Source organism: Cyprinodon tularosa, unplaced genomic scaffold (assembly GCF_016077235.1).
Source record: "Cyprinodon tularosa strain WSP-4 unplaced genomic scaffold, ASM1607723v1 ctg1270, whole genome shotgun sequence".
Taxonomy (NCBI): domain Eukaryota; kingdom Metazoa; phylum Chordata; class Actinopteri; order Cyprinodontiformes; family Cyprinodontidae; genus Cyprinodon; species Cyprinodon tularosa.
Window position 1 is genome coordinate 71668 of NW_024038082.1, and position 71120 is coordinate 142787.

Here is a 71120-nt window from a genome sequence, read left to right on the forward strand (position 1 = left end):
TGTGTGTGTGTGTGTGTGTGTGTGTGTGTGGGTATGTGGGGGGTGTGGGTGTGTACGTGTTTATGCGGGGACTTGTCATCTTCAGTCTGGCTGCGTCTTTGCTGGGTTCAAACCCAGTTTGGTGTAATTGAATAAGTCAATGAAAAAAGAATTGTGTAAAAGAATTGTGTAAAAGAATTAAGTTGTAAAAATTATTTGTTTTTGTACATCAATTGTTTGTGGAGGTAATATATGGACAAAACTGATTAATGAGAAGAAATCAGAAATAAGAGAGCCTGAGGTGAGGGGCTTAAACTATTTAATGAGGGCTGTGGGAAGAAAAGCGGCAATTTTTGTTTTCTGTTTCTTTGTTACATTGCTGGTAACTGGAGGGAGGCTGAGGCCCAGAGTATCTTGTATATGTTTAGTTTCTTTTGCACCCTGTTTTGAGTTTTTGAGCTCAATAAATCACCAACACCGGTAACCCGACTGAGCCTGGATTCTTGGAGGCCAAAGAACCCCGTCACAGTGACCCAAATCATCACTGTTACTGTTATTATATAGTAAATTAAATCATTACTGTTAAATTATATGTATTGTCCAATTGTTTATTTGAATTCTTATTCCGGGTTAGTTGGAGACATACACTAGGCTATATCAGCCCCACCAAAAATATTTTTCACCAGCCGCCACTGCTTTTCATCTGGATCTTATCCAAAAATAAACAGAATGCAATGAAATATTTGCTTTGGATATAATTTAGGGATACCTTTTGGTCGAAATTAAAGAATGTTTAGCATCACCTCTTGTGAGATGGAAGAAATAAAATCTTGATAGTTAGACAAAGGGATTTTTTACGCTTAGCAGAGGATGATCAGCCACATATAGTTTATTAAGTAGTGAGAGCAGGAAGAGCCATACTGCTGAGAGCGAACCATCAGAGTGGAGCGTAAAGCGCAGACTCTGAGCTAATGCTAATGCAGAGACGCATTTCAGCACAAGCACAGCTGGAAGATCAGAGTTAGTCAGAGTTCAGCCCACAGTACCGGTTCATTCTGGGTTATTTTCAGCCTGCCGCAGACTGTCGTGATCCATTTGTGGTCATGCAGAATAAGCAGTGCTGCACGCAGGTGGGTGCGTGGCCAAACAGGAAGCAGCAGCACGGCTGATTCTGCTTAGCAGATTACAGCAAAATTATGCATTTGAAATGTCTGACCGACGACCTGCTAATTTTTATTTAGCCAACGAAAACTCACACCCATGAGTTGTCATGTTTTCACCTTAAAAGATCCACGTTTAGCTCGTCACTTCTCATTATAGTCATGAAAGAAAAGAGCGGGATCATCATTGTTGACGAAAACACTGTTGATAGTAAAGGGAAAAGGACCCATCACTGATCGGCTGCCCGTGTTACCTGGAAAAGAGGAACATGGTAGAAACCTTTCTTTCCTGATCAGAAATAGCAGATTCCTGAATGGTTGCTGTAATATAAGGACTGAGTGAACTACAAGCTCAATGTTTGTTCAGTTGATAAAACTGTTTAGCCATTTCTGGGATTTTTTTTCTGCAGTAAAATAAAACAGCTGATAATCGTTAGAAAATAAAAGCTTTGTATTCTTATTTTATTTTGTGGGGCTGATCTGCTGATGTATAAAATGTATAAAATTCAAACCAGAGTTTTATGTGAGGATGTGACTAATATTGAAGATGTGCCAACAATCAGCTGGCTGGTTGACTCTGGGGCTAAATTTAACCCTCCCCCCCTTATTATGGAGAGCACCTACTGTAAGGTAGAAGCCTCTGCTTAGGGCCCCCACTGGCCTGGGGGCCAAAAAGGATTTGGCTTCTCAAATATTTGCTGAGTCCAAAAGGTGAACTTTGTTCCTTCATTTGGTCATAGGTTGTAATGTTTTTCTTTTGTTTTACTGGGCAGCTCAGTGAAGGCATATCCATCTGGTTTGTAAATAAACCAACATGGGCAAAGAAACCGGTTAAGGTTTGCCATTGTACTGTACCATGTAATCTGACGGATGTTTTGATATAAAGATGATTTCTGCTTACTTTGCTTTCTGTTTCTAATTAGAAATGTGTGGCAGCCTTTGGCTCAGGGCTGAACCATGAAGCGGGAGTAGAAGAATATCCAGCTTTAGGATAAACTTCCCACCGAGCCTCTTTCTGTCCCGCTGGCATCTTCAACCAAAGGAAAACTCAGATCTATGCCATACAGATGTCCATGATGGCCGCTCAGATGCAAGCAGTAACAACGAATAAAGCATTTAAACTGTTTCTCTACATGAACAATATTTTGGAAAAAATCAAACCAGTAAATAAAGTTAAAGAATTTTGTTTTTTGCTGGATACAAAGCTTTTATTGGAGGGTTCCAGTTTAGAAGGTTTTACAACTAAGAGATGTTTTTATATTTTTAAACTGATAAATTATGGTAATTTTCAGTACTTTCAGATCTTTAGACTGCATGCTTGTTGAGACGACCAAGACTTTGGGAATCAGTGGCGTAGATTATCCTAACGATGTCTGGGGAAAATCTTGTGACAAAAAATCTTGTGACAATAGCTGCACTATACCTTTAGCCCAGCTGGAGGTGCTGTTAGGAACCAAAAAAGCCTGATAAACAAACTCCTTTTTCATCCTTTATAAGGAGAAACTTGTTCTCTTTAGACTCTGGAGAAAGCTAAAAAAAAATTTTAATTTAATTTCTTGCAAATCTGTGGAGTTATTAAAGCCTCAGGATTTATTTACAGTAATTGATTAACAAACATGTCTTTTCTGACTTTCACAGCATAGAAACTAAATGTTTGGTAAACGTTTTAATATATCAGAATAAAGCAGATTATCAGTCAATAACAGGCTCCTCATTGGCTGATTTTGTTGGACACTGACCGGAATAAAAACAACTGCTGCTGGAGATGTTGTTCCTCATTTATAATGTATTTGATAAAGTCTTAAGTATTTTCTGGGTGTTAAGGAAGCCGACAAATGGTGGAAACACCAACTTGTTCTGAAAGCTTTTGCCCCCTGAAGTCGTTTAACCTAGAGCTACCCTTCCAGTTCGTTTCCTGGGAGAGAGTTACCTGCTTTGACTGCTCTTAAATTAAACGTATAGTGGAGGTGTCATGATGTGTTTTAAAGGTCTGACCCAAAGATGCAGAGAACTACTCAGAGAACCAGGAAAAAGGGTTTAACAGGTTTATTGAGGAAAAGGTAGAAGGGGGTAAATGGAACTCAAAGAACTGGTAAGCAGGAACTAGGAAGTGTTTGGGGGGTTTCTTCTCACTTTGAATCCAGTAAGTGTGGGTTGATCCAGAGAAGAGGGGACGCGTTGAAGAGTGGACAGGTAAATATTCTTTGGACCCGGAGGAGCAATGGAGCGGACTTTCACTTGGATTTTCGTGAGGGACTTGAACGGCACATGTGGAGGTTTCTCCCCTGCTCAGTGTGAACTCAGTAAACAATCCTTCCAGGGGAAGAAGGCCAAACATCCAGTATGCAGGAAGACTTCCTGCCAAAGGTAAAGACAAAAAAACAAGGTTAGACTCAGAGAGACAAAGACTCAGTTTAACTCAGTGAAACAAAGACTCAGGTTAGGCTCTGCTAATCTAAGCATGGCTAGAGTACCCAAAACTGGCAAAGACTCTGGCGTCCAGGTAGAGACAGTCCACTGCTTAAGTACTCCTCCAGATAATGATCCAAAGAGCCGCAAGGTGCAGGGAGGACCAACAATGACAGGGCGCCACCTGGTGGTGGAGGGAGAGACAGACACAAAACAGACCACACTAACTGGATTCCTGACAGGAGGATGTTCTCCTTCCGGGTGGACAATCTAAATAAGCGGTCCCCCTAACTGTCAGGTGACGTGTTTACGTAAAGCCATGCTACGTGCTCGTCCCCATTTTCACTGAATCCTCTGCAGAGAAATACCTCCGCTCTCGCACACTGATGAGAAAACGGATTAGAATATGAACAAACAGGGAACTTTTAATCATATTATTATATTTTCATATTTCTTATGCATGGATGCGTAAAATTAACACTTTTTGTGTAAATGCAGAGAAATACCTGCCTGCCGAGAATTACCTTCCCGTCGCAGAAGCGTGCATCACCTTAAACTCGCACACTGATGAGAAAATTTAGGGATTGATTGATGAATGAAAAGGGAACTTTTAAAAATATTCTTAATATTTCCATTTCTTATGCATGAATGCCCTAGAATTAAGATGTAGATTTGTGAAAATCCTCCACTATACCTTTAAGGCTTTGTGAATCTATAAAGTAGAAAGTGTAACTGAATCTATTCCAGAACAGATCTGTTCAGGACAGAGAAATTGCAGCCAGTCAGCTCAGCTGAGGACTCAAGTCGTCACCAGGTGATGGCATCCAGAAACTGAACCCTGAACAAACATCATCTCCTGCCTCTCATACCTCATGAGTCCATGTGTTGCTGTTTAGCTGTTCACCATCAACACCTTTACCGCTTTCCCTGCCGCATCTATGCTTCACAGACATGTTCTTCTCTATCCATCTAGTCCCAGGATGTTTGGTTATCCTGAGCTTATTGTTCAGACAGAAGAGCTGTCCTGATTAGGTAGCCTCCGTACCACACAGTGATGCACTATGTGAAGGAAGGCCATGCACTCTGCTTAACAGACACATGGCTAATAAAGAATATAATCCCAACAACTACTTTTAATGCAGCATAAAGACTTATTCTGCTATCTTCTCTACAGCAGTATTATCAGCCATGATGGCTGCCATCTGTAGATCACACTCTGATGGAGGAAGAGACAAAGCTGTCTCTAAATGAGATGCTTTAAAATCACCTTTTCTGGTTGATTTCTTTCAGCTGCTTTTACGTAACCACATAAAAAGAATCCACCATCTTAAACAGCATATCTGCTATCCTCCTAAGAAAATAAACCCCACGGTTCCTTTTTCACACAAACAGTCAACAGCTGTAATTTTAAAACCTCAGACTGCAGTGAGCTGCTGCACTCAGGCTAATAACCATAATCTGCTCTAGCTCAGTGTCAGCAGTCCTCTCAGAGTTCAGGTCGTCAGCGGTGCAGTCGGTAGACACTAAACAGGAGTTTCCTTTTGATGCTAGTGTGTGAAAAGCTTTTAAAATGCAGCCTCCATCCCATCGGTTGACCTGACAGAGCTGGAATAACCTGCATCCACACTGATCAGGGCGTCACACTTTTTGAAATGTTTTCCTCAGTAAATAAGTCAAGTTTGGTCCCATTTATTGTCAGTTTCTCCTGCATTAGGAGCAGCAGAAGGTTTTTAAAGTGAGTATCACAACTGAAAGGCAAATAAACACAAAAAGTGCTCAGCCTTACGTTCTGAAGTATCTGGATTCATTTATAACATTTCTGTGAGTTTCTCAAACATCCTCTGATTATAAAGTGAGAAAAGTGCAGCTTTAGAGTGTAAACATTGTTCAGTTATCAAAGGTTCATTAATACACGCCTGACCTCTGGGCTGCTGCTGCCTATCTGCTGTCTATCCCCATAGTCCCAGTCTGCCCATTATCATCAGTCCAAAACCGTTTCAGAGACCATGGCATCAGAGAGCTGAAGAGGTTTCCAAGGAGAATCCAAGCCGAGGTCATTAACACAGTCTAAGTCATGTAACCAGCAAAATCAAGGAAGTCAGACCAAAACCCCCACTGAGCAGAATAGACAGGGAAAAGGCAAAACAGATCAGAATCAACAAGACAAAAACAATTTAAAGAGTTACTCCTTCCGAAACAGCTCAAATAATCTGCCGCTGTTCCGTCTGTTGTCGGAACAACCTTGCTCCCACTTCCTCTCCTCCACGGCCATATCTAGACCCACAGGGTATAGTGCAGACCACACTTCATAATTGAACAATAATCAAAAAATATCTGCATCAAGCTCACTGCGACACACTGCTGCAGGGAATATAACCAGCCCTTGAGAGGCAAATGGCTAAGGACCCAGGGTGGAAGGCGCCATGTGCAGCTCAGACTCATGAGATGGTCAAGCTGCGGGCTGTCATGAAGTTGTCCATAGACATCTTGAACACATGGACTGGTCCATGTGACTCCAGTCAGGTTGGTCTGGAACAGTAGTCAAACATGTAGAGGGGTGATTTTAAAATGATCTTCTGCTGAAGGGCCCAGATGTGCTAAATTCAATACGAGCTGTTCTTCTCAGGTTCCCAAGTGGAAGATTTGCTGCCCTGGGGGAGATGTGAAAGATTTATAATTCATTATGGCTTGAAGACCGAGACGTACAACTTCATTGGTTCCTGTGGCATGACTCTGAAGAGGAGGAGCTGGGTGAGTTTGCAGTCACTAGAGTCAACATTGGTGATCAGCCAGCTGGATGTATTGCTCAAGTTGCTTTAAGAGAGACAGCTAATTCCGCCTAGTTCAGCCATTTTGTGGAGGAGCGGAGAGTAATTGAAGAGCATAGTTATTTTGATGACATTTTAATTCCTTATAACACCTTGAACCAGCTCAAAATTATCAGAGGAAATGTGGAGCAGATTTTGAATGCAGGTAGGTTCGAGTTAAAACCACAGGTCTTCTCTGGTCGAAGTGGAAACCAGCCTACTGGGAAACAGGAACAGGAGGCTACTACAAAGATGATTCTGCCAAATCAGCTCAAAGAGGAGGACAACAAACCTCTTGGTCTTGGCTATACAGTGGAAGATGACAGAATCCATGTCATGCTTGGAATAAAGTTTTCTGGAATAAACAGGGTTGGTGTTCCCCTGTTACCATACAATGCCTGTGTCTAAATGCTGTTGGTTTGTGAAGATCACAACAGAGGTCATGAGGGAGTGGCTGCAACTCTTTTGAAGGTGAGAAAGAAAGCATGGGTCATCAAAGGACAAAGAATAGCTCAAAAAGTCATTAACAATTGTGTGATCTGCAAGAAAACCAGAGCCAAATTATGTCATCAAGTAAGTGGGTAAGTACCTCAAGAAAGAACTCGACTCACAGCCCCATTTGAGTTTCTGACAGTTGACCTGGTTGGACCATATCGGGTTAAAGACGATGTGAAGAGGAGAGTCATGGCCAGCAGAACAATTTACATAGAGCTTGCTAACACTATGTCAACTGAAAGTATTCTAATGGCTTATCAAAGATTTACAGGTATTCAAGGTTATCCAAAAAGATCTGGTCTGATCCAGGGACCAATTTCATTGGTGCCAAACCTGTTCTGGAGGAGTTGTATACATTTCTGGATGGGTGGAACAGGTCCGCCATGGAAGAAACTTCAGCTCAGAGTGGAACTGAATGGCAGTGGAAAATCCAGCCAGCGGATTCCCCTCATCGCATAGCTCTGCTGAAGCAGGCTGTGTTCGCGATTGTGAAAAGGGCATCCTAGAGCCTGGGAAGACAGTCAGGACTAAGCTTAAGTGAGCTTCAAACAACACTTCAGTTTGCTGCCAACCTTGCAAATGAAAGCCCCATCAGCCAGGGTACAGCGCCGAGAAGACACTGTGCAGTATGTCACTCCTAATTCACTTCTGCTGGGACTTACATCATCAAGTGGTGACTGGAAAACCTTTGATTTCACAAGTTATCCCTACAAGACACTTCAAGAAGTGCAGCACCAGGTTAACAAGTTCTTGAGGTCCTGGAGCCAGCTTCCTGGACCTAATCTTTTTATCAGAAGTAAATGGCACACTATGCAAAGAAATGTTGCAGTCGGAGACATTGTTTGCATGTGAGACCAGAATGCATTGAGGGGTCATTTTAAGTTTGGGAGAGCTTTAATCCAGACTTCAGAGGCATTGTACGGGATGTGAATGTTAAAGTCGTAACAAGTTTGTGCACTTCAGAGGTGAGGCCCGCATCCAAGCATCCTGCATCCAGCATTCTGAGGGACACTCAGATTACAATCCTTCACAGAGATGTCAGAACACTGGTTGTCCTGCTGACAGCAGAGGAGCAGGCAGGAAACCCAGAAGGGGGTCGGACTGTAAATTAATTGACTGATAGATGCAATCTTTCCAGCAGTTTCTGTGGGAAGGTCAAGTGGGAGGTGTTGAACTGAATTCATGCCCCACCCTCCTCTTACTCAGTATAGGTGAGGGCGTCTCCCAACCTGTAGATAGCAGACTCCAGGTGAAGATAATCAAGGAATTAGTTGGGAGGTGTTCACTCACTGTGTGAACATTGTGTGTCCTGACTTGAAAAAGAGCTATATAAACACAGATTGTTTTAATTTAAAAATGACACATGTGCTCATTTCCAATATGTCTCCCTCTCATCTCCTTACTTGGATCCTCTGTCTCAGTTCTGGCTCAGTGAGAAATTAACATGCTGTCTCTCACTGCCCAATGCTTGACTTGTCGGATTCATCTTATCTCATTGAGACATGATTGAGATCAGATCTAGATTATTGTGAGATCTCTTTCCTTACTTTTTCTAACTTCTGAATTGCGGCTCAAAGGTTTTTTTCTCAACTCAACCCACTTATGTCTTTGTGACGTTGTGTCTCTTATTAGCTCCTCTCTCTTCTGTTGTTCATCTGAGATTGAAAATCAGATGAGCAGCACCTCTTTCCTATGGGCAGATTAAATGGTTCAGATAACAGCAAATAAAAAAGCCAGAACCCTTCTCTCAGTTATTACTGTTTAATTTACTTTGATGTTTTTAACCATTTTATTTTGCTTCCCTTTGCTTATTGTTTGCATATTAATAATTAACAAATATCTGGAGTCCTTTTGCCATTCGATTTCTAGCTGAATATCTCTGAGTTTGCTGATCTTTGTCCTTCCGAACTTCAGCATTTCTTCTTCTACATCTCCTTTTTAAAGCTCTTCTGATTCCTTGGTTATTGCTCTACCCTGCTGCTGTATTTAAACTCACTGGTTCTTACTGCTCACCGCTGGTTCCTCCTGTTTCCCTCTCAGTCTTTAAACACAGAAACATCTTTTATGAATCTCTGAGTTTGCTTAAGCTTAGGTTTGATAACTAGGTAACCTCTCAGGGCTTCGAAGGCTCAATCCTTATCCACCTTATTCTGACTGCTAAGTCTAGCGTTAGCAGAAAGCTAATAATAACAGTGATGAAAGGCATAGGCTGCAGATGAGAAATTAATTTCTTATAGTCTCTTTAAAGGATCAAATGAGGTTATGTCATAAAACGGGACAGATGGACCCAGTATTCAAGGTGAGACAGTCAGTAGGAAAGTTCAAAATGTTTATTAAAATAAAAGCAAACAAAACTAAAGTGGAGCTGCTAGGATCTGAGGCTCACGGATGCTGCAGGAGGGGGGCAAGGCACTGCCCAATCTCAGACACTCTGGTTCAACAGACCATTCCATCTCCCTGGAAAGGGGCGCAATCCAGCCGCTGGACTGAAGACTGACTGAAGCATGTGTCACCCAGAGTGTCCCTGGTGCAGCAGTCCTGGAGGACTAGCAGGAAGAAGATCCTGGACAGGGATTCAGAACAGACAGGAACAGGCAGATCAGACAGGATCCAGGCATCCTAGAGCTCCCAGGCAGGTTCAGAGTTCAACAGAGTCCAGAAACTTGACAAGGCAGACACACCTAGTAGCAGACAGGATCAGGTGCAGACGAGCAGGCTCAGTGGAAGAGGGTAGCAGAGACAGGACGTGGAACTAGAACTTGAGCAGGACCTTTAGACTGGTGTCCTCCTTGGAGCCAGGCTTACTGGATAAAAACTGAACCTCCCTGCGTAAAGAGCCAAAAACCCATAGGACTCTGCAGTGGAGGAACAGTGGACGATCAGGAGACGAGACAGACACAAAAACTTCCTTCCACTGGCCGCTAGGATCCTGGACATGAACCGTGGCATAAACTGAACAGACAGACTGAACAGAAAACAATATCTAATCATCTGCCCATGATAGCAGGAACTAAGCCCAATATAAGGGAAAGTGGCAGATGGATGAGATGAATGATAATTAGGAGCTGGAAAGAGTGAAGCAGGTGAACGGCATCAGTTATTAAGGCCAACTACCACAGCAGAATATGACAGATGAAGCTTCCTGCCATTACATCCTTACTCCTTCCTTAGATGGTGACATCATCCAGGTGAGTTTTATTCACTACTACACCATTAAAACAACTTGTTCGCTCTCAGACAGCAGCTCATACAGAACGGCTTTGTAGCTCCTGAACTAATTTTTTATTTTATTGTTTTAAGTAAAGCCTCCAATCCAGCAGTTGTTCCAGCTGTTTACCTCCTTTTCAGAGCTCTCTGTGAGCTTCTTCTGTCGCCGCTGATTACAGACCCAAATGGCTAAACATCTCTATCCTGCTTACACAAACAGTTAGCGAGGTCTAAACATTTGCAGCGGATGATTCACATAGATCCCACCTCATAGGCAGAGGCAACCTTTGGAGCTTCTCTATGACTGTGGAGGCACACTGATTATAGAGGCCAGCAGAGCCCCCCCCCTCACTGGTAGTCAGATGAACAGGTCTTCCCTCATGTGTCTCTGCATGGACCATCGGTGGGGGTAACTGTCTTTTGTTCCCATAATATTAAAATCAGGAAACCCTGCAGCAGTGAGACGACGCGTCAGCGGCGCCACATTTTACTCCACTTTATCTGAAGCAAGGTTGGGATATAGCCGGCAGCCAGTAAACAAACACAAACAAGTGGCTTTTAGTCGTATAGTTTGGGGGGGGGGGGATTTTGTAGATTGAATCAAAGAATAAACTAAAGTCCTGGAAATGAATGTTGGCGCTGAATGCTGACGATCTCTGCTCCAGGAGAAACCCAGCATGGCCAGCGCTCTGTTGACTCTGAGTCCAGCCAACCTTTATGATTCTAATCCTACATCTGGGTCTAACCTTTCTGGGCCCAAAATGTCTAGATCCGTAAAGATGGCATCAGATACAGTTAAATGAGAGCTTTGGACGCCGGGACGCCCTTCAGGAAACGGGACACCATGTTTCAGCGGAACCTCAATCATCTCTGCCACCAAAGATGCAAACAGAAACAAGGGTCCCATGGGGGGCCTGGGTGTTAAAGGTCACTACCAACTCTCCGCTCCCAGCTTCCTTTTAATGAACGGTTGTAAAATATACTAAAGAATTCAATCAAACTTTAAAAGGGGCAATTCTTTCTCCAGTCTAACTCAGTGAGCATCCAGATACAGAGCAGACTGGTACTCCATGGGGGCGGGGCTTATGCAAAGCTCTGATCAGTAGGTGGCAGTGGAAGTGGAAGCTAAGCTCTGCATTATGACTGCAGGCTGGAGGAATCTCCTCTGCTTCCCACCTCTCTCATTCATGGCCTTCATGGTGTCGTTATCATGAGTTCCTTCTCAATTTTATTGTTTCCTGCATTTGTCTGAACATGGATGATGGTGCAATCTGACACTCAGAAACTGAAGAGCCATGGAATGCAGCCAACCACCCTGGATGTAAAATAATGGACAGAAAATATGAACAGAAAATGAAAGAGCCTAGAAAAACTTCTCAACGAACATCAGTGTCAAATCAGATCATCTGTTGAGGCTAAAATGCACTTAATGAGAGATGACAAATAAGGAAACATTGATGGAAACAAACCATTAAAAAAGTCAGACTGGAATTCACCAAACTGCATTTAGACCAGAAACAAAGCTTCTAGAAGAACGTCTTCTGGACAGAGCACACGAAACATGGAGCTTTATTCCAACAAACATCCAAATGAAGACAAAAATGAAGCAGACCCAGAAAAAAAACAAACATGGAAGAGGCTGTGTTATGCTGTGGGCTGCTTAGCTTCATCTGAATCTCTGCAGGCTCCAATGAAATCTCCAGGCTATCAGGGACGGTAGAGAGAAATGTGCTGCAGTGTCAGAAAGCTTGGTCTCAGCAACAGGATCAGGAGCCAAAACACAGAAACAACAGAGAACAGCTGAGAGGGAATCATTGGGCTGAAGGGGCCCCTAGGGGCCCTGACCTCCATCCTACTAAGCACCTATGGAAGGAGCTGAAACAGGAAAGGCAGCCTGATGCTGTGTTCACACCAAACGCAGCAGGAACAGCAAAAACACGCCTGCTGCTTCATTTTTGATGCTTGTCTAAGTTTAGTTCTGACACGCAGTCCTGCTGCAGCTGCACGGTGGATAAAGTGTGTCTGAGGCACGTTGGGCAGAGCTACTCTATCCTTTCTTTGCCTTGCTGCTATATTTGCTGTAATCAGTGGGAATAAAGTAGTTTTAATATGTTTTTAAGTGAGAAAGTCCACCTGAAAACATGGTCTGTGCAGTCAGTTCATCCAGATTACCATCCTGCAATCAAATACTATTTTTATGTCGGAGCGGCTCAGCGCACCAGCGGGATAATAAAAGCGAACATATTCTGTCGGCAGGTTTCTACATTTTAAGTTAATTTAGGCGTTAATAAACTGTTTTAAAGGAGTGATTATGGCGCTCTGCATCAGCAGTGCTGTGTCTGTCTCCCTGCCAGCTCCCAGATCAGCTTTTCTGATTGGTTGATGTGGCGCCTCGAGCAGCAAAAGTTCAACTTTTCCATCTCGAGCAGTTGCTGCGTTTGCGGCACGTCGCGCGCGTCAGATGCTTAAACGCTCCAGACGTGCTGCGTCTGCTCACCAAAACGCGCTGCAGGGCATTTTGCTGCGCCTTGACGCACGTCAACCATTGACTTTGCATGTAAACCAGCTGCTCCTGCTACTCCTGCTGCGTTTGGTGGGAACGCAGCTTGAGACCCCTGCATGAGGAGTGGAGCAGAATAGCTGCTGGGAGGAACAGAGGGCTGATTGACAGGAACAGGAACCAATCATAGCAGAGGTCGAGTGACACAATTATACATAATTTTAGTCCAGGCCTGTTTCATGAGTTTAGGAAAAGGAGGAGTAGCGGCAATCTTAAGCAGTCTTAAGCAGATTCGTAGTTATAAGTCTTTGTAGCAATTAAGCAGTTTCTCCCATTAGCGGTTTAAACAAACAAAGGGAAACAGACGGATCCTAACTAAATAAACATCTCTTTTGGATAATGTCTCCCCCACGCCATGCATGAAGCTGGTGCTGAACTGGAGAGCTCCTTCAATGACAGACTGCTGCACCCTAAATGCACCATGGTGCGTTATCACAGATCCTTCCTCCCAGCAGCTGGAAGACTCTAGAACCACCACTGATCCCAACAACCTCAATAAGTTGTTATATTCATGCTGATTTTGAACAGTTGCTACTTTAGTCAGTTAAATAACATGCTGCTGTCACTTTGAACATCTCTGATGTTGCTGCTATTTTCAAATATCCATTTCCGTCAAAATGTCCATAGCTGCATATTGGTTATTTATTCTCCAGATACAGAGTATTTATATTCTAAATGGTTCTCAATGGTTCTGAAAGTCCAAAATTATTATCACTTTTTATGTCCCAAGATTTATGATAGTAATCTGGAGGTTTTGAAGAGTCATGTTTCTTTCATGATGTTCCACTTTAATGCAGGATGTAAGCAAGCATTGAAGGAATAAACTGTCTGTCTGCAGATGTCTCTAAAGGCTGTTAGGCTGGAGGACACATTGGATCTAGTTTACATGATTGCTTTTGTCTTGTGGTTGTAAAGATGTTTGGTAAACCACTGGAGTCTGAATCCTACTGTTCTAATTAAATGGGCTACGTTCCCATTTAATTAGAACAGTAGCAGCAGAGTGCTAAATGAGGAGAATCCATGCAGATGAATATCTTGCACATTTGTCTCTATTGTATTTGTGTCTCCTTTCACTCTAGTGTTTCCTGACTGTGATTCTGATTTGATTCTGCTTTGCCAGGGCTCTTAAGTTGGTGTGGGACTCAGGATAGTTGATGTGGCCGTCAGGATAGCCTCCGACCTGTAGACCTGATGGAGACCAGGCTGCTAATCAAATAGTTAGGAAAAAATGTATTGTGGAGAATTATAACATAGATGTACTTCCTAATAAAATTTATCTCTTTTTCTGTCTGCTTCTGTCTCCTTGAACCCCAGTCGGCCTCAGCAGATGGCCGCTCACAGTGAGCCTGGTTCTGCTGGAGGTTTCTTCCTGTTCAAAGGGAGTTAAACAGGAAGCAGCTCAGCTAAGGTTTGTCTCCAGGATGATCTTTACTGCATCTGTTATTATAAATGCTGTGTGTACACGTAGTGATAATGGGTCAGGTCGCACTTAATTATTCACGGGTCCATGCGGTCCCCGTCAGGTGTTAAATGGGGATAGTTGCAGGTAACGGGTCGAATCTCGGTTCTGAACTCTACGAGTGCGGGACAGTTTTGAAAGATCAGACCCGTGCAAAGGGATTTGCTGAGGAGTCAATGAGTTGATGCAATCAGCTGGTTTTCCTTAAATAGAAAACTTTAAATCAAATTGTTTCTGTTAAGTGACCAGAGATGACATGAAGCGAGTTGGAGCCATCGAAATAAACTGAATAGAATTTAGGAAAGTGTACCTTCAGCTCAGGTGAAATCATGCAATGTGTAAAGGAATTGAGCAACTTGTGGGGGAGGAATCTAACCCTCACCCTTCCACAAGGTTTAAGAATATAGATGATGGAATTGGTAGCGGTTGATGATTTCAGAGAGGGCTCTGTCTCTGAGGAACCCAGCGGTATCAATGAATGACTGGTTAATGACCAGAGGCATTGCCTATGGCTGCTGGACCCATCAAAAACAGTTCACAGGGTTACCATGGTAACCTGTCATACTTTAGGAGGTCAAAGTGTTCAGACCCTTCATCATGGCAGAGATGACAGGACTAAGGTTCTTCCATCTTAGGAGGTATTGCTTAGGAGATGTTGCTTAGGAGGTGTTGCTTAGGAAGTGTTCTTAGGAGGTATTGCTCAGCAGGTTTTGCTTAGGAGGTGTTGCTTAGGAGGTGTTCTTAGGAGGTATTGCTCAGCAGGTATTGCTTAGGAGGTGTTGCTTCGGAGGTATTGCTCACAGGTATTGCTTAGGAGGTGTTCTTAGGAGGTATTGCTCAGCAGGTATTGCTTAGGGGGTGTTCTTAGGAGGTATTGCTCAGCAGGTATTGCTTAGGAGGTATTGTTTAGGAGGTGTTGCTTAGGAAGTGTTCTTAGGAGGTATTGCTCAGCAGGTTTTGCTTAGGAGGTGTTGCTTAGGAGGTGTTCTTAGGAGGTATTGCTCAGCAGGTATTGCTTAGGAGGTGTTGCTTCGGAGGTATTGCTCACAGGTATTGCTTAGGAGGTGTTCTTAGGAGGTATTGCTCAGCAGGTATTGCTTAGGGGGTGTTCTTAGGAGGTATTGCTTAGGAGGTGTTGCTTAGGAGGTATTGCTTAGGAGGTATTGCACAGCAGGTAGTGCTTACGAGATATTGCTTAGGAGGTGTTGCTTAGGAGGTATTGCTCAGCAGGTATTGCTTAGGAGGTGTTGCTTAGGAGGTGTTCTTAGGAGGTATTGCTCAGCAGGTATTGCTTAGGAGGTATTGTTTCACTAAAGCTGCACTTTCCTTACCAGTGGAATTCGATTCTTCTTTCAGATTTCAGAAGCAAAGCAGCAGCTCCTGACTGGTGACAGTTTCTAGATGAACGGAGGTTTTTCTTCTACAGAGGATCAGACCTTAGAGCTCAGTAAGCTGAGATGGTTCCCCCCCCCCCACCCCTTTCTTTGTGACTCGGCCTCCCTTTCTTTCCCTCCCTCCTTTCCTCCCTCTCTCTAATCGCAGTGTTGTGGGGCTGACGCTCTCCCCTCCCTCTCCGTCGCCTGCCTGCATATAAGCCTGGATTAGTGGCTGGTCTTCAGAGATGAGGTTCAGGCGTCTGGGACGTCTGGTGCAGAGGGCCGCCATGACCCCTGCTGTGGCCCCTGAAGATGAGACTCCATCATGGGAAGGTGAGCCTTCAGACTTTGGAAGTCCTTCTTTCCTGTTGATCTGCTGTGTTGCACAAGGAAGAGGATGAAGTATATTTTTAAATTTGGCTAAGGCGGCACCTCCTGGTGTTTTGGGTGATGAAGGAAGGGGGAGGAGAAGGGGACGCCCTGTCATGCTAAGAATGTTACAGAAACCCACAGAGTGCAGAAATTACGGCTGTTTAGAGATCAGAAAAGCAGACGTCTGTTTCCTTTATTGTTGATGGGAGTTTTATTGCAGCGAGATGAAGCTGAAACGTTTACAGTCTCACTTCTTACAGACGCTCTGACTCATAAGCACTTACTGTAAATCGTCTTAAAGTCCTGCAGCATGGGGGGCAGACAGATTAAAAGCGGTTCCAGCTGTCAGAAGAAGCCGTGTTGTTTTCCAGGTTCCTGTCTGCAGATCAGCATCTCAGTCAGAGATCAGCGCTGCACTCAGCTCCTGATCAGCTGACAGGATTAGAAGGGAAAAGGTAAAAGTCCATCGGCTGTCTTCAGGCCTTCATATGAACCACATCCTGTAATAAAATGCTGGTTTGAACATTTAATGAAAAGTGATTAAGAATCGGTTCGATGAGTTATCAGGCTATGGAAAGGTCAGATTAGGGAAGACGTGAAAATCACTTTAAGCTCTTGCTTACAGACCTTTAGACACTTTAATAAAACACCAAGCTGAGAGCACAGCTGGATGATTATCCTTCAGTCAGCGTCGACTAAAGTGATTCCAGGAGCAGAGAGGAGGCGTGTCAGAAAGGTGTGGAAAAATCCATTTTTGGATTCCAGTAACTCCATTATGGCTGCAGAAGAACCTGGGATGGCTCATCTTTTCCATGCTGCTTCAGTTCATGGAACTTGGATCCTTTTTGCAGAGGCTCCTTCTCAGTCAGGTAGAGGTCTGGACCTTGGTTCTGTTGAGGATCAACAGGGTTATCAGCCTGATGGTGTCCTGCAGATGTTCACAGGCGTCTACAGCTGGCTGCCTGTCACAGTAAACCTGACCAGTCTCCGCTCCACCAGGTACATGACTCTGATGGAGGGGAAGTCTTTTTGTTCTGAAATGTTCAGGCTGTGGTTAAACATATCTTCTTGGGTCCTAAGTGTCACATGGTTCTTAATTAAGATGCTATCTTCTCTACAGAAAGACAAATTCCCCTCCTGATGAATCTTCCAAACCAGTTGCCACACTGGGAAAGCGGCCATGACATTCTGCCCTAGTTAGCATGTTTCCTTTGGTTATTCTCAGCAAACCTCTGCATGCTTCAGACCTGGTTCCATAGAGGTGGTGTCGTTGCTGATTATGGTGTCAAAAGTGGTGTCAAAGGTTCACACATTTGTTACTTAATTAGAAGTATAGATACTGCAGTTTAAAAAAACACTCTTGTAAAAGTTGAAGTATCAACTTGACCTCTTTACTCAACTAAAAGTGAAATAATATGTTCTCCAAAAACTCCTTAAAGTATAAAAGTACAAAGTAACATTTAACAAAAACAGTCAGATGCCACTATATGAATTGAAAGCTCAATTTTATGACTATTTCTAGAAATTCTTAGAGATAGGTCCAAGGATGAGGGAGGTCTTGTTGGTCTCCGTCTCCCGATACGCTCTCGCCTGTGTCCGACCTTTCAGACATTTCAACATCTTTTTCTTCATCCAACATTGTAGCATGGCATAGACAATTCACGTTAGCAGTTTGAAGAACACCTGCTTGCTTCTGATGATTTCCTTTAGCTAACCAATGAGTGTTTGTGTTCTATGACTCATCCAATTCCACTAGTTTTCACTAGATGTGGATGAAGCAAATGATCTGCAGTGGATGGAGCACATGACGTGAAATAAATATTTATAAACATTAAACCAGGGGTAACCAATTAAAAATCATTAACCAGTAAAGGTCCTGAGACATTTTTAATGATCTTTTAATTTAACACTGAAATAAAATTAGGTGTTTATGCATCCATGTTAAACATTGAAAATAAATGAATAGAAAATTTTTAAAAGATAGAAAAAAAAGGAAATGTTTCCATATTAAAATCTAAAGTGTTTTTTTGCAGTAGAGAACAACAATTGTTCAGTTTGGTTTATAGACAATTTCCTGATTCCCATATTTTCTAAAACACCTGAACTGAGCGTTTGTTATTTTTCTTTCTTTTTTCTGTCTTAATGATAGCAGGATTCCCTGCAAGGCTTTAAACCTGGGTTTGAATGGAGACTAAGCCATTCTCAAGCACATATCAAGGAGCTCATTCTGAGCCTGGATCCATATTTATTTTTGATTCTGTTCATGGAGGGGAATCCTGCTTCACAGCAGCAGGTTGAGCCAAACATACTAAATGTTCAGGTTCCGCTCCGGTCCGGCCAGGTCACGATCCGATATTGCAATCGCACCAAATTAAAATATAGTAACAACAGATCGGTAATAACTACAGATTAGAACATAATTCTTATATATTTCAAAAAACTAACACTGTTTATTTAAATGATTGGATGCAAACTATTGGTTCTTCAACAGAACAGGAAGCAGATTTCTCATCTCCATCAGAAACCGCACATCTGCTGGATGCTGATGGGGATTTTTTAAATATGTCTTATTAAATTAAGCGTTCATTTCTGCATTTTTTCCTCCTTCGTATTTAATGATAATATCGCTCATGTTCTCCTCGAGCTTTGAGGATAAGTCGGAGCGCAGCAATACAGGAGGAACAGCGGAGGCTGTAGGCTTGGCCTTGTGCAGGAGGTCTGGAGCTGTGCAGCGGTGACAGAGGATGTGGGATTTTGGGGTAACAGGAGAAGCGGCGCAAGTGACGTGTAGACACTGTCGACAGAAAACATGCAGTAATTTATAAATGTTTTAAATCAGGTTGGGTCCGGATTAGCCAGCAGGTGGGTTCTCTGACCTCTGCATAACACTGAAGCCAAGAGTAACGTTTGTTTTAAAAACGTAAGGAATAGAAAGTACAGATAGTTGTGTGAAAATGTAATGAGTAGAAAGTCAGAAGTAGGAAGAAAAATAAGTAATGGAGTAAAGTATAGATACCTAAAAATAGTACTTAAGTACAGTAACGAAGTATTTGTACTTCGTTACTTGACACCTCTGATTATTATTCCATCTATTCACCGGCTCCTCTTCAGTCCTCGGTTAAACATATTTTCTTAAATTACCAACTACAACTCAAACTCTCTTCAAAGAAGGAGCTCAGTAACTGCTGCGCTTTCATCCTGATGGAGACATACCAGACAACGCTGTTAGCCTGGATAAGCTAACATAATACCGTGCCAATAGAAGCTTTGAACTCAGTGGTAACATTAGAGGAGGGGGGCATTGTGTTTACATCAACAACAACTGGTGTAAAAAGATGGGGTGCCAGCTTCTGCTCTTCTGCTAGTTTCTGACTGTTGACTGCAGTCTATCTGCCCAGAGTGTTCAGAACATCACCACCCGGGCCAACCAACCACCCTGGATAAATGGAGAGGTTCGGAAATCGCTAAAAGCACCGAACTCAGCTTTAAAGTCTGGTGATAAAGAGGCACTGAGAACAGCGCGTGCCAACTTAAACCGTGCCATCAGATCAGTGAAGCAGAACCACAGCTAGAAGATCCAGGATCTTTTCAACGATGATAGTAACACCAGGAGGATGTGGAAAGGCCTTGGGATGATCACAGACTACAACACACCCTCCCCCCCGGTAGATGCAGCAAACACTGACTTCCTAAATGAACTGAACAACTTCTTTGGAAGGTTTGAGGCACTAAACAGCCTCCAGCAGTGAAAGCTGTTCCACACCAGGGGGAGGAGGCAGTAAACCTGGACGTAGCTGAAATGAGGAAAACTCTGAGGAGAGTTAATCCGAGGAAGGCCCCAGGGCCTGATAACATACCTGGGCAGGTGTATAAGGAGTGTACAGATCAGCTGGCTGGAGTCCTCCCAGACATCTGTAACACCTGAATGGACCAATCCATAGTGCCAGCATGCTTCAAGTCTGCCATCATTATTCCAGTCCCAAAGAAGCCTCAGGTCTCCTCACTCAATGATTAGAGTTTTCTCAACAGTCCATCAGTCTGATAGCGGTGGGGAAGAAGCTGTTGCAGAACCTCCTGTTCCTGCATTGAATGCTGTGAAGTCTCTTCCCAGAGGGCAGCAGAGAGAACAGTCCATGGTGGGTTGGGGGTCATTGATTATGTCACAGGCTCGGGACACACAGCGCTGGGATGAAATGTCTTTAATTTGAGGGAAGAGGAGCCCCCATGATCCTCTCTACTGTTCTCACCTTCTTCCAGTCTGAGGCGCTGCAGCCTCCACACCACACAGTGAGACAGCTGGTCAGAACGCTCTCTATGGTGCTTCTGGAGAAGGTGGGGAGGATGGGGGGGGGGGGGGGGCGGGGGGCAGGTGGGCTCTCCTCATCCTCCGCAGGAAGTCCAAGCGCTTCTGGCTAGTATAGATTCTATAGTATAGAATGCAACTATGCAACATTTTTACAAGTAGGAGCCCTGGGGAATTAATCCTTCTAACCCTGAAACCACAACAGAAGAGATAAATCAGAACCCAATATCTTGCATCTGAGGAAGGTTTGTGTTTGTAGACATATGAGCAACAAGCTGCACCTCCTCAGTTTATCTGATCTGGTAGAAACATCTCAGGGCCTTAACCCTTTAACGTCCTTGCTCAACTCTAGCCTGCATTTCCTATGAAAATGATTAGGCTGTTAAAGGGTTAAGATTGCATTTTGTGAATTGCTGCTATATGAATGAACTGGGTTTATTTCTCTGTTCCTGCTGACGTCACTGATTTAACACCAAAGATAGGGCTGGAATGATAAGGCTTTCATTAAAGGATAAGACAGAATGAGTGGAATTAGATGAATCCTGTTGATTTGGGACCTTATTCTGGAACAGATGGTGGATCTGTGGCTGTGAGCTTTTTTGGCTGCAGCCCCTCATCCTTCCATCAGGGGGCCGGAGTGACTCCTGGCTTTGCTGCCTTTGCCCAGCGTTTTGGGCAAAGGCAGCACTCAGGAGTTTGATCTTTTCCTTCCTCGTCTGTGTTTGCTGGTTGTAACCCTGCAGTAGGAGCAGCCACCTTCCTCGAGCTCATGATTAAAACAGCAGCAAACATCTGTGTTATCGGCTGACTCACAGATGAACCCACTGAACTTCTGACACCTGAATGAGCCTCTAGCAGCGACCGCAATCCACCATCATTTAGCAGCACAGACATAAAAACCAGCGTCCCCAGTGTGTCAACTGAATGAGTGGAGCCGTTCCGTTTCACAGGAACCACAGATACCAACAAATGTCTTTGTGAATAGATAGCAGAGCTAACCGCGGCTCCAAAGGGCCCAGGAGAACTCATTCCTCTGTAGACAAAAACAGACATAAAAAACATGATCCTCCAGCTTCTATTTACATGCTGTGCTGTGATGTCAACAAAGTATTAAGCACAGGAGGGATTCTGCAACGTAAGCTACCCAGACTGCTGTAGGGTGGATATTTAAAGGATCTTCCTGTTTTCCTGACATTTAGGCTCAGTCTAATGTGTTTTTAGAGCCTTTGACTAAATAAAGAAACCTGTTTATGTTTTGGTGGAGAGTCTCAGTCTGCAGCCTTCATATCAAAGAGTCCAACGTGGTTTCAGGGAAAAATAGGCCATAAGTTTGAGATCGGTTCCTCAAACCCGTGTATTCAGCATCTCAGCTTCAGCTAAAACAGAGAAGCTGGAGAGAAGAGAAAAACTTCCTCTGTTCCCTGTTGAACTGCAGCCAAACTTAACAACCAGCGTAGGAAACAATCAGTCACTGGATGAGTTATTAGAAAAAGTTCAAAACAATCCACTGGACTTGTTTCCAAGTTTGAAAACGTTTTCGCTTCCCATCCAGGAAGCTTTTTCAAGAATTTCAAGAATTGAAAAAGCTTCCTGGAAGGGAAACGAAACATCTTTAAACTTGGAAACAAATTCCAGCGGATTGTTTTGAACTTTTTTGGAACGACTATGACCTGGATGACTGAGAATCTTCACCAGCAATATGTCACTGGATGAGAGACAGTCCCTCCATGCATGGATCAACATCATGTTTCAATCACATTTCATGGAGTTTAGAGGTGCAACTTTTCTTTAAGTTTGAAAGGATTTTTCAAATGGTTTCTGCAACCAATATAAATCACTCGATATCTTCTTTAACCTAAAAACTTGATGTATTCTCTCCTCTCTCCAGGATGATTGACAGGAGACACGTTGAGGCGCAGAATGAATGTGGTCCCAGTGGGCGGGTCATCCTCCTCCCACCTCCTGGTGCCAGTCTCTGTCACCTGCTCCTGGCTGCTGCTGCTCTTCCATGCTGCCTATGGTCATAAACCTGCAAAGCTTCCTTTGATTAGCCGGAAGCCCTTTATTGCTGCCTGGAACGCTCCCTTGGACATGTGCTCCATCAAGTACAACATCAGCACCAACCTTGAGCATCTTTTTCACATTCAAGGAAGCCCCCGGGCTGCATGGACCGGCCAAAATGTGACCATTTTTTATGCAAACCGGCTAGGCTACTACCCCTACTACACGCCACAAGGCAAAGCTATTCATGGTGGTCTGCCGCAGAACTGCAGCCTGGACAGGCACTTGCTCAAGGCTTATCAGGACATCGTTCATTTTATCCCTGCAGAGGATTTCCGTGGACTAGCTGTCATTGACTGGGAGTTCTGGAGACCTCAGTGGGAACGGAACTGGCACAAGAAGGACATCTACCGGCGAAAGTCAAAGGAGCTGACGGTAAAGGCGTATCTGGGCGTCACTGCAGCTCAAGTGGAGGTGCTGGCCCGGCGGCGGTTTGAAAAAAGTGCCAAAGCATTCATGCAACGAACAATCCAGTTGGGAACCCGTCTACGGCCCAACGCCCTCTGGGGATTCTACCTTTACCCGGACTGTCACAACTACAACCTGCATGACCAGAACTACACGGGCCTGTGCCCGTCGTCTGAGAGGACGAGAAACGACGAGCTGCTGTGGCTGTGGAACAGCAGCACCGCGCTGTTTCCTTCAGTGGCAATCAGGAAAACTCACAGCAACAGCAATAGCAACTGGCACTTTGCACACCATAGAATCCAGGAGTCGCTCCGGATCGCCTCTCTGACCTCAAAGGAGTATGACCTTCCTACCTACGTCTACCTCAGACTGAGCTACCGAGATGATGCCCTGGCCTTCCTGTCTGACGTAAGTTCATCAGATAAAGATCATTTTAGAAACACAGGAAAGCAGCAGCCAAAGTTTATGCACTACTGCCATCTGCTGGACATCCACAGAAACACATTTTCAAAAGAATCATTCAAACAGTGAAATTAGAGAAACCTTATTTTCTGTTTGACAGTAAAGGACTGAATGATACTGTTTTTTTTTTTTGTATCCTGCAGAAAGACTTGATTCATACCATCGGGGAGAGTGCTGCCCTGGGAGCTGCAGGGTTCATCATCTGGGGGGACCTAAACCTGACCTCTTCCAGGGTTTGTGAACTTTGACCCCGTCTTTACTTTGTTTTTCTAATCTCACCAAACGTTCATAACATTTCAGAACAAATTTGATTAAATTCAGCTTATTTCTCTAGCGCCAATTCACATCATGTCATCTCAAACCGCTTTACAGTTCACCAGATCATCCGGTCAGATTGATTCAAAGTTTTCTATCTAAGGGAAACCAGCTGATTGCATCGACTCATTGAATCTTCAGCAATCCCTCACACTAAGCATGCTTGTAGCGACAGTGGAGAGAAAAAACTCCCTTTTAACAGGAAGAAACCTCCAGGAGAACCAGGCTCAGTGTGAGCGGCCATCTGCTGAGGCCGGCTGGGGTTCAAGGAGACAGAAGCAGACATAGAAAAAGCAGCTGTAAAAGGCGGCCCCGTCCAGGAAACACACAGCCAGGCAGACGAGCTCCGAGCCAGCTCCCATGTCAGAGGATGAAGAGAGCACATCCAGTTAGTCGCAGTCAGAGAAACAGGACTACACTGGAAAACAGACCAAGCTCCAACATCTAGAAACAAAGGTGTTGATGGCAGCAGCACAGCTGATATTTCTCTCCAGGATGGAGTCACAGCCAAACAGGAACAGACCAGATGAAGCTACTATGAGTAAAGCAGAGAGAGCAGAACGTTAGAGATTGAACTAACAGATTCTGCAGAGTGGGAGAATAGAGACAGAATGAAGCAGAATGATGAAAAGGGGTCCCTATGTCCTCCAGAAGTCTAAGCCTATAGCAGCATAACTATAGAGATAGCTCAGGATAACCTGAGCCACTCTAACTATAAGCTTTATCAAAAAGGAAAGTTTTAAGCCTAGCCTTAAAAGTAGACAGGGTGTCTGCCTCACGGACTAAAACTGGTAGTTGGTTCCACAGGAGAGGAGCCTGATAACTAAAAGATCTGCCTCACATTCTACTTTTAGAAATTCTAGGAACCACTAGTAAACCTGCAGATTGAGAGCGAAGTGCTCTGTTAGGAACATAAGGAACAATCAGATCTCTGATATCAGATGGAGCTTGGCCATTTAAGGCTTTATATGTGAGAAGGAGGATTTTAAATTCTATATCTTTGAGTCATGATTCAGACGCCTGGATTGAAACTCTTCCCAGCATCAAACATCCTAAACCTGACAGAGTAAATGGCTGAACATTCGCTATGTTGAAGTTTTTGTTAGGCGAACATGTCTGTAGGATTTTTAATCCCATGATGCATTGTCTCCACAGCATAACTGCACGTTAGTGAAGTCCTTCCTGACTCACCGCCTCGGTCACTACATCACCAACGTGACCCGGGCCGCTGAGGTCTGCAGCGAGTTCCTCTGCCAAGGAAATGGCCGCTGTGTTCGCCGGGACCTGCATGCTCGCCACTACCTCCACCTGAGTGCTGGGAGCTACCAGATTAACCCTTCGGGGGACGGGGCCTTCGCTGTGAGTGGGTGGCCATCGCAGACCGACCTGCAGGAGCTGACCGAGAGATTCGGCTGCCACTGCTACGAAGGCCACGAAGGAGAGCGCTGTGACAGCATGAACAAAGTCAAGGAGGATGACGACCTGAGGAGGGAGGAGAAGGAGGAACAGGAGAGGAAGAGGACGGAGTGGGAGGATGAGCAGGGTGGGCTGTGGGAGAGTGGGGGGGGGAGCAGTGCTCTGCCGCTCCACTGCTACCAGAAAATATTCCTGCTTGCTTTGACCTTGCTGCTCACTCAGACGGTGGTTTAGCTTTATAGAAAATGTTGCTAGCAGCTGTAGCCAGACAGCTCTCCATCGCTGATGGTTCAGGGCAGTCAGCTGGCTGTTAGCACGCATACCGACAACATGTGGACTTCTGGACTTGGTTTTGAAGACATGCTTCATCAGAAATGGTCCTATCAGCTCCATGTGGACAACTTCCAATGAGGTTCACTTATTAGTGGGAGGGGGACGTCCAACAGCAGGTACAGGTGGGTCTGTTGGGGGTCTGGAGTGTGTCAGTATGGGCGGCTGTAGAACCAAATCCTTTTCCTACGATGATATAAGCTGCTAATTTATTACCTAACGTCATACTGGAGGAGCTGCACTTTTAGCTGTATTAAGGCAACAGTTTTTATATACTCCTTATCTCATTTATTACATTAAAGGATGAATCATTGCCCTGTTTTTATGCTTCTTGCTACGCTCCTCTACCTCCATAATAATCCCCCCATTATGGTCTGTGGCCTCAGCTGACCTATCTGTGTGATCCAGGACTTTAGAAGCCAGAGAATCTGTACAGATAATAAAAATCCACCATGTAAATCATGGATGTGCATTATTTCTGACGGGTTGGTAAAATAAAAGATTACAGTCTCTGTGCCGTTTTGTTTTGATGGTATAACCAAGTATGAGCCGAGGCGTCATCATACTGGTAAAGATTTACCTACTGGTTTTGATTAAAGGTGGTTTTACGGTAGACTGTTAGCCCTCTAAATCCCTCCAGGATTAATAAAGTGAGATTGTAGGTTTGTGGATGTTACTGCAGGGATTATGTCTCTAATTTTAAGGGCTAATGAGGTGATGTGTTTATAGCTCTTCACACACAGTTTGACTGTGGCTCAGTTCCTAGAAGATGTTTTGCCTCCATTGGTGAGGATTCAAATGAGAGACTTCAGATGACTTTTCATCAGTCTGACCTCTAGGGGGTGTTCATGCACTGGAAACAGCTCTGGGCTGTGTGCAACTGATTAAGAAGCAACATATTTGTATCCAATGACACACATAAAAAGAAATCAATTTAACATTATGGAAAAAAGGAAGAACCGCTGGAATGTTCCAAGATGAATGTTCTGTAACTAGCTGATGTGACAAAAGATGATGAGCTCATTGGTGATGTAGTTGGAAGCAGGTTTATATACAAATGGTCTAAACATGAAGACAGCGGGTTGACTTTCGGTGATAACATTCTGGGTTGTCGGTACAATTCCCTGATGAGGCTCCTAAGCCTGATAGAAAAACCCAGAAATGTCACCATGCAGCAATAGATTCTAGACTAGCAGATTTCCTGTTTTACGTGAGAAGATCATTTAACATAAAATTTAGTGTTAATATGCAGAACTTCCTGTGCTGTAGGAGAATCCTTCGCCTTCCTGCAGAGATCCACACAATCCAAAAACAGCAGGATCATTCTGCTGCTTCAAGGAGAGAGTAGAGGCATGATGGAAGGATCACAGGTGGTTCTTCCTGATCTTCTTAAACCGCCGCCTCCTATGGTTTATGGGTTAACCCCCCCATATGATGTGAAAGCAAAGTTTTACTTACAAGCAAAACACCTTTTGAAGAGGCAAAAATCCCCACAGGTCTGAACCTACTGGCAGATGCCGACCAGTCAGAACCGCAGTTTGCAACTTCAGACACACCCACCGACCATAATGACCATAATGACGTATTACCATTACAACTGTTGTAACTGTAAATGGACAGGTTTAGGTGACCACGTCACATTGTTCTGAAAAGGCTTTTAATGCAGTATATTTTTATAAAATAGCTCTAATAAAGTCCCAGTTAGGGATGCTAATATGGATTTATTAGAACTGAAAATTCCCAACATTATTCTCCATAAGTTCCTTTTCAGCATGATCAGAATCAACATCCTGTTCAAAAGGTGTTCACAGATATTAAACCTTCAAAGTGAAATCACATAACAGAATATTAATATTTCATTCTTCCTCCAGTTTCTCTGTACTCTCCTGGCCCTGCATCACGAACAATAATAACCTTTACAGCACATTCAGTATGGAAAACACACTTTAACCAATTAGGATATTTTAAGGGGCCAATTACTCAGATTGATTTTATATCTCATAATATTATGTGTCACGCGTTGGTTTTGGATTTTTACTATTTACATTTATTGATAAAGAATATAACCAGTCATGATGCCAGATCCAGGGTCCCAAAATGCAATGAACAGATGATTAACTCATTTAGTGGTTTGCAGTCAAACTTCATCATCGTGCCTTTTCCATTTCATTGCTTTCTTTCTAACTTTCAAAACTTCAGCTGTTTTTACTAAACAGCTGCTTATTTTTCTACATTTATCAGCGTCTCTTCCAGAACTTTCCGCTTTTTAATCCTGGCTCTCTGCACACTCCTTTACTCTACGTCTTTCAGACACCGTTGACCAGCTGATTGCACTGGGTTACATCAGCGAGCTCAGAGAAGAAGAAACACACCAGTGTAGGAGGAGGCAGCATGTGAAGCACTCATCGCTGAACACTTATATGCAAAAATCAAAAATTAAAAAATCGACGGCCGTTGGCCAAATTAAGAGGACCACTAGGAATTGTCAATCTCCTCTGATGAGTCTCTCTTGTTCTGGGACCAATAATAAATGAAGGGATGAGTCCCTGCTGGGATGTGAAGAACTGAGTGAACCTCACCCTCCCTAACAAAGATGCTGAATGAAGGGCTGGTCGCTCCATGCAGCTCCTGGCTGATGTCCTACTCGGAGCAACATGGAGTCAGCTCCTTTTTCCACAGCAGGCGTCATGGTGGTGGTTAGCTGCATCATCCAGTATGATGGGGGAGTTTAGGACCCAGGATTCATTTAAGCCACATAACAGGTGCAGGAAAACCAGACCGAGCGGGTCATACTGGGACGGCCAGTGGACAGATCAGACCCAGACCATCAGAATGACAATGGGTTTTCTTCTGCAGGTTCTAGCTCCTGCTGATGTTCTAGTTTTTCCAAAGAAAGAGCTTTGTCATCCTGGATGGTGCAATCACTTATTTCTATGTTCTTTTAGTTATGAAATATTAACAGTACGATGAGTCTCAGCTGATCAGATGGTCTGATACAGCAGAACCGTTTCCGTCATAGAAAATATTTATGTTTTGAAATAATTTTTCAGTATATCTGTTCTCACAGGGTCTGTAATCTGATCTCTACTGTTTTTATTTTCATTCTTTTTTAAAGAAAATTAGTTCATTATCATTTTTATTTCCTGTCAGTAAGGCACAAATTATTTTGTAAAAAGTCCAAAGTATCCATGATTCCAGTATGGAGGTCAGTCTGTAAACCTGGAGCTGCTCCATTGCACTGAGGGACCCTGAAGGAGATCCCAAAACCTCGACAGACAGACCAGAGGTTCCAGTATGAAGGAAAGACACACCTCTGTTTGACCTACGATATAGTCACCTAGTTTATAGATCTGTGAAGGTTTGCATGGAGAAGTTTCTCCAGCTGCAGTTCAATGAGCTTTGAGGAAACTTTCCATCAGTTTGTTAAGCTAATTGGCTGATAATAAGAGAAACATGAGCAAAAAAAAAAACATTCCTTCTAATAACACTATAATAGATGTCTGGGAAGAGCAGATGGAAGGATGTTAATTCCCAAAGACTGCTTTTTCAACAAAAAAAATCTGTTTGGAGCCCATCCAGCCAGGAGCTTTCCCACTCTGACCGGATATTATAGCATCGTCCATTTCCACCGGTGTCAGATTTTCATCCAGTCTCTTTTTAGAGTTGGAATATTCAAATTATATTAGAAAGAGTCAGATTGGCTGCGTTCTGGTATTGAGTCTGATGATCCTCTGCTGAGAAGCCACCAGGAAGGTGAATTAGTGAAATATTACAGGATGTAGTTTTAGGACAATCTGGCTAATAATCTGGATGTTGGCCCCCTTCCTCATAGAATCTGCTACAGGATTAAAGGCTAAGCTTGAGTGGAAGCTAGAAGATGGATTTCAGTCTGTATGGCTACTGTCCATCCATCCATCCATCCATCCATCCATCCATCCATCCATCCATCCATCCATCCATCCATCCATCCATCCATCCATCCATCCATCCATCCATCCATCCATTTTCTTCCTCTTAATCAGGGGCCGGGTCACAGAGGCAGCAGTCTAAGCAGAGATGCCCAGACTTCCCGATCCACACACACCTCCTCCAGCTGCTCCCCGAGGCGACATCAGGCCAGCTCAGAGACATAGTCCCTCCAGCGTGTCCTGGGCCTTCCACCACGCCTCCTACCAATGGGACATGCCTGGAACACTTCGAGAGGGAGGCAACCAGGAAGCATCCGGAACAGATGCCCGAGCCACATCAGCTGCTGTCCTTTTAATCAAATGAGGGGTCAGAGGTTAAGCTATGAGGATCGTCGGCCATCTTGATCCCAAACAATATGCAAAATTAGGAGTGACTGTGCTGCATTAATCTGAGCTTGAAGCATTTCTTATGCTTCGTTCATCCATTCATTCTCAGCATACAAACAGCAGAACCAGACCACCGAAAGCAGGCAAAGTGGGTAAGGTGTCATGCCTAAGGACACAGTGGCTGGGATGGAAGGAGCAGGGGTTTATACTAGCAGCAGGGCCAGTAAGAATCCTGATCACCTGAGCCACCTTCCTCCATTATAACGCGGCTTATAATGCTAATTATATGCAGTTGTGCATTTCGGATCATCATCACACAACATCTAGACAGGCTGAACACCACTGACAACATCCGTTGTTGGTGGGTAAAAATAACATTTGCACGATCAAATAAAAAATTGGGTAAAAAAGGAATAAAATGGTCAAATAAAATGAAGGCGACTGTTTGGCTAGGTATTTAAAGTCAATGAGAAAAGGTGGACAAGAGATTTAAAAGCACTGAGAGAAGAGGCCTCTCTGCTATGCCGAGGCAGTGAAAGCTCAGTTCCCTCTGAGCTTCTGCTTAGTTTTAGGGGCAGAAAATGATGCTGTGATCTGAAATCACACCCAAAAGTTCCTTTTCTTTCTAAAAACGTTTGCTATGAATATTGGAAAGAAAAGACGGATCCATTAAAAGTTGAACAGACCTGCTGCTCCTTCTCAGATTAATTAGAAAGACATAAGATGGAGCTATTTCATTTAGCCTTCTTACATGTAAGCCTACCTGTAGCTCAGAAAGAGCTACCCACTGAGGAGACCTTTTGACCACAGGGGGCGCTCCTGAAGATCTTCAATGGCTCTGGTACCATCAGCCATCTTCTATGGTTGGTCTGTCGGAGTCTAGCCCTGCAGATCTGTGCCTTATGAAGATCATCGGCTCCTGCTATCGGTCAGAAATATGGAGACTAAATAGCCGTCAAATCTGTTTCTGTGCGTGACCACGCCCCCTGCGCAAAGGTTCTGCACGCATCATTGCACACCTCAAAAAAATCCTGACTATGCGTCAGACGGTCACAAACCTGCGCAGACCTCAAGCAGAAGTGCGCAGACAAAAAGCAGCTGTGATTGGTCGTTTGTATGCCTTTCCGGCTGTCTGTGTGGTCGTCCTTCTTGATTCGGAGCCGGGGCACACCATTTTTAAAAACCGAGAAAAAACTACAATGGACGACTACGATGAAAGGTTAATCGAGGAGGTTCGCTTCATTAACAGAACCTGTTCCTCTTCGATGTCTAGCAACTCTAGATCCATCTCCGTTACTGTGATATCTTGCAGACGCTCCATTGTTGTTTTGGAAGATAAACACTCCCATCAGTGCCGCAAGTTCTCGAATAGGCTCCCTTTGCGCTTTGGTGGGAAACTGCTGTGCGTCCCTAGAAATTCCAGACCAGTATAATCTCCCCTTAAGACCTTACATTTTGTTACTCTTCGAGATGATATAAAAGGAATACTAAACATTATTATAGTTTAACATACTAAATAGTTTACTTGAGTGTTTGTTGTAATGTCCACTGAGGATCATCTCACTCTAAAGGATAAAAGTGTTGGGATCCTCAGGCTTGCCCACCAGAGGGCGCCGAGGATCCTCTTCTGCTCTCTTTGTTTTTTCCCTTAGGTTTGGAGTTACTGTGGGGATCTGAAGATTACCCTCTGTCTCCAGAAGGATGCGCTGTGGGTCTTCTGGTGCTGGAACTTTCCTGCACACCTGTTCCTAATCCTCTCATTAGAAGACCTCTCCTTTATAAACTCCTGCCTGACCTTGATCCCACGCCGCAGTGTTGAACTTAGTTGGTTAGCTTCCTGAGCCTCTACTACAGAAAGATTCTTTGTTATCTCTAGTGTGAGATTAGAATCTAATTCTTCCTTGTCTCTGCCTCACAGGAATCCTGTCTCTTCGTGAAAGCTCTGGATGAGCTTAACCTCCTGTCTCTTCGTGAAAGCTCTGGATGAGCTTAACCACCTGTCTCCTCGTGAAAGCTCTGGATGAGCTTAACCCCCTGTTTCCCCGTGAAGCTCTGAAGAACTGTCTCTCTGGCAACCTGTCTCTGGCCTGCAGCTCTGGGAGAGTTGCATCATAGGAAGCCAGTCCCACGCCTGACGCTCTAGGAAAGTGAACCTGCTAATCTGCCCTGGTGAGCCAACCCAAGAATCTAACATGGATGCTACCTGTTGACTTCCCTGTGGAGTTTTCCCCGTGTGGATTTCCCCCTGTTGTCTCCCTGCAGTGAGCTGGAAGCTCAGTTACCAGCCATCTCCCTTTTCCTGCTCAGACCTCTGTGAATCAGCCCCCCGCCTGAACTGTTTTCACTTCTTACCCTTGTGCTTGTGACTTTAATAAACTTTTTGGACTTTTACCAGCGCTTCCGTGTGTGTTCTGCATCTTGGGCTTACTCTCCGTGAAACCACATCATGACAGAACACTGCGGCCAAACACAAAGCCCAGCAGATCACCTCCGTCGTTGGTCTGAGAAACAGGACGCTCAGACATTTATTCACTCGCAACCCGTCCATGAGTTATTGTTAAAACAATCATTCGCTAGCCACTTCTACAATGATAACGCCACGTCAGCGGCTCGTCCTGCCCCGAATACTCTTCCGCTTCCTGGTCCTCCGGCGGTGACGTCGTCTCTCAGTCAAGATGATACCCTTCCTTTCTGGTCTGCACTTAACCCGTCGTTTTCGTCACCTGGTCCATCTCTGCCTGAGAGATTTTCAGGTAACCCACGTAAGCTCAAGGGATTTTTATTTCAGTGTCAGTTATTTTTCGGTTTTCATACTTCTAGTTTTCCTACTGATCATGATAAGATCGCCTTTGTTGTTTCATTTTTGTCTGGTGAAGCCCTTGAGTGGGCGGAGACAAAATTTCCGCTAAAAACCAGAAAAGATTGTACATATCAGAGTTTTATCCTGGCGTTAGAAAAAGCCTTTTGTAGGGTCACTATGTGTTGTCTTTCTGGTGAGCTTCTGAATATAAAGCAGGGTAATAGGTCTGTAGCCGAGTTTTCTAACGAGTTCCAGATTAAAGCAGCCGTTTCCGGGTGGAACGAGTCTGCGCTCATGTCCGCTTATCTCCTGGCGCTAAACAGTTCCATCAGAAAGGAGCTTTCATTTTACGTCGAGCCTGCTACCCTAGAGGACCTCATTGAATTAGCCATCGGTTTAGACTTAGCTTCACACACCAGTTTCAGTTCCTTTTCGCGCCGGATTAGTTTCTGTTCACATATTCTAGAACATCATTTAACACCATCCGTTAAAAAACTCAAGATTGCCCCACCTAGTTCACGTCAGACTGATAGAGTTCCCTGCCAGCCAGATCATACCCCTGCACCCGTCACCGTGGAGTCTAGACCTGTCCCCTCGCCCGTTTTTCGTGATCCCTACATCCATGAGGATGATCTAAGGGAGTTTTTCTATGGAGATAGAGAAGACATCTTCCCTCTCGAGCCACCACCTTCTGTTATACGCCAGCCAGATCCAGATCTTGACCCAGTTAATTTACAACCTGACCCTTTACCTGATTTTTTAGCTTCGGTTCCTATCAATAAACCAGTTAGCCTAGCTCCTAAGACCTCTCGGCGTAAGAGAAGGCGTCGCCTTAAGCCAGCTCTGTGCCGTCTAGAGACCCCTGAGTCAGCTCCGTGTCATCCAGAGACTCCTGAGCCTGCCCTGTGCCGTCCAGAGACCCCTGAGCCTGCCCTGTGCCGTCTTGAGACCCCTGAGCTAAGGATTAGAAGATCTTCAGAAGATGGAGTTGGTGAAGGAATGCCTCCAGGAGCACCTCAGCAAAGGCCACAGATCGCCAAGAGCTCTCTACTGACGCCTCACGCCTCCTCAGAGACTGAACTTGAGCCTCCTTGGACGTTCACTCCAGTTCCAGAGGTGGAACCACAGTCGGTGGTCCCACCTGCTCCTGAGGGTGAACCACAGTCGGTGGTCTCACCTGTCCCTGAGGTGGAGCCACAGTCGGTGGCCTCCCCAGCTCCTGAGGCGGATCCTCGGTCTGAGGGTTCGCATGTTCCTGATCGGGAGCCGCAATCGGCGGGCTCCCCTGTTCCTGATCGGGAGCCGCTATCGGCGGGCTCCCCTGTTCCAGACCCGGAGCTGCAACCAGCGGGCTCCCCTGTTCCTGACCGGGAGCCGCAACCAGCGGGCTCCCCTGTTCCTGACCGGGAGCCGCAATCGGCGGGCTCCCCTGCTCCAGAGCCACAGCCGGCGGTTTCCTCAGAGCCTCCTCCAGAGCCGCAGCCGGTGGTTCCCTCAGAGCCTCCTCCAGAGCCGCAGCCGGCGGTTCCCTCAGAGCCTCCTCCAGAGCCGCAGCCGGCGGTTCCCTCAGAGCCTCCTCCAGAGCCGCAGCCGGCGGTTCCTTCTGAGCCTCCTCCTGAGCCGCAGCCGGCGGCCTCTTCAGAGCCTCCTCCTGAGCCGCAGTCGGTGGCCTCTTCAGAGCCTCCTCCAGAGCCACACTCGACGGTCTCCCCAGAGCCTCCACCAGAACCGCAGTCGGCGGTCGCTACAGAGCCTGAGCGGCCGAGGAGGGGACGGGGTACCCCGTGGGGGTACCTGCTGAAGCTTGGGCGTCATCCTCCTGAGAAGCTGCTTCGCCTCCGGCCCCGCGGCAGACCTCCTGAGCGTCAGTTTCGCCTCCGGTCCCGCGGCAGACCTCCTGAGCGTAAGCTTCACCTCCGGCCCCGTGGCGGACCCACAGAGCGTCAGCTTCGCCTCCGGTCCCGTGGCGGACCCACAGAGCGTCAGTTTCGCCTCCGGTCCCGCGGCAGACCTCCTGAGCGTAAGCTTCACCTCCGGCCCCGTGGCGGACCCACAGAGCGTCAGCTTCGCCTCCGGTCCCGTGGCAGACCCCCGGAGCATCATCTTCACCGTCGACCCCGTGGCAGACCCCCAGAGTGTCAGCGTCGCCTTCGACCCCGCTGCCGGCCACCTAAGACTCTGCTCCGTTGTCGGATCGTAGGCCGGTCTCCTGAACCTCAACCGTGTCTTCAGCCCGGCGGTGCTCCCCCTAAGACGCTGCTCCACCTTCATCTCAACGGTCGACCTCCTGAGCAGCAACTTCGCCTCCGCCGTCAGCCCCACGGCAGGCCACCTGAGACTGTGTCCTGCAGCCGGCCCCACGGCAGGCCACCTGAGACTGTGTCCTGCAGCCGGCCCCACGGCAGGCCACCTGAGACTGTGTCCTGCTGCCGGTACTTCGGCCGGCCACCTGAGACTGTGTCCCGCTGCCGGTCCCTCGACCGGCCACCTGAGACTCTGTCCCGCTGCCGGTCCCTTGGCCGGTCACCTGAGAATCTGTCCCGCTGCCGGTCCCTCGGCCGGCCACCAGAGACTTTACCCAAGAAAGTTTTTGGGTTTTCTTTTGCTGTCGTCCACCGTAAGTGGATCGTTTTTTGTTCTGGACTCTGTTTTTGTTTTCTGCCCTCCTGGCTGTTTCCCCCTTCGCCCACCCTGGGTGGGTTGTTTTTTGTTTATTGGACCTTTTTTTCTGTTGGTTCTGGCCCTCCTCGCCCTAGTGCCCCCTCCGCCCGCCCTGGGTGGGTTGTTTTTGTTTTCTGGACTCTATTTTCTGTTGTCTCTGGCCCTCCTCACCCTAGTGCCCCCTCCGCCCACCCTGAGTGGGTTGTTTTTTGTTGTTTTTTGGACCTTTTTTTTTCAGGGGGCGTCTGGAATCCGCCCTTGAGGGGGGGGCTCTGTTGGGATCCTCAGGCTTGCCCACCAGAGGGCGCCGAGGATCCTCTTCTGCTCTCTTTGTTTTTTCCCTTAGGTTTGGAGTTACTGTGGGGATCTGAAGATTACCCTCTGTCTCCAGCAGGATGCGCTGTGGGTCTTCTGGTGCTGGAACTTTCCTGCACACCTGTTCCTAATCCTCTCATTAGAAGACCTCTCCTTTATAAACTCCTGCCTGACCTTGATCCCACGCCGCAGTGTTGAACTTAGTTGGTTAGCTTCCTGAGCCTCTACTACAGAAAGATTCTTTGTTATCTCTAGTGTGAGATTAGAATCTAATTCTTCCTTGTCTCTGCCTCACAGGAATCCTGTCTCTTCGTGAAAGCTCTGGATGAGCTTAACCTCCTGTCTCTTCGTGAAAGCTCTGGATGAGCTTAACTACCTGTCTCCTCGTGAAAGCTCTGGATGAGCTTAACCACCTGTCTCCTCGTGAAAGCTCTGGATGAGCTTAACCCCCTGTTTCCCCGTGAAGCTCTGAAGAACTGTCTCTCTGGCAACCTGTCTCTGGCCTGCAGCTCTGGGAGAGTTGCATCATAGGAAGCCAGTCCCACGCCTGACGCTCTAGGAAAGTGAACCTGCTAATCTGCCCTGGTGAGCCAACCCAAGAATCTAACATGGATGCTACCTGTTGACTTCCCTGTGGAGTTTTCCCCGTGTGGATTTCCCCCTGTTGTCTCCCTGCAGTGAGCTGGAAGCTCAGTTACCAGCCATCTCCCTTTTCCTGCTCAGACCTCTGTGAACCAGCCCCCCGCCTGAACTGTTTTCACTTCTTACCCTTGTGCTTGTGACTTTAATAAACTCTTTGGACTTTTACCAGCGCTTCCGTGTGTGTTCTGCATCTTGGGCTTACTCTCTGTGAAACCTCATCATGACAAAAAGAAGCTAATAAAGACATCTTCTCAGTCTTTCCTCTGCACATCTAAGGAGGAGGATGTTAACAAAGACGGCTCTCTGACCGACTGTAAAACATGAAAAATATCTCCCAGTCAAATCGCGGAAATGCTTCTCAAGCAACATGCTGAAGCCTCCAGGAGTTTCTAAAGGTGAAACACAGACTGTTCTCCACTCACTCTATACTGCTGACTGAACATAAATCAGATATCAGAGGCCCTGCATGCTAAGGCAAGCCCCTGTTCTCTGGTGCAATAACAGCCGGGGGTCTCCATCCAACATGAAGACAAAATGTCTGAGTGCCGTATAAGTAACTGCGGTTTCCTGTCCTTTCATGTCAAAAAATGTAAAGCATCACATTGTTTCCTGTTCAGAGTAAAACTGACATTCAGATGTTAGGAGACCTTCCAGCACCGGGAGCTCTCCAAGATACCTCTCTGAGTCCCTTTTGTCAGTTGCTGTGGTAAGTATGGGAAGGTAAATAAGATTAAAGAGCATTATGATGAACCCCTCCAACTAGCTGCTTATGGGCAAAATGTGCTCTTCCAGAATGAATATGGCAGCTTCAAATTTATCACCTGAGGAAGGTTAGCTGACATTAATCAAGAATAAAGACGATGGATGAGAAACTAAACACAAGAAAGAGCAAAAAGCACAACAGAGTTCCAACAGAAAAGTCAAAAATAAAGGCTAAATAAGGAAGCCGTTCATGACTGAGAGGAAATGAAAGGGCAGACGGACCTGAAAGGTTTCAATGGAGCATGAAAGAGAAGATGACAGAAACCATCAGAAGATCAGAGGCAAGTCATCATCAACACGTTGGGATCCACGTCCATCCAGGTCAGCTGAAAGGCAGGATGTTGGTGGCAGCTGCTGGTCTGCTGCCAGAAGCAGAAAATTTATCCGCTCTGCTTCATCCAGATCTGGTTTCAGATCTTCCCAAACTAATACTAATAAAATGTCTTTTGAACTTCATTTAGAAACACAATTAACTTCATAGTATAAATCAATCTGGAAAGGATGCAGCTTTACAGCCTATTGAAAACAATGAAAGTGACCCTAAGCTGGAATCCTAATCCCTGAAATAATCTGGTTTATGTTATGATCATCATTGATTTAAATCAGGGTCAGCTCTGCTCCTCTTTGTCCTTAATACTTGTTCTTTTGTCAGCAATAAATAGATACCATATGAAATATTCTATTAAGACACTAAACTGTTAGGTATATATTTTTTATATTTTGTTACCAAGATAAAGGGTATAACTGGGAAGCAGACCCGTTCTAATAATGAGGAGGCATTTGTTCTGTGACCATTGCTTCACTGAGACTTCCTGGGATGAACACATTATTGCATAGAGATCATAAAAGAAAGGCATAAAAATTGGTTTAAAACATTATGCTGCATTTTCTATGGATATGGTGACCTTGATAATCCTGATAGGTGCTTTATGGTTAATTTCTACATAATTCTTGGCCTTAAATTCACTCCTCTATAAAGTCCAGTTTTAAAGATGATTTTATTCTACTTTATTTCCAAGTATTATAAGAATACTTTTACTTAATGTGTTGAAGATATGATCAATTTATTTTATTTCTCTGCCATCCTTGCTGAAGTTTTTGGATGTGTAGCTAGTCTGCAGGTGACCTAAACCTAACCTTAGACCACCGCTTTAGGTGCCTTTTCTACCGGCTTTTACTTGCATTTTCTAAACATTTGAAGGACAAATTAACCAAACTTAAAGGCACTTCTCCTTCAACAAATGAATTTAGCTCTAAAACCAAGAGCCTCCTGCTGTCATGGTGTCTGTCTGTGGCTGATTGTGACTTCAGATTCCCTACAGATCTCCACTGGAGGGCGCGTTAACCTGTAGGGTGGCACACTTGTGTTTATGCTGATGAAGGTTCTCAGCCATCCAGGTCATAGTCATTCCCCCCTTTAACGACCGACCCCTAGAATCATAGACAGGTTCAGATATTACAGGCTAACGATGGAACTAACGACCCATTCATCGGTTACCATTGCATGTTTCCAAGCGATACAAGGCGTTGTCTATATAAGACTCAAACTCACTGCGGATCCAGACATTTGAATTGAGAAAGCTTCCTGGAGAGGAAGAGAAACGTCTTCAAATCTTTTTTTTTTTTTTTTTTTTTTTTTTTTTTACAGTGTCCTGTCTGGCAAGGTGGCAATAAGAATAATTGTCTTGATGCCAAAAGGAGCCCAACAGATTTTACTTTCACAAGTGTAGCGGTATCGCAATTGCCATACCGCTCCACTTGTTTCATGTATATAAATTGCTTTATTATAATTATGCAGGGAGTTTTACAGTTCATATGGACACTGCAATGTAAGTAGAGCAGAAAAACAGAAGAAGAAGAAGGAAAAAGAAAAAGAAAAAAACAGGACAAAAGATGAAAGAAAGAGGAGATAGGAAGGAGACAATGACAAAACATTTTCAGTCTGCTTCAACACCTGTAATGAGATGGAGAAAAAAAAAAAAAAAAGAAAAAAGAACAGCACAACCAAAAAACATGGTACGAGATATACAATAAAGCAAACACCTTGAAACTATCACTAAAGTAATATTATTAAGTCTGACATGTACTCTGTGTTACCTGAAGATATGAATGTGGGGTTTCTGTTTGGAAGTGAATCTCTAAGTACCTGAAGCCTAGCACCTGTAGTTGTTTGTGAGGGTGAACTTGTGCATGTAAAGTTTTAACCATAGAAAAAAATGCTCAATAGTGGTTGTGGAGAGCCGGAGAGGCACACCCCCCAGAGCACTGAGTCCAGCGCCGGGAGACCCAAAGCCCCAGGCGCCCAAGGGGACCCCAGAAGCGAAGGCACCAAGGCGGGGCCAGCCCCGGAAATCAGACCCCACCAAGGCAGGAGGAGAGACAGCCACGAGGAAGCCCCCCAGCCACCGCCATGCCGGCGCCCCGGGGAGCCGCGGGGACGAGTCCGCGGGCCCCGCCGGCAGCCGGCCACCCCGAAGTAGGGCCGGGCGCCGAACACCAGCCCCCCCACGGCGCCGACCGAAACGCCCCAGCCCCACAGAGCACCGAAACACGCCCCGCCCCCCCGCACCAAGCCCCGGCGACCGGCCGCAACACCCACCGCGACCGCACCACCCAGGAAAACACTAAGACGGCCCCGCCCCCGGCCGGGGCCCATGCGCATCCGCCGCGAACCGGCCACGAGCGCCGCGGGACCCCCCCCAAAACGCCCCCCCGGCCAAAAGCGCAGCCCCACCCCACCAAGACCGATGCCAACAGCGCGCAACGAAACACACCGCGCACAGAATCAGCCCGAGAGCAGAAAAGCCGCCCGGCGCAAAACCGCAAGAGGAGCAGACCGCAGCCGGCGCAACCACCCCCCCCAGCAGCCCGAGGGGCAGCACAAAGCCAGAGCGGAGCGAACCGCGCCGCCCCCCCCACCGGACGATGCCAAAGCAGCCCAGCCACGTCCGCCACCCCCCCCGCAGCCCGCACCAGGCCCCGACACGCGGCCAGAGCAGCTCCGCCGCCCCGGCCCCCCACCACGCGCCGGTCATAGCCACCCCAGGCCCACACCCGCCCCGCAGCCCCACCCGCCGCGATCAGTGGGAACAGAGCAGCCCCGCCATGCCTCCAGGAGGGAAAACCCACCCGAATACCCAGCCAGCGCAGCCAGCCCGCCCAGACCGGCCCCCCAACACTACCCCCGCCGGAGCCGCCCGGACCCCCACACACCAGCGGCGCGCCGCCAGCAGGACCCCCACCCAGCAGGCCCGCCTGCCCCCCGAGAAAACAGACATGCCAAACCCCCCAAAGAAAAAAAGAGAAGAAAAAAAAAAAAAAAAAAAAAAGGGGCCCCCACAATGCGACAGCGGACACCAGACACCGACCCGCCCGCAACCGCTCCCCCCCACCGAGGAAGAGAAAAAAAAAAAATAAATAAATAAATAAATAACAAATAAATAGGTAAATAAATAAATTAATTAATAATTACAATTAAAATAAATAGGCAAGAGGAGAAGTGCGAGCGGAAAAACCGGAGCCCAAAACAGGACCCAAGACCCGCACCCCACCATGCCGTGCAGCTCCCCCCCTCCCCGAACCGATACCACAGAACCGGCATAGGAAAGAAACACCGCCCAGGAACCGGCATCGGAGCGAAGGCACCGGCACCGACCCCGAAAATCCCCGAACAACACCCAGCCCCACCCCGAAGCGGATCCAGTCCCAGGCCCCAGGGATCCGAGGCCCCAAGGGCACCCCACCCCCAGACAGGAGCCCCAGCAAAGCCCCGGCCGGCCGGGGCCAGTGGAGAGGCCGCCAGGAATGAGCCAGCAGTCCCCCGGGCATCCACCCCCAGCTCCACCAGTGCACCGGTGAGCCCCGACGCCAGCCAGCGGAGGGAGAGCAGGACGGGGGGAATGGGCTCCGCACTTAGCGGAGACTTGAGATGTATTTGGGAGAGGGTGCGGTTGAGACCCCAACCTGGGAAAGAAAAAAAAAAAAAAAAAAAAAAAATTGAATAAAATAATAATAATAATAAATAAAGAAAATAACAACGCAGACACACATTCGCACATAACACTCACATCCAATAATACCAGAATTTAGCTCTAAAACCAAGAGCCTCCTGCTGTCATGGTGTCTGTCTGTGGCTGATTGTGACTTCAGATTCCCTACAGATCTCCACTGGAGGGCGCGTTAACCTGTAGGGTGGCACACTTGTGTTTATGCTGATGAAGGTTCTCAGCCATCCAGGTCATAGTCATTCCCCCCTTTAACGACCGACCCCTAGAATCATAGACAGGTTCAGATATTACAGGCTAACGATGGAACTAACGACCCATTCATCGGTTACCATTGCATGTTTCCAAGCGATACAAGGCGTTGTCTATATAAGACTCAAACTCACTGCGGATCCAGACATTTGAATTGAGAAAGCTTCCTGGAGAGGAAGAGAAACGTCTTCAAATCTTGAAAACCAAGTCCAGTGGATATTTATTTGAATTTTTACGGAACACACTTGTGTTTCATCAGGAACAGCTGGACTACCATTCACTGCCGGATGATCTGACTTAAGCCGGCCATACACTGTGCGATTTTTTCAATGGTTGCACACAGCTACAGCTCACACTGTATGACAAAAAACGCAGGGTTTAAAGTTAACAGCTCACGATGTATGTTCTCACCCTGTGCGACCAAACGCTCTGATGCGATCTACCTGCTCACACTGCAAGTTTAAAAACTACATGGGACTCAACTCTGCAGTGAGATGGGGCTACTTCGACTCATCTATCCGGAAGCCAAACGAGTAGCAGAGGAATATGAAGCTCACTAGAGTTCAATGTGCTGCCTTGGCAATTTGTGCAAAGCCCTAAAAAGAAAAGACAACAACATATTTGGACAAAGACATGGCTAGGCAAATGTTGCTACTACGGTCTGTCAGTTTTACAGAAAAGACTCCATTTCACTCATTGCACCCCCGTCATGCTTCTGTGTTTTCCTCTGAGAAGAAGACGAAGAAGAATCCTTGTTTCCCCACTGAGCAATTTGCCTACAACCGCCTTACGACAGCCTACTGAATTTTAAGCATGTTAACGACTCCTGAAGGGAAGGTGGTCGTTAGAGACTGATTGCCCCTCGTTACCCCCTGTATATTACACCACGCACCATCAGGCTGAAATTCGGCGCGATAGAAAAATTCTTGCACAACAGGAGAGTCGGCCCAAAAAGGGAAAAAAAAATCGTACAGTGTATGCCCGGATTTAGGTGGTAAGATCAAGCCTCTCTTCCAGAGCTCTGAATCTGTCTGTCAGACTATGGCTGAGTCACCTGTTCTCCTGCTCATCCAACTCAGGTAGTGCCAACATCTCCTTATCATGGCCTACCATCAATGACATTTCTGTTTTAACTGCCATACAATGCTTTTATTTACCTACTCTAAAACCACCTCTAACCCCTTCATAATACTTTTTTACCAAATCCCATTATATACCTCCTACCGTAGCTCTAACCCAAAGCAATATATATGTATATATATATATATATATATATATATATATATATATATATATATATATATATATATATATATATATATATACACACAGTATATATTTACTACCTTTCAAAAGTGTGGTGTCACATTGAATTATTATTTAAGGGAAAGCACTGTACTTTTCAATGAAGATAACTTTAAACTAGTCTTAACTTTAAATAAATGACTATTCTAGCTGCAAATGTCTGGTTTTTGTGTCAACGTCTACAGTGAAGAGGCGGCTGCAGGATTCTGGGCTTCAGGGCAGAGTGGTAAAGAAAAAGCCATATTTAAGACTGGCCAATAAAAGAAAAGGATTAAGATGGGCAAAAGAACACAGACATTGGACAGAGGAAGACTGGAAAAAAAGTGTTGTGTACGGATGAATCCAAGTTTGAGGTGTTTGCATCAGAAGAACGTTTGTGAGATGCAGAACAAATAAAAAGATGCTGGAAGAATGCCTGACGCCATCTGTTATGCATGGTGGAGGTAATGTGATGGTCTGGGGTTGCTTTGGTGCTGGTAAGGTGGGAGATTTGTACAGGGTAAAAGGGATTATGAATAAGGAAGGCTATCACTACATTTTGCAACGCCATGCCATACCCAGTGGACAGTGCTTGATTGGAGCCAATTTCATCCTACAACAGGACAATGACCCTAAACACACCTCCAAATTGTGCAAGAACTATTTAGAGCAGAAGCAGGCAGCTGGTATTCTATTCACTTCACAACCTATGGTGGTGAATAAGTGCGACTTTTCAGGAAAACAAAAAATTGTTTGGGTGACCCCAAACTTTGGAATAGTAGTGTAAATATATACATACATTTAACCCCAAGCAATATATATATATATATATATATATATATATATATATATATATATATATATATATATATATATATATATATATATATATATATATATATATATATATATATATATATATATATACCCCCTGACCCTACTACACACAGCACATAACAATAAAGCCTCTTTCCTATTGAAAATAGCAGGTTAACACGTGTTTTCCAAACTTGGTTGACCCGCTAACAGTCAGCATCTGGCTCCCTCCTCATTGTCTAATAAAGCTGGTTTAACACCTCGCTGGCAGCTGCGTGGCCTCTGTCCCCTGCTGCTGCGTGTCTGTTGACATCATCATGCTGGGTTAGCAATGATGATGTCACCAGAAATCAGGGAAGGAAACAATGGAGAGCAACATGGAAGGAAGCCAGGGCGTAGTCAGTGTGCTTTATTGTTTCTCTCTATCATCTGTCTGAATCCCCCTCACCAGAGCTGCCCCATGTTTATTGAATGTAAACAGAGGTGTTTCTGCTTGTTAGATCAAAAGCCACTGGTGCGGTGTGTTGATGTCCCTACGTCGCGTTCAATGGTATCACGTATATTGTAATAAAATCATGCCGCTGAAGTTCCCACAGCATGCCGATCAGAGCCGAGAAGATTTAACGGGGGTCACTTGGATGAAGCCAGTGGGCTGCCAACAAGATGCGGTGAGCGACACCCAGAGAGTCCCAGATGCTGCAGCCCTAGAGAACATGCAGGAGTCCGAAGCCAGGTCAGGCCAGGCAATCAGATCAGAACAGGAACATGCAGGCTCAGAGGTAGAGAGGCAGAGCAGGTCAGGAAATCAGAAACACTAAGCTAACATTGAAACGCTCACCACTGGCTGGAGGGGGATAAACTGGGGCTGATGACTGGTAGCAGGCAGCTTAAATAGAGGCATGAGCAGGTGGACAAGATGAGCAGTGATGAGAAACTGAGCAGAGTTAGACAGGTGAATGAAATGAGTAATTAAGCCAGTCATCAGTGCCAAGATCATGACAATCCGCTTTTTCATATCATAGTAGCTTCATCTGGTCTGTTCCTGTTTGGCTGTGACTCCATAGAAATGTGCTGCTGCCATCAACAGCTTTGTTTGTAGATGTTGGAGATCGGTCTGTTTTCCAGTGTAGTCCTGTTTCTCTGACTGTGACTAACTTGATGTGCTCTCTTCTTCCTCTGACATGGGAGCTGGCTCGGAGCTCGTCTGCCTGGCTGTGTGTTTCCTGGACAGGAAACTGTGGAGCTGGTTGACAGTTGCATTTTGTATCTATGCTTCTTTTTCTATGTCTGCTTCTGTCTCCTTGAACCCCAGTTGGCCTCAGCAGATGGCCGCTCACACTGAGCCTGGTTCTGCTGGAGGTTTCTTCCTGTTAAAAGGGAGTTTTTCCTCTCCACTGTCGCTACAATCATGCTTGGTGTGAGGGATTGCTGAAGAGTAAAGAGCATAATTCAAGTGAAGGTCGTTGCCTGAGTTAATGACTCAATCAGCTGGTTTTCCTTGATAGAAACGTTTAACCAGTCTGACTGAATTATCTCTGGAAAGTTCCTTTACTAGACGTGTGATCTGAACTGGTGCTAAAGAAATAAAGTGAAATGAATTACCGTAATATAGACTACTTTGTAAACCCAGAGACCACGCCAAGAAGTCCATGAGACAGAGACCCATCGCCACCAAGAAACCACTTCCCCTTAAAACATGAATCGACAAATAATCAAATGTAGAAGAGTTAAGCAAGACTCCACAGATCTTCACTAGTCACTCATCAGAGGAACAGGTAGGAAGACTTGGTGACATCTGAAGAAAAATAATAATTTATTTTACTGACTATTTGTAATCTGTATTCGCTTAATTTATATGTTTTGTCTTTTTATTACAAAAGAAAAAGTTGGATTCATATTTGCAGTAAACTGTTTAAATTTAGCAAAATCTGTATCATAATTAATGTCTTGTAAACTAGATCCTAATATATAGAATAAGGTGTGAACTAGATGTTGTGTGATAATTGTACATGTTGAAGTGTTGACCTGTTTTTATTAAACATTTCTGAAAGAATAAGCTGGACTAAACAGAGGAAACTGGCTCAAAAAATGCAAAACTACTTTGTGTTCTGGTTTAATGTTACTTCATATCATAATTTCAAAAAATAACAACATCCTAGAAAAGTAGAAAAAGTGGAAAAGGTTTTAAGTCTTGCTTTCTTATGAGAAAACTATATTTTATGGACATTTATCAGACATAAAGGGAGATTTTCTAGTTCGGTTGATGATTGTGATGTAAAATGTCAAACATATAAAAAAATAATGTCTCAGTAAATCAGAATGTTACCAAACAGCCTTTTATAAAAGCATTTTTAATGTAATATCGATGTTATTGCTGCACCATCTGGATAAACACATGTCCAGCAGACAGTCACTGACTAACCACGGTAAATGCAGAAAAATACACAGAGGAATCCACAGTCTTTATGGATTTCAGGAAGGAATCCTTTGAAACCCAGGAGGCTGTGGGTTCAGTTCCATCCTAAGGGGTCACATGTTATCTGGGTGAAAGCCCACCTGACTGCCTGGGTTATGACTACAAATGAAAGGGTGGATCGAACTGAAATAATTGTCAGGCATTTAACTTTGCACACATAAGGAACAAATTCATTACAGCTTCCATTAAAAATGTAATACATTAATTCAACTGTAAGTCAAACCTATTTCAGTCTAAAACTCTTGATCAAAATAGTGAAACTACTAAACTATAAGAAAAGGAACGAAAATGGTTGGAAGCCATAATCAATCAAACAATGCAATACTGTGAGCGAAAGGCGAAGTCCGTCCTAGACAGATTGTCCATCACATAGAGACATACAACCATGCGCCACTCACACATGAGGACAATTGTAAGACACTCATGGACTGTGGGAGGAAGCTGGAGTACCTGAAGAGAACCCACACATGCTTAGGGAGAACATGCTAACTCCATGCAGAAAGGCACCAGGCTGGGAATCGAACCCAGAAACTTCTTGCTGCAAAGCAGCTGTGCTTTGCAGCACTGTTCCAGCCTGCAGTCTGTAAACATTCCTTATTTGGTAAATCAATATTTTATTAAATAATTAAATAGGTCAGCAATAAATATCTTAGTTAATTGATTGTAAATGGTCTGTAATTTTTCCTGGGGGGATAGTTAGAGTAAAGAGCTTCTTTAACTTGGTTTGTCTTATGAATATAATTGAGATGGTAGCTAGCAGACCCAGGAAGACTCATTTAAAAACGAGGCTTACGTCATATTTGGCAATCAAATCTAATGAGCATTGGAGGAAAAATATAAACAATAAGGAAACAGTTCTGTTTAAGACCTTAGTGCAGTAAAGTTTTAGTTGAATAAACAACAGCTGAAGACTTATCAGCATGGTGTACCATGCAATCACCATGAGCTTTTTACAGTACAATGGTGAGAGCGAGGAGGGGTGGAGCCTCTGTGAAAACTGGACCAGTCTGGTTTAAAGATAGACGCAGGATTACTTCAAGCTCAGATAATTACACTGGCTTATTTCAGCCAAAATCCCCAACTAATCACTCTCTAGTCATTTACTAATATCTCTCTAGTCATTCACTAGTCACTCTCTAGTCATACACTAATCACTCTCTAGTCATTCACTAGTCACGCTCTAGTCATTCACTAATATCTCTCTAGTCATTCACTAATATCTCTCTAGTCATTCACTAGACACACTCTAGTCATTCACTAATATCTCTCTAGTCATTCACTAATATCTCTCTAGTCATTCATTAGTCACGCTCTAGTCATTCACTAGTCACTCTCTAGTCATTCACTAATCACTCTCTAGTCATTCACTAGTCACACTCTAGTCATTCACTAATCAGTCTCTAGTAATTCACTAGTCACTCTCTTGTCACTAGTATTTCACTTATCACTCTCTAGTCATTCACTAATCTCTCTCTAGTTATTCAGTAGTCACTTTCTACTCACACACTAATGACTCTCTAGTCATTCGCTAGTCATTCACTAATCACTCTCTAGTCATTCACTAGTCAATCTCTACTCGCTCACTAATCACTCTCTAGTTATTAACCAGTCACTTGTAATTTACTCACTAGTCATTTACTTTTCATTCCCTAGTGACTTACAAGTAACTTAGTAATACTTCAATGGTCCCTCACTATTCATTCATTGGTAACCTACTATTCATTTACATGTCGCTCCCTACTCATCAACAAGTCACCCATTAGTCGCTCACTAGTTATTTTCTAATCATTCAGATGTCATACTCCTAATCCTCACTAGTCAATCAGCCTTTAGTCCCTCACTAGTCATTGGCTAGTCATTCAATAGTCCCTCACTAGTGCTGTACTTCTTATCCCTTAGTGCTCAGTTACTAATCAATTACTAGGAATTCAATATACAAGCACTAGTCCCTCAATAGAGTCTCACTAGTCACTTATTAGTCGCTAACTAGTTATTAACTTCTCATTCTGTAGTCATTCACTAGTCACTCAGTGACCAAATGTGTTCCTGCAGGAGTTTTTAAAATCTTCAAAGCATAGGTTTAAACATTGGTTTGTACTGAAACACAAATCTTGGTTGCAATGTAAATTATAATTGACAATAAAGTTGATTGATTGATTGATTGATTGATTGATTGATTGATTGATTGATTTATTTATTTATTTATTTATTTATTTATTTATTTATTTATTGATCATGTTATATCCCGCTGGTTGTCCACCGTTACCAAGTGTTTCTTCTAAACCTTGATTATCTGCTTGTTATAACGATAATTTGGGGGATCTGTGCTGGAAGCCTGGTTGATGTATACCTGTTGTCAACCACTAAATATGAGAGCAGCTGAAAGAACATTATTTCTCTTTACTGAAAGTCTCTTTGGCATACAATCGCATTTCCTGTAATTCATTACATGATGTGTATTATCATGTTTTTGATCATTATTTATTTTTCGTTGTTTTCTTACAGTGTCATAGCGATGGCTTTGTCCTTCCTTCCCTGTCTGGGCTTCTGTATGATCATATCAGCCCTTGGGTTACCGCCGACCGAGCCGCCGCTGGTCCGGGACCATCCTTTTGTGGCCATATGGAACGCCCCCACTGACCACTGCAAACTGTTAGAAATTCCACTGGATACCGCTGCCTTCCAGGCAGTAACCACCCCGTCAGCTGTGCCAGGTCAGTTTCTTACCATCTTTTATGAGGATCGCCTCGGCCTTTACCCTAAAGTTGACGCAATTAAGCACAAGATCTACAAAGGGGGTATCCCTCAGAACGGCAACCTGACAGAACATCTGTCTAAGGCCAAAAGCACGATAGATCACTATATCTCCCAGGATTCCTCTCCTGGGCTGGCTGTGATTGATTGGGAGTCCTGGCGCCCACTGTGGGATCAAAACTGGGGATCGAAACGTATTTATCAGAAGTTATCTATTACCCATGCTTTGCAGCTGGCTCCGTTTTTGTCAACAAAGCAAATATCCCAGATGGCTAAGAGCCAGTTTGAGGTAGCAGGACGGCGCTACATGGAAAAAACCATCAGCATTGGTATCGGCAAGCGTCCAAGCCGCCGTTGGGGCTTTTATCTGCTTCCTGACTGTTTTAACTATGGATGGAACAAGCCAGGATACACTGGCAAGTGCTCCGCTAAAACTCAGGTGCAGAATAACAAGCTTCTGTGGCTGTGGGAACGAAGCACTGCCCTCTTTCCGTCTGTCTATCTCCACATGACTCTGAGAAACTCTCCCCGGGCTGCACTCTATGTCCGCAATCGTGTCCAGGAGGCGCTGCGAGTGGCAGCACTGCCAAAGCACCCCTACACCGTGCCAGTCTATGTCTACTCCAGACCCCTGTATCGGGATCAGACCAAACTGTTTCAAACTCAGGTAATTTTTTTCTCAACAATTCATTTTTCACATTTGCTTCTAAATCCGAATACTTTTTTCAGGAAAGCATCTAATTTTCCTCTGGGATCATATCTCAGCTCCACCACAGTAATATAAACATAGTGATGAAGCTAAAGACAGCTTTTTATTTTTATTCTTAGATCTTCTTACAGGAGCATGAATTGAAGCCATAACTTGAATTGTGTCAATGAGCAGCTGTCCCTCTGACTGAGCATGCATGAAGCGATAGTGGACACAAAAAAACTTATTTCCTCTGCTTTTAAATATTTAGGAGTACTTGCACCTTCTCCCGTTTTTGTCTGAATTTTGTCTGGATGGATGGATGGATGGATGGATGGATGGATGGATGGATGGATGGATGGATGGATGGATGGATGGATGGATGGATGGATGGAACTTTGTATCGTCCAGGTCCTTACTGTCAATTTTTAGATGAGTTTTCAGAGTTCCTTTCTGATTTGGTGTTAAATATTGACAGGGTCATCATAGTGGGAGATTTTAACATCCATGCTGACATTGAAGGTGTTAGACGCTACTGCTTTTGTTCAAAATGTGAATAGTCCCACACATTCTCATCTTCATACTTTGGACCTTGTGTTATATTCCCATTCATATGGCACTGAATGAGAAGAAACAGTATTTGTTCACAACTCTGTCCTCTCTGACCACTTTTTAATAACCTTCAGGATTACTTTAACAGAGTTCTCCTCCCCAAAAGAAGGTTTCACTTTAGCAGATCATTATCGGATAGTGCAGTTATTAATTTTGAATAGTCTGTTTTACTTTCTCTCTCTTCTGTGTCACTGAGCAGTGCTACAAGTTTAAAAGCTTAGTTTATTCCCCTTCAAAGGTTGATGATTTTGTTGATGGGGTTGCTAGTTCTATGTGTACTGTCTTAGACAATACAGCCTCTTTGAAAAAGAAAACCTTTAAAAATAGAATGCTGGCTCATTGGTTTAATGCAGAGCTGCGCACAATTTGAAGCAAAATGCAAGGAAACTGCAGAGAAAATATCACTCCACAGCCTACGGGAATCCTACCTAGTCTGGAAAAATTGTTTACTGCTGTAAAGCAAGAGCAGCATATTTCTCCTCATTAATAGAGGATAATAATAATAATCCTAGATATCTTTTTAATACAGTTGCCAAACACACCTAGAGCCATATATATATATATATATATATATATATATATATATATATATATATAGTCCAGCTGTTTCCAGCCTCTCTGCTCTGCCTCCTTTAATAGCTTTTACCAGATCATAAATGGTGCAGATGGAGCTGGAGGACTTTGAACTTCCATCATCCTGTCACCCATTGCTGTCTCTATCTTTCAGATGGATTTGGTTAACACCATCGGAGAGTCTGCCGCTGTGGGAGCTTCTGGGGTTGTGATATGGGGCGGTTCCAAGGACTACGACAACAAGGTAACCTCCACCTCTGACCTTTTTCTTTCTTCTTGCCAGTGGAGATGTTTCTGTTGATGTTTGCCTTGTTTGCTTTTGAAAGTGTTGAAATGTCTAAAGAGGAACACAGATGACCAAGCATTAATCAGCACTAATCTGAATGTCATCACTTCCTCTTTCAGGTGCAGCATAGATAAAAAGCTTTTCTTATCTCAGCTTCCAGATACGAGGAAACAAGAAACTGCTGTTTCTTTTTCTGTGGTTCAGCCATTACTTTCATTTTATTCTCAAAGTTTTTAAATGTAAGAAGTTTCAAATGTTTACCTACAATACTAACTTGATCCATACATTTGTGAACAGAGTTTACCACATGATTCAGTTTTTAATTCTATTTATTTAGGTTGATAAGGTTAATTAATTGCTTCAATAACGGCATCTTGAACGGTTGTCTGGAAGGAACCTGGTTGGTTAAATCTAGAGAATAAACCTTTTCTCTCCATGCATTTGATGCTACCTGGATGTTTTGTTTACGTCATACTTTTGCACCTGTCCATGGCAAGTCTCAGCTGCTTCAGGTCTGGTTTCTGTGTCCCAGCGAGGTCAAGGTTGGCCTGTTGCCAAGGAGACAACCCAGCAATTGGGCCCAGCCGTTCTGCTGCCAGTTAGGTGTAGGTTGACCAGAGTTGGATTACCTGGTATCTGCTTGAGTAGGCGGGTTCAAAAAGCACTGCGTTCAACTTGCTTTGAATCCTAGGAAAAGTCAATCCCTACGATTGGCTCCTTCTGAATCATAGGAATAGACGGTCACTACGATCAGCTTCAGGAAAAGGTAAAGGAAAGGAAAATGTCCAGATACTACAGACTTCCCTGGATGAACTTGGTTGCTACTTAGCGTAGCTTTCAGATGAGAATTGGTGGGTCTAGCCTTACGCGGCAGTCAGCTACTGTCACCAGGAAGTTGAAAACGAGCCACTTCCTTAAATAAACTTTGTCACAGAGGTGCGCTCCTTTTACATCACTAACATTTGATCTCAACATTTTCATCCTTGCTCTATTTAAATTCAGGAGGACTTTTGAGGTTGAATCTGACCTTTTTCCTGGCATGAACACATTCAGAACTTCCAATTTGAGCCTTTATGTGATGTAACTGTGACAGTGAGAGGTTTTATTACTCCAGATATTTAACTCATTCATCCCACTCATATCCTGCTGAGATGGTTTCTCCGTTTAGACCAACGGGACAGCTTAGCTTAGCAGCCATTCAGGGGCCTTCGGGCCCTCCTCTCAGTCAGCTTCCGTGTCCCAGTTGGCCCTGAGTTTCTGTGGAGGCGCTGGTGTTCCTGCAGCTATACTGGGAACCAGAGAGCTCTGCTGCAGCTTCTCCTGTTGTTCAGCTGCTGATCCTTCAGCATCAATAACTGATAAACCTGTTGGTCTGGAGGAGCCGCCGTCCAACAGGCTCAGAGCTCAATGCAGAACAGGAGAAAAATCAGCAACACTGCTGCTCGGAATAGGAGGAGCCAAGAAGGTCAAACGATCCTCGATCTCCCCTTTCAAGAAAATATACTCAGTGTTCTCATTATCAGAAAAAATACAAAAAAATATTCATATTTTGTTTCAGCAATAAACTTTGCTGTAAAAGGATGTTAATCAAACTAAAAAGTTGGACAAAAAATCTTTTTATTTATTTTCTACAAAGTAGATAAATGATGGTCAAATCTTTTTACTGAAAAGCTTCTGAGTTCATTAAATAAACTTTAATCTGAATGTTTGATCATCTGATGAAAAAAAGTTTTTCAACATTTCTCATAAACTGATCTAAAGTTAATTTTCTTTTTCCAAAGGTTGGATCCTAAAAACACATTTGATTATTTTATTCATTCATTCATTGATTTGATGATGTTCCTTTTTTCATAGATATCTTCTATTGTTGCTGTAAGACAGAGCAGTCTAGTCTGCAGCATCTAGAAAATAATTTCTATGGAGAAAAAGGATTTAATCTTCTATAGAGCCTCATCCTGGACATTTCTAGCATCCTCTATCTTGTCATTTTTTTGGTATTTTCTATCAGTTTAACATTTCAGTCATAAAGCATGAGAAGCAGCTGTATGAAGAACTATACACAGAAAATAGTATTTATGTTTTACTTTAACTAGTTTAGTTTTTAATTTTAGATGTTAAACATATTGTTGAGAAAAATAAACCAAATAAAGGCAGTATAGCAGGCTACTACCACCTCTGCAGTTCTGCTCATTTTTTTCCGACCTTTTGAGGTAAAAATTGGTGCCGTCCAGCAGAACCTGCTGACCATGAACCAGAGGGATCCCACCATGATGACACGGTTCTATGTTCTCCTGTAGGGACCAGCACAGACTGCCTGCCAACAGGAGGCCCCTCTGGCAGCGGGCCCAAACGGAAAGGAAAAACAAAGGAAAAACGGTTTTAGATAAAAAATATTAAATGACTCAAACTCCTTTTATCTCCATTTTCAATTATCTTTTTCCTACAATAAAACAACCATGAGTTAATAAATATGAAATAGAAGCAGGAAGGGTTAAAAAGTCAGTAAGAAGTTAAAAAGTCAGGTTGGGTTTTGGTTCTGGGATGTTTGGACTCAGATCTGCTGTTTAACTCCTGCTCCTCCCACTGCTCCTCCTGCAGGCCAGCTGCCAGGCTTTGTCTGAGTATCTGTCCTCCACCTTCAACCCCTACGTGGCCAACGTGACCGCGGCCGCCATGCTCTGCAGTCAGGTGCTGTGTCAGGGCCATGGCCGCTGCGTGAGGAAAGACTACAACGCTGTGCACTACCTACACCTCAACCCCACCTCCTTCCGCATCCTGCAGGCTGGAGGGAAGTATGTGGCTGTTGGTCTGCCTACCACCAGCGACCTCAACGTCTGGGTGGAGAATTTCACCTGTCAGTGCTACGCTGGCTGGAGCTGCTCCCCTAAGCTGCAGCGTCCAACTAAAGTTCAACTAATAAGGGTTTGAATCAGGAGAGGAGGAGGAGCTAAAGCCTTTAACTGCCAGCCCCCCCCAACCCCCCCACCCTACTGATTTCTGTAATAGAAATAAACCACAAACCTTTCCTGCTTGTCCAGAAAAATAAAGATATAAGGCTGAATTTCAAAGTCACTCTGCGTGTTTGTTTGTGTTTGTTGGGAGGTTTCCAAACCAAAAAGAGCAAAATAGCTCTAATACAGTGATGACATCACACAGGTACAGCCAGGGGCGGATTTAGGAAATTTGGGGCCCTAGACCAGGGGTCTTCAACGTTTTCTAGGGCAAGGACCCCCAAACTGATGGCGAGATGGAGCGAGGACCCCCTAATTATATATGTTGAATGAAAGAAAGACATCTTCTGCCTCCATTTATCTTTTTACTACAGTGTGTTTTATTCATGTTAATGTGTATTTAAAGACTTTTCAATTAATGGAAAAATTGCAGGGGGAAAAAAAAAAAAAAAGTGTTATCAACCAAAACTTCGCGACCCCCATGCAGTACCTCTGTGGACCCCCTAGGGGTCACGGACCCCCTGTTGAAGACCTACGCCCTAGACAAAGGCAGGTATGGGGCCCTCTAAATTGAGAAGACAAAACATAAGACAGACCCATTATACAGATACAGACATTTTAATAGAATAGACATACATTATCTGTTCTAGGTTTTGTCCCTCTCCTCTTGTCTCTTTTCTTGTTGTTTTCATCTCTATGTTTCGTACTCAGCTGACTTTTCATGCTGTCTCTAAAGGAATGAAAGATTTTTTCCTATCACTACTTAACTGATTGCTTTTTGCAACGGCAAAAGTAAATAACCCAGTCCTTCTTTTCACTGTAGACAAGCCATGATCTGCTTCTCTGTTCTCCATTTTTCATTTGGATGAAATAATAGCTGCATGAATCATGACAGCAGACAAGATAGAGGAGAGCAGGAGGCGGGGTTACCAATCTACTCGCTCTGGAGAGCAGAGTTCGCTGCTTTTAGATCTTGTCTTCAAACAGAGCATTTTAGCAAAATGATTTTTATCAAAAACATAATGCGCACAAATAAGTAATAGTTGAATTAACCATAAATGTAAAAGGAGTTTCATGGGGCCCCCGGGAACTTGGGGCCCTAGGCAGCTAACTAGTTTTGCCTAATGGTAGATCCGCCTCTGGGTACAGTAGAGCTGAGTCCAAATGGATGTAGAACATTTAATTCTGCTGCTGATATTTTCAGCAGATCATGCCGCCCAACTTATCCTGAATTACAACACAATGAAGGGAGTCATTGTGTTGTAATCGAGTATGAGGCCTCAGAGAGAAGAGGGTCTCTGATGGCCGGGTTCGGCAGGATGGAGCAGGTCCAGTAGGTCCAGGATTTCTGCTCCACATCCACTGACAGCAGCAGCCGCTTTGTGGGCTTTGTTCAGCCTTTCGTGCAGGAAAAGAGGGTCAACCTCAGCGCTCGGCGTTCAGATGAAGGGGGCCTCACTGAGGAGGAAGACGAAGGATGAAGAACATCTCTGTCACTTTGTTCTGTTCAAAGTAAAATCCAACAGATTGTGTTTACCTGTGAGGCTGTAATGAAGCAACTAATAAGAGATCTGGGATTATATCTGCTATGAGTGATCCTAAATAATCTCTGAGGAGATGACCCTTCGCCTGTCTGAACCATCCACACTGATTAATATTGGAACACATGCAGTTCAAACCCAAACCAAGGTTTCTTACTGTTACGCTGAATTCATCTACAGTAAGCTATGCTGCTTCACATGCTTGAAATGCTTTTAGAAATACACAACAGACATTTTCTGAAACTTGTGTGATAAATGTTCCAAACTCTGAATTTGCTAAAGGATGTGATCTGCACGACTGTAGAGATAAGAGCTGCTCAGAACAATAGGTTCCACCTGCACCCCCCACCCACCTGAAGGCTGCAGATCACTCAGCCCTGACGAGTTTCTGCATGCACATGGGCTCCACCCGTTATTCAGCCAACTGAAAGGGGAGCTATTCTGTCCCAGAAGCTGAGGAGCCAGGAGGTGCCTTAGACTCTGCGACCAGGTCGGTACTCTGCTCTTAACATCTTCCTGCAGTGTCAAAGGTTAATGGAGAGCGGGAGCTGAAGGGCTTTGGGTCACAGCTGCTAGAACACGCTTCCTGTGTTGATGCAACAGCACAACCAAGAAAAGGTAACAGATCAGTCCTGAGCAACAGGAAGAGAATCTTTACTTTGAGAAAAAAATATTTTCTTTTAGAGACTAGTCAAGCAGCGATTGTGGGAAATCTATTTTCAGGCTATAAAGGCTCCAAACGTTTTCTATATTTCAAAGGATAGAGTCAGTTTATACATCAGGTCATTACTCCAGAGGGAGGAAGGTCAGGAGAACTGATGGACCAGCCTGATGGTTGGCTGTGAGTTTAGGAATGAAAACAAGATGCTGATATCCTGGACCAGCAGGAACATCCTCATCTTTCTCATCAACGTTCAGTCCAGCTGCTGCCAGCATCCCAGCTAACTTTGCTCCAGCTGGGACCTTTCACATGTGCTGGTCTCCATGGCTGATGCCTGAACAGCTTCATAAACTATAAATCCAGGTAAACGACTAGAATTGGTAATGATTGATTAAACTCATTTGAAACCCAGAATAGGGCGACAAGCAGCAGAAAGCATTTAGTTTGGTCCCACATAGATCGTCCCATTGGAGAAACCCTGACTGACTGTCAGGCCTATCGGCTCCAATCATCACACAACATTATCTTTCTAATAATGCTCTCATTAATTCTTGGTTTAAACGTTTATTAAACATTGAAGTGAAACCTTTTGCACTAAGCAGAGACATTTAAAACAATCTGAGATTCCAAAACCATTTTATTTTGTAAGAAAAAAAAAAGTCATTAAGATGTCTGCAGAATTAGACTTATGTTGAAACATGCAGGAATGAAGCTGATTCATTTCCTCCATTAGTGGAATATTTCAGGGATAAGTGACTCGTATAGAGCTTATCCCATAGAGCCAGGATTTGTTTCCTCTGAGATCTTCATGTTTTTCTCTACTCTTTGTTTCTCCAAATGTCAAAGACCTAACCCTATAATGCCAAATGTAAATGTTTCTGAAATGTTTTGCATCTGACACCTTTTGCATAATTTAATGGTAAAAACTTTGCTCAAAATCCTATTGTACACAATCAGATATACCTGATAACAGAGGGCAGAAGACTACACAAAAAATAATCTTGACTTATCGCATAGTAATAAATTATTAATATCAAAAATTTTCTTCTGTTTTTTCTTTTTACATATTTTGTTAAAAAGCCAAGTGAGGACTTCAAACCAAAAAAAAGTAATTTTCTGTTTTGTTTAATTCTTGGATCGGGCTTTAAAGGGTTAAAAGTCTTTGACATTTGCAAAAGACTTGCATTTCTATGATGAATATCTATGTGAAGCTGATCTTCTGGTTGTTTATCAATGTTTCCGTCTCATTGTGTGATGATCAGATTGAGACCGGCCTCCAAACTGCAGAGACCTCGGGTTTCTAATCCTTTATGCATGTCGTACCAACATCATGATAGCATAGCTGGAGCTGAACATTAGCATTTCCCCACATATCAAGGGAAACACACCGGCAGATCCAAACAATCGAGCCTCCTTTGACCCATTCAGGCATTCAGTTTATCTCAAACAGGGTTAGAACCAAAGATTTTCTTAAATCTATAAAGTGTTATTTTCTAGTAAATGAAGAAACTTTAGCTAAACCTGTAGGGTGTCAAAATGTTTCAGGAAATGAGCTCAGTTCCTGAAGATATGAACAATCACTGCCTGGATCTGCAAAGACACTCCCTATCACTGTCATCTAATGTTGCCAGAACATGAAGCAAAGAACAGGTGAATGTCAGAGGAACTGCGTGTCTGATGCAGCTAAATGCAGTGAAATGCAGCTAAATGTAGATCAACGTAGATAAAAGAATAGAATTCAACTTTATTGTCATTAAACTGTCACAAGTACAAAATCTAGTTTGCATTTATCCAGAAGTTCTATACCGGATAGAAATATTTATTTACATGCGTATAGAGACTATGTATGTATGGAATGTAAATGGTTTATAAAAACAGAGAGTAATTATAAGAAGCTATAAAATAAATAAATATGGAAACTATATACAGTCCTTATAGTTGGTGGTTCTAGTCTGTAGGAACATTCCAGAGGGCAGGAGTGAGAAGTGTATTTGCAGGGTGACTAGAGTGTTTGGTGATGTGGATGGGTAGATGTGGGTCAGTGTTCCTCCTGAAGTCTACCATGAGCTCCTTGGTCTTTTTGGTGTTCAGCTGCAGGTTTTTTTGTGTCGCTCCACTCAGCCAGAGCTCAGGATCTGAGGAGAGCTCTGAACCTCTGCAGTTTATTTACAAGCAGGGGCGCCGCAAGCAATACGGGGCCCCATGAAAGACATTGATATTGGGCCCCCATCGCAAATTTACGCAAGCTTTAAAACTGCTAAGATCCACTGAAGAGAATCATTTACATTTTCAATGTGATTTTTAATGTAATGTTTATACAAAGGAAAATGATCATAATGTGAAAAAGTTACATATATATTAACTTTAAATTTTACATCCTATGAAAATAATAACAGCTTATTTAAAACAGAAAATACAGCTGTATCTGTGGACTCATGAATAGAAAATAGTTATAGGATGGTGAAAATATATTCCTATTAGGTTTCACTAGAACTTTATAAATTAAAGGACAGATTATTTTTATGCCCAGATAGCTTATTTTTAATTAATCTTTACATGTATTTTTACGAATAATCCAGATTTCTAGATGTCTTTAAATGTTTGTGATTTAATCTGAATATAAAAATCTAACTAAACTGTTTTAATATTGACACAGATTTTAATCCAGACAGCTGGAGGCGACCCAATGCACTGCAGCTGTACAGGTTACAGTAGAAACCATTTAAACACAACTAAGGACTCTAAGGACTCTATCTCCCCAAACGACTCACAACTTTCCCCTGAACCCCTTGACTGCTATTCCAGCCTCCTGAATGTTTTTGGATCTGATCCATCAAGCTTATCTCACCTGTCTTTAGGTAGAGTCACATACTTTTTTTTGCAGTAATTCAGTGGAATAGATTTCTTAGAAGTTTTTACACTGTGTTGAAACTTCAGGAAAAGAGGTTCGTAATGGAACAGATGCATCCACCATTCACCCAGCACAGCTACCTATCAGTGATGGGCCATTAACACTGATGCGTGGAGCCCATAGAGCGAAACTGCATCGGTGCGCGTGTCATTTCCATAAAGTCATGTGAACGATCCAGGAGTTGTTTCTAACATATCTGTCAATATGATGCATCTGCTAAAAAAAATTCTCATCTGTTGCGGTTTATCGTTAAAATTATCCAGGATTTTGGAGCATCCTAAAAGGAATAGGAACGTTTTAGCCTTTTTTATTTCAATTTTCTCGTTGTGTCATCCTTTTTTTTCTCAATTATCACTCAACTTATCTGAATTAGAGTTCATTTCAAATTGACTCTTAGTTTATTTACTGTTTTTACTGTATTTATTGTTTTACAAATATGATTTAAAATCGTAATCCACAAGCATCCACTGCTCCCCATATGGATGAGTTAAATGCAGAGGTAAAGGTCTCCAATGTGAGATCTATAAAGTTCAATAAAAAAAAAAATCCTCATTAACATATTCCAGTAAATTTTCACGTTATGATATATGTTTACATTATTTATTTTCGAATCTAGAAATATCAAAGATACATTTTTTCCTTGATTTTACGTTATTCCATCACGTTCTACTCACCCATATGAGTTTAGTGTCATTTGGAGCCGTTGAAGATATTCCATTAGGTTATATCCAAGTAACGTCTTCCTATGGGCAACGACTTGAAGGCACAAACTGTTCATAATTTATTCTTTATGGTACGCCAGCATTCATAACATGTAGGAGAATCACTGTCCCCCAGACAGCAACATAGTGGCTATGTTACAAAATAAACTCCAAGACCCCCCCTCTCCAGCAGGAAGTGTTGGTACAGTCCAATCAGGGCAGAATATTTAGGTTTGCTCAGCCCTCAACAGCATCATTTGTCAGGCGACTCCCAGGGATTCCAGCAGGTGAGTCCTGCTAAGAGTGAGGATTAGTCATAAGCAGTGATGGTTGATGAGGCGGCTTGAAGGTTTCGATTCATTGCTAAACCGAAGTGATGGTGAGATGAAGCCTCGTTGAACCGTTTGGGCTAATTGCTTCAATGATCCCCACAGTTCATGAAGCTTCATGTGAACATGTCACCACCTACTGGTGGAGTGCAGAACTACAGTTAGTAATATAATCTGTGACGTTTGCAATTATTTTTCTTGTTTGTTTTCCCATTTAAGTTCGTTTGAAATTGTTAATGATGTGTATAAAATCTTTTGTAAGTTCTTTTTTTGTGTGTGTAAAATGTCTTAGAAGAGAAACATCATTTTAGTTTCACTGTTCTGTCATTTTAGTAAAATAACCTCAAGTAGACATGGAAAGTATAAATTGGGAAATGATGAGCAAAATGAAAGGCGTTAGTCAGTTTTCTTCAAACATTATAGTTTTTCCTCAGTTTTTGGTTTTAATTGGGTTGGAAGTCATGTGTTCACCCAATCTTCTGGTTAAACCAACCAATCTAATTTGGCAGTGTTTTCACCCAATCTATATTTGTTCTAGGGCAAACCAAATCAAATGAGTCACTTTAGCCAAAATATTTAAGTAAGAGTTGGGGGGTGGTTTGTCCAAGCTTCATTTTATCAATGGTTTCATACTTGCGGTCTTTAAAGCACGGGGGGGGGGACACACCCGACATGAGGGATGATTTATAATTTGAATCAAATCAGACTCTAAAACAGCAAAAACTAAGTAAAGCCTAACTAAGTAAAACCGGCGAGTAAAACATCAGGACAGCCGAGAGAGGAGCTCAGATGCTGAACAGTTTCTTCTAAACTTTTGGAGTTTATTAGACAGAACTGAGAGATTTTAACAGTTTATTCTAACAGGAGACAGCATTGGTTCTGGAGTTGATGTTGATACAAACTGCTTTTCTAATACCATGTTTTTTTGTTTTTGTTTTTTTTTGTCTAGTTTTCTCTCAGAGGTGATTTTTACCAAATGAGTCAGAACTCAGAGATGTGCAGCAGAATCATTTTTTCCTCGATCTGTGTAGCTGTCCTGGCCCTGACCCTTAACTCCAGCAATGCCTTACCCAGGACTGACAGACCAATGCTTCCTAACCACCACTTTATGTTTATGTGGAATGCCCCAACTGAGCTCTGTGAAACGCGTTATGGAATACCTCTCGACCTCTCCTACTTCAGCTTGGTTAGCAGTACATTAAAATCTGCTACCAACCAGAGGATTTCTATATTCTACATAGATCGCTTTGGGATATTTCCTTATGTCGACGAGGATACGGGAGAGATGTATGATGAGGGTGTTCCACAGTTGGTGGACATGAAGGAACATCGGGAGTTGGCTGAAGATGACATTGAATTCTACATTCCTATGAACCGATCAGGTCTAGCTGTGCTCGACTTTGAAGAATGGAGGCCACAATGGATTAGAAACTGGGGAAGCAAAGATATCTACCGAGAAATTTCTATCAACCTGGTCAAAAAGAAGAATGTATCTTTGTCTGAGGATGAGGCCGAGGAACGGGCAAAGGTTTTGTTTGAATGTGCAGCCAAAAAATACTTTCTCCGGTCCATCAGACTTGGCAAAAGGCTGAGGCCCAACCGACTTTGGGGTTATTACTTATACCCTGACTGCTACAATTATGATTACAACCAGGATATGGCCAGCTTTAATGGAGAGTGTCCTCCCATTGAGAAGTCAAGAAACGATGAACTGCTCTGGCTTTGGATGGACTCCACTGCACTCTTCCCATCCATCTATCTGGAGTCGGTCCTCAAAGATACCCAGCAAGCCCGCATGTTTGTTCGCCATCGCATCCAGGAGGCCAGGAGAGTCTCAGTTCTACCCAATAACTCCTACTCTACTCCCATTTATGCCTACATACGGCCTGTGTACAAGGACAGTGTTGATGATTACATGTCAGAGGTAAGATGTTCCACACCATCATCCATTGGTTTGAATCTCATGAGATACACTTGATGTTCCTCTGACTCTGTCATTAGTTCAGTGGTTCTCAAACTTTTTCTGTCATTCCCCACTTTGGAAAGGGGGAATTTTCAAGCCCCACCTGTCCCCATCGCCCCAACACAATGCTAATGAAATATGAAACAATCTTAAAATGTTCCAATTTTATTGAAGTAACAAGTAGTAAATAAACAGCAAGCTCAAAAATAAAGAAAATAAAAATGCAGCTGTGTCAAAATTTGTATCAAGCTCAAAGATAGAAAAAATTTAAGTGCCACTCTGCAATCTGTTAATAAAAGAAAAGAAGTGAAATCCATCTGGCAAGACAGGTCTATTTATCCCTGCATTAGTGGCTGCAATGAGCCTGTTTTGCATTGCACAGTTTCTCAAAACGGGGTTGCAGGCTTGATACTGCCACTCTCAAGTCATGCTTTGTTTTCAGTGAAGCAACAGCTGAAAAGCCCATCTCACAGAGATATGATGTGGCAAAGGGAAGAAGAATGCACACAGCTCTCTGCCCGATGAGTGGATACTCCCTCTCCACTCCAAACCAGAAACATGAACATGTGGCTGTGTGAATCAAACGCCGTTATTTATTTAAGATAAAATATTTCAAATTCAGTTATTTATGATCAACCTGCGCCGTCAATCCCGGCGCATGTGCGCTTTATTTGCAGTCTGGACGCTGAGGGTAAACATGCTGTGTCTCTGCAGCGCTGAGAGGGACTCCTGCGATAGCGGGGGAGAACGGGGTTGGGAGGGAGGAGGCGCCCCACGGCAGCACCTGCCGCTGGAGGACAAGAAAAGGAACTATACGTGCTTTCACGTAGAGTCTCCAAAAGTCGCTAGATTTGTCGCTAGTCGCTTTTTTGAAAAAGAGTCGCTGGAGGGGTCTGAAATATAGCGACAAAGTCGCTGAGTTGGCAACACTGGGGCGAGAAAGTTTATTCCGTTACAAATAATATGCCGACGTCACGTCAATCATTATTTTGGCACTTCAGTTCCAGGTGAAATTTTTCTCATATCTAATGTTCTTTTAATTAGACTGCATGTAGGCTAGTAATGATTACTTTGTGGGTTTGATTGGTCTAAAAAGCGGCAACATACAGCCATAAGGACAGTTTGCTCTCACAAGTTCTACATTTATAGTCACACAACACACACACCGGAACTTGGCGCGCCCCACCTGTCACGTCTCAATTCCCCACCAGTGGGTCGCGCCACACACTTTGAGAACCGCGGCATTAGTTGAATCACTGGTTATGACATTATTCCAGTATCAGGGTGTGGCCGCTCTTCTTTCTGAGTCATGACCGGTTGTTTTGCAGTTTGACCTCGTCAACACCATTGGAGAGGCCGCTGCCCTCGGAGCAGCTGGGGTTGTTTCCTGGGGCGACATGAACGTCACAGACACAGAGGTAAACCAGAAAATGTGACTTTTCTGTTTCCTTCTTTTACCACCAGCCTTTGACTGACCACCAAACGCTGCTTTAGGAATCCTGCGTTGATGCTCTGGATCACCTGCAGCGAGTGATGAACCCTTACATCCTGAACGTCTCTACGGCTACACGCTTATGCAGCGAGGCTCTCTGCCAGAGCCAGGGTCGCTGCGTGAGGAGGAACTGGAACGATGATGTCTACCTTCACCTCGACCCTCGGCGTTACACAATCCAGAGACGCAGCCGTAGCGGCCCACTGATGGTGACCGGCAGCCTGTCTCAGGACGACATTGACTACTTTAACCGTAGCTTCCAGTGCATGTGCTACAGCCAGGCGCCATGTCAGTCTGTCCTCACTCTGAACCTCATCCCTGGAGCTGTGGGCGTCCCGAGGAGCGGAGGCCCTGGCCGGAGCTGCTACTTCCTGTTGCTTCTTACTCTTTTAAAGTTCCTTCTACTGTGAATCAAATTCAGCCCCAACTTTACTGAACTCCCCCACTCATTCCTGACAGTGAGGGGACCTATGACACACCCTTTATTTAAAGGTTTCAATTTAAAGGCAACAGAAGTTCTTTATGATAGTAAAACGCATACTGTAGAGGGAAACATTTGATAGAATAGAATCAAATATCAGTTTTATTTCTACAGCGCTTATTCTTAATATCTCATTAGAGTTTAATCAATGAAATCCTGCAGCGATTTCAATGATTTGAAGTTGGCAAAAAGGAAAAACAGCCAAGAAAAAAAAGGCATTTATTAATTTGTCTTTATTTAATCTGTCCTTTCTTCTTTCTTTTCAATAGAAAAATGTAGATTTCCTTTTCTCTTTCCTCTTCAGTGGATTCTTCTTAAGGAGGAACAATTTGACTTTATCGTTTTATAACTAGTCTGAAAATGGATTGCATAGAGTTTAACTGATTCCTGATGGGACTGTTTGCACCTGAACGGATTGAATAATAAAATATTTTAAACTGAACCTGTTTGTGTTTTTAACTATTCCAGGAGCAGCTGAGCTTTGCCATGTGATCAGTGATGTCCATTTGTTTTTTGAAGTACTTTCAAGTTGTTTGGAAAACTCTACAAATAAAGTAAATTAAATGTGATCAATGTGCTCCAGGAGGAAATCTACGAGATGAAAACAGATTCTTCAATTAGCTGCACTTCAGGCAGATGTCCAGCAGAGGGAAGCAGAGTTCTGAGGTTAAAGATGTTTCCTTAGTGCTGACAACAGAAGCTGGACAAACGTTTAAAAAAAGGGGGGGGGGGGGAAATCAAAAGAATTTTATTAATCTACTAAGATGAAAATAATGTGAAAATCTACACCGTGAAAAAAGTTCCACTGAAACATTTTCCAAGATATTTTACAATTGGAAATAAAAATCTAATATTTTGAAAAAAATTAGTTCACGTCCAGATTTAACTTTTCTGTTTGATGGAAATGTTTTGTTAAAGTTCAGAGATTCATTCTGATAAAATCTCTGCAGATTAATACTGCCACTGAGGAACCTGCTTTTAATCCAGTCTTAATCCAGACTCACATGCTCCTTCTGGTTGGAAACTTCTGGAATTGTGGGTAAAATATGATCCTATTTAGTAGCTTTAAAATATAAGTGCTCCTCCTGCAGCATGGATGCATTCAGGACATTTTGCTTTTTTAAACCCTGTGAGAAGATTCCCCTGCTTTATATAGATAGTCTGCTGCGCTTTAGTAGCTGCAGCACTTCGCTTACATTCAAGTGGTGACAAGTCATGAGGCCTACGGCGGCTGTGTGAGGAGGTGTTCATGAGTCAGAGCAATTATCGTCAGAATAAACAGATTTTAGGACGTTTTAACTGAAGGTGTGCCTCATGCTGAGGAACAATTTAGGTAATGATCCAGATTTAGCTACAGGTGGAAGTCATGGGGCAAAATTCTATTCAGTTTATCTCTATAGCTCCAATTCACACCATGTCATCTCAGGTCACTGTATAGAGATAATTCGACCAGATCATCCAGTCAGATCGATTCAAAGTTTTCTAAGGAAAACCAGTTGATTGCATCGTCTCATTGACCCTTCAGCAATCCCTCACACTAAGCATGCTTGTAGGGACAGTGGAGAGGAAAAACTCCCTTTGAACAGGAAGAAACCTCCAGCAGAACCAGGCTCAGTGTGAGCGGCCATCTGCTGAGGCCGACTGGAAAACACTGGAAAACCAATCTTCAGCATCTATCAACAAAGGTGTTGATGGAAGCAGCACAGCTGATATTTCTCTACAGGGTGGAGTCACAGGCAAACAGGAACAGACCAGATGAAGCTACTATGAGAAAAAGCAGAGAGAGCAGAATGTTAGAGATTGAACTAACAGTCTAAGCCTATAGCAGCATAACTATAGAGATAGCTCAGGATAACCTGAGCCACTCTAACTATAAGCTTTATCAAAAAGGAAAGTTTTAAGCCTAGCCTTAAAAGTAGACAGGGTGTCTGCCTCACGGACTAAAACTGGTAGTTGGTTCCACAGGAGAGGAGCCTGATAACTAAAAGATCTGCCTCCCATTCTACTTTAGAAATTCTAGGAACCACTAGTAAACCTGCAGATTGAGAGAGAAGTGCTCTGTTAGGAACATAAGGAACAATCAGATCTCTGATATCAGATGGAGCTTGGCCATTTAAGGCTTTATATGTGAGAAGGAGGATTTTAAATTCTATTCTGGATTTAACAGGAAGCCAATGAAGAGAAGCCAGGATAGGAGAGATATGATCTCTCTTTTTAATTTTCATCAGAACTCTGGCTGCAGCATTTTGGATCAGCTGAAGGCTTTTATCTACAGTTTGTGGACTTCCTGATAGTAAAGAATTACAATAGTCCAGCCTTGAAGTAACAAATGCATGGACTAGTTTCTCAGCATCACCCCTGGAAAGGAGATTTCTCATTTTTGCAATATTCCTCAGATGAAAGAAGGACATTCTAGAAACCTCTTTGATATGGGATTTAAATGACAGGTCCTGATCAAAAATAACACCAAGATTTTTTACTTTATTATCTGAAATCAGTTTAATCCCATCCAAATGAAGTGACTGACTAATCAACTTCTTTTTCAAAGACTCTGGTCCAAAGACTATAACTTCTGTTTTGTCTGCATTCAGAAGCAGAAAGTTAAGAGTCATCCAGGTTTTTATGTCTTCAAGACATGCCTGTAATCTATGTAATGGGTTAGCTTCATCCGGATTTATAGACAGATATAGCTGGGTATCATCAGCATTACAGTCAAAATTAATCCCATGCTGTCTAATAACTCTACCGATTGGGAGCATGAATAAAGTAAAGAGAATTGGTCCTAGCACTGATCCCTGTGGTACTCCTCAGGTAACCTTTGAGCGTGAGGAAGATTTGTCATCAACAAACTAAAACTGATCAGATAGATCAGATTTAAACCAGTCTAGTGCTGAAACTCTAGACTGAAACTTTTGAAAAAGTTCATTATGGTGTAAGTGATTGCACACTTGTTTGGCAACTACTTTCTCAAGAATTTTAGATAAGAAAGGAAGATTGGATATAGGTCTATAATTGACCAAGTCATCTGGGTCAAGAAACGGTTTCTTAAGCAAAGGTTTAATTACAGCAACCATAAAAGCTTTAGGTACATATCCCTGTAACAGAGATAGATTAATCACATCTAAAATGGAGGAGGAGATCAGAGGGAATACCTCCTTAAATAACCTGGTTGGAACTGGATCTAACATCCAAGTTGAAGGCTTAGATGAAGACTATAGTTTTGCTAACTCTGAAAGTTCACCTGGATCAAAGCAGTCTAAACCCGGTGCAGATTCCATGACTACCTCAGATGCTGCCCCACCCTGCAGAACCTACTGTCCAAAAAATTAGACAAAAGTGCCTCAAAAAAGAAATCTAGGATTATTCTTATACTCCTCTATTAATGAGGAGAAGTATGCTGCTCTTGCTTTACAAAGGGTCCACTTATACAGCAGTAAACTATTTTTCCAGAGTAGGTAGGATTCCCATAGGCCTGTGGAGCGATATTTTCTCTCCAGTTCCCTAGCATTTTGCTTCAGAGTGATATAATAACATCCTCCCATGATGCTGGGGCCCTCTGGCGGCCCGTCCAGACTCAGCCTGCCCTCTGGATGCATAGTCGGTTTTATCTAAAGGATTTTTTTTTCTCTTCTGGGAGCAATGACAGCCTTGTTGTTCTGGTTCTGCTTTTGTTTGAGTTTTTAGGAATATTTTCTGGGTCACCAGCTTAGACAGAACACCCTGCTGCCTGTTACCCCCTCCTACACCCTCCTCCACCCGGCCACTCGCATAGTTGGACCAACAATGTTAGGGGACCACAATAAGTGATCTGCTCTTAGCAACAAGCAGTGATGCTTCCAGCTTCTGTTTTCTGACAGGGAGCATCCATTATGGATGCTGACTCCAGCCTTTATCAAAGGGCTCTTTCATTGGGCTGATTGGGCGGACAGCCCTCACATCTTTTCACCATTCATATCTGCCCTCATCATTATTGTGCTTTCACATATCCATGCAACAAACATCACTTTACTTTAGATGATGAATGAGCAGAAGTCATCATTAGCTGGCAGAGATGGCAAAAGTACTCACTTTCTGTACTTGAGTAAAAGTACAGATACCTTTGTTAAAAAATACTCTGGTAAAAGTGGAAGTACTGATTAAACTTCTTCACTCAAGTAAAAGTAACAAAGTACAGGCTTGTAAATTTACTTAAAGTATAAAAGTAAAAGTAGAAACCACTTTTTTCATGCCGTTGCCTACATTTTAAATGGATGTCTGCCAATAGGACTAGATCTCCATTGTGTTCATTTTCAATCATCTCGTCGTCCATGCTACTATGCTAACGCCACCGCCACCAAGCTGCAATGATTTGCCGCGAATGAATACCGCCGAATCTGTCGATTCATCTTGTAGTGGTGCGTCAAATGCAACGTAGATTCCCATCCAATTAGATTGAATTTGGTATTGATGACGTGAAAAATAATAACGGTAACTCCATTGAAATGATTCAAAACTAAAGTAACGAGCCAATTTTTTTAAATGTAAGGAGTAGAAAGTACAGATATTTGTGTAAAAATGTAAGGAGTAGAAGTAAAAAGTCGCCATAAAAATAAGTAGTAAAGTAAAGTAAAAATATCAGAAAAATCTACTTGAGTACAGTAACGAAGTATTTGTACTTCGTTACTTCCCATCTCTGTTAGCTGGACATAATAAACTGCAATATATCTGTAGCTTCATTTTATTGCAGCTTCTATTAGTTTTTAATCGTTCCCCATCTGGATGAAAGAAGAGAAATTTAAGAGAAAAAAACACAAAAAAAATTATAAAATTCAATCATTTGAAGGCTTCTAAACCTTCCACCTGCAGTTTGGGGTTAGAGCCTCTCATGATCTAGATAATCTAAGCTGACTAAACTTAGCAGAACGGCGAGTCAGAGAGATTAAATGATTAAAGTAAACCATTCATAAGGGAAAGTAGAATCAGCCTCAGGAAGGTCTGCGCTGTGAAACCGATGGTGGTAATTTGGTGGAAGGAAAAACTGAATGTTCTCTGATTTGGACATAAGATCCAGAGAGAAGGTTAGTTCTGCAGGTTCCTGCCTGAAAGACAGGAAAACATCTAACATCCACATCTAGTTCGTCTGTAAAAGGCTTTAAATGAACTGAAATAAACAAGATTTTTAATATTCTAATTTTGAATATTCAGTTTAAACAATGTTGATCTTCATGTCACCAGACTCTCCAGAACTACCAACAACAAGAGCCTTCAGACAGTCTGATGGAACCTCTCTCCACCTTTAAGCTCAGCTTTATGCTGAGGTTTAAGCTGAGTTTTAAGCAAACAGATCCCTCAGTGAACCTGGGGTCTGTTAAAATCAGCCCGTCTGGAGGAGCTCTGACTGCCAGGCTGTTTAATGGTCTCCAGATGTCAGATTATGTGAAGGTTTCTTTTCTTTCTCTCTGCAGGTGAACTTTTTCTCTATGCTTTGCCTTCCACAACTTTGTCTACTTTCAACTTTTGGGGTTTGAAGCCACAAATAGATTATTTCTAAGGAAAAAAGGAACCATGTTTTATCATCTACCACTAACTTCAGGTTTATGGTTTTTTTTGTATAAAGAAAAGTGCTGTATGAATATGTATATTTAAACAAAGCTCTGATATCCCCTGATAGTTTATGTATTTCTACTTAGAGTCTGAACACAGTTTGATTCCTTGGTTCATCCTTGTAAATAAATATCCTTTGATAAACCAGTTATCCCTGAGTCATTTTATATACAGATTATTCATATACAGATTATTCAGTAAGATAACATCAGCCAAGGCTGATGTTTTTAAGCTTTTCAGTTTTATTTATTTATCATAATGACTTAAAAACATTTTAGAAAAACTAAATTAATATAAAACAGAAATGTGGGCGAATTTAAGAATCAAGATTTGCTGGATAACATGTTGTGCCACAGAGCGATGGTCGACCCAGGGCAGACCCCGCCCAGCGTGAACCCCGCTCATAGCAGACTCCGCCCAGTGAGCGCGCCGCTCAGGGCAGACCCGCCTTTCGCCCCTAGATTAGAAGGAGACAGGACTGACCCACCATGACCCTGATGGAGAGATGAGATTCACAAAAGAAAAAACCTTTATCCTCTCTCACTGCCTTTCTTCACCTAATGGGTGCTCAAAATGTTCTGTTTGAAAAGCATTCCCCTGATGATGTCATCAGGGGATATACGCTGTTCAGAGCAGTCTGTAGCAGCCTCATGTGTAAGTCAAGCCTCATCTTATATTAGTATTATTACACGATCCTGGGCTATCTTTATGAACTCCTTCAGGTGGAAGAGGCGTGGAAAGCCGTAACAGCTCATCCAAAGGAGACTGGAATGAGGAGATATTTGGTAAAGGCTATCTGCCTCATCTGACAGCAAAAAGATGCTCTCATTTCATTGTTGATATATTTGATTTTAAATGTGGAATAATATAGAACCTTTCAGGATCATGAATCACAGCGTTTCAGCAGGAGGTTGAGAGACTATTAGCTAACAGAATAAAACCCAAAACTCACAACAAAGTTTAAAGTTAAGCAAAAAAATCTTTTTTTCCACCATATTAGGGATTAGTTTTAGCTATGGTAAAATGCTGCGTCTGTGGGTGGTGCTGATGTAGGGAGATTAGCGTCTGTGGGTGGGGCTAGTCTCTGAACTCGGCCTGCATCTCCTGCTGGGAGCAATGGGAGAACATTCCTTCTTTTGCCAGGAGCCTCATCTCTCTGTGACTTGGAGCTGAGCTTTCACCATAATAATAGAACCATGGCTGTGAACAGATCAGCCCCTAATGTGCTGCACATTCTAGATTTATGGGAAACAGATCATGCACATCTTTCTTCAGGCAGAAAAAGTCTCAATTGATTTATCAAGTCAAGTCAAGTCAAGTCAGCTTTTATTGTCATTTTCTACATATGTACAAGACATACAAGGGAAATGAAATTACGTTTACTCTCTGCAATATACAAATATACAAGAAATATACAAGACTGACATTTAAAAACTGACATAAAGTGCGGGACATGACAGGTAAGAGTGGTAAGATAAATATAAGTATGAAATATAAACATTACAATAAAAAGCAATAAAAACAGCAGCAATAGTTTGTTCCAGGCTGAGGTAGTGCAGGTAAGGTGCAGTCTCTGGTACAGTGTGTGTGTGTGGGTGTGTGTGAGAGAGAGAGAGAGAGAGACAGAGAGAGAGAGAGAGGGGCAGTCTTAGCTTCCTGTCTGCCTGGTGGCTGGAGCAGACCGTGTGGGGAGGGGGTGGAGGGAGTTCAGCATTCTGATGGCCTGGTGGATGAAGGTGTTCGCCAGCCGGGTGGTTCTGGACCGTAGGCTTCTGTACCTCTTTCCGGAGGGCAGGAGACGGATCAGGTTGTGTGCTGGGTGCGTGTCATCCTTCAAAATTGTGAGGGCTTTGCGGGTGAGGCGGCTGGAGTAGATGTCTTGCAGGGAGGGGAGAGGTGCCTTGATGATCCTCCCAGCTGTGTTCACTATACGTTGCAGGGCTTTCCTGTTGTAGTCAGTGCAGCTCCCGCCACATACAGTGATACAGCTTGTGATGATGCTTTCAATGGCTCCTCTGTAGAAGGAGGTCATGATGGCTGGTGGGGCACTGGCCTGATTCAGCTTCCGCAGGAAGTAGAGGCGTTGTTGGGCTTTCTTGACCAGTGATGCAGTGTTGGTGGTCCAGGAGAGGTCGTCGCTGATGTGCACTCCAAGGAATTTAATGCTG

The 71120-nt window shown here is 43.6% G+C and overlaps 3 protein-coding genes across 5 annotated transcripts; all 3 read left to right on the forward strand.

The window, feature by feature from the left end:
* The first annotated feature begins 15632 nt into the window (after positions 1 to 15632).
* Positions 15633 to 25544, forward strand: LOC119777772 (hyaluronidase-4). The gene is made up of 4 exons (XM_038276776.1): positions 15633 to 15785; positions 22016 to 23004; positions 23202 to 23291; positions 24529 to 25544. Exons 2-4 carry the CDS (start codon positions 22048 to 22050, stop codon positions 25021 to 25023), a joined length of 1542 nt encoding a protein of 513 aa, XP_038132704.1. The 5' UTR covers positions 15633 to 15785; positions 22016 to 22047; the 3' UTR covers positions 25024 to 25544.
* A 19044-nt stretch (positions 25545 to 44588) lies between these two features.
* Positions 44589 to 53316, forward strand: LOC119777773 (hyaluronidase PH-20-like). Its single transcript, XM_038276777.1, has 4 exons — positions 44589 to 44725; positions 47932 to 48847; positions 50208 to 50297; positions 52938 to 53316. Exons 2-4 carry the CDS (start codon positions 47942 to 47944, stop codon positions 53265 to 53267), a joined length of 1326 nt encoding a protein of 441 aa, XP_038132705.1. The 5' UTR covers positions 44589 to 44725; positions 47932 to 47941; the 3' UTR covers positions 53268 to 53316.
* Positions 53317 to 55190: 1874 nt separating this feature from the next.
* LOC119777774 (hyaluronidase-5-like) lies at positions 55191 to 63811 on the forward strand. 3 transcript variants are annotated; one of them, XM_038276779.1, is made up of 4 exons: positions 55191 to 55321; positions 60383 to 61357; positions 62725 to 62814; positions 62891 to 63811. In XM_038276779.1, exons 2-4 carry the CDS (start codon positions 60410 to 60412, stop codon positions 63296 to 63298), a joined length of 1446 nt encoding a protein of 481 aa, XP_038132707.1. In that variant the 5' UTR covers positions 55191 to 55321; positions 60383 to 60409; the 3' UTR covers positions 63299 to 63811. The 3 variants fall into 3 exon arrangements, with proteins under 3 accessions (XP_038132707.1, XP_038132706.1, XP_038132708.1); XM_038276778.1 differs by having other exon boundaries at positions 55311 to 55449; XM_038276780.1 differs by lacking the exon at positions 55191 to 55321 and adding an exon at positions 55559 to 55855.
* The last annotated feature ends 7309 nt before the right edge of the window (positions 63812 to 71120 follow it).

What these genes read in the sequence shown, in the direction of transcription:
- LOC119777772 (XM_038276776.1), top strand. Translation starts at nt 22,048, where the DNA reads ATGAATGTGGTCCCAGTGGGCGGGTCATCCTCCTCCCACCTCCTGGTG. An exon ending in CCCTGGCCTTCCTGTCTGAC is followed by an intron (nt 23,005 to 23,201) that starts GTAAGTTCATCA and finishes TGTATCCTGCAG; the next exon opens with AAAGACTTGATTCATACCAT. An exon ending in TAAACCTGACCTCTTCCAGG is followed by an intron (nt 23,292 to 24,528) that starts GTTTGTGAACTT and finishes TTGTCTCCACAG; the next exon opens with CATAACTGCACGTTAGTGAA.
- LOC119777773 (XM_038276777.1), top strand. Translation starts at nt 47,942, where the DNA reads ATGGCTTTGTCCTTCCTTCCCTGTCTGGGCTTCTGTATGATCATATCA. An exon ending in CCAAACTGTTTCAAACTCAG is followed by an intron (nt 48,848 to 50,207) that starts GTAATTTTTTTC and finishes TCTATCTTTCAG; the next exon opens with ATGGATTTGGTTAACACCAT. An exon ending in CCAAGGACTACGACAACAAG is followed by an intron (nt 50,298 to 52,937) that starts GTAACCTCCACC and finishes CTCCTCCTGCAG; the next exon opens with GCCAGCTGCCAGGCTTTGTC.
- LOC119777774 (XM_038276778.1), top strand. Translation starts at nt 55,426, where the DNA reads ATGCAACAGCACAACCAAGAAAAG. An exon ending in TTGATGATTACATGTCAGAG is followed by an intron (nt 61,358 to 62,724) that starts GTAAGATGTTCC and finishes GTTGTTTTGCAG; the next exon opens with TTTGACCTCGTCAACACCAT. An exon ending in TGAACGTCACAGACACAGAG is followed by an intron (nt 62,815 to 62,890) that starts GTAAACCAGAAA and finishes ACGCTGCTTTAG; the next exon opens with GAATCCTGCGTTGATGCTCT.